The 71,761-nt window shown below is 41.1% G+C and overlaps 4 protein-coding genes across 4 annotated transcripts in view; 2 read left to right on the top strand and 2 right to left on the bottom strand.

Annotated features, from left to right (window-relative positions):
- Positions 1–1,950, top strand: part of myod1 (myogenic differentiation 1) — a 4,365-nt gene extending 2,415 nt beyond the window's left edge. The window contains exons 2-3 of the mRNA XM_015953754.3: positions 161–230; positions 1,377–1,950. Of these exons, the coding sequence (XP_015809240.1) occupies positions 161–230; positions 1,377–1,579 (273 nt within the window). The 3' untranslated portion in view covers positions 1,580–1,950. The remainder of the gene's footprint in view (positions 1–160; positions 231–1,376) is intronic.
- A 2,851-nt stretch (positions 1,951–4,801) lies between these two features.
- Positions 4,802–16,596, bottom strand: LOC107381848 (troponin T, fast skeletal muscle). The gene is made up of 17 exons (XM_070554439.1): positions 16,573–16,596; positions 16,324–16,413; positions 16,091–16,277; positions 15,873–15,912; positions 15,773–15,780; positions 12,538–12,569; positions 12,284–12,482; positions 9,785–9,802; positions 8,380–8,398; positions 8,256–8,301; positions 6,938–7,054; positions 6,750–6,827; positions 6,037–6,150; positions 5,838–5,947; positions 5,620–5,710; positions 5,384–5,424; positions 4,802–4,974 (listed from the first exon to the last, which is right to left on the bottom strand). Exons 1-17 carry the CDS (start codon positions 16,594–16,596, stop codon positions 4,938–4,940), a joined length of 1,251 nt encoding a protein of 416 aa, XP_070410540.1. The 3' UTR covers positions 4,802–4,937.
- A 6,463-nt stretch (positions 16,597–23,059) lies between these two features.
- LOC107381849 (mucin-17) lies at positions 23,060–33,329 on the top strand. The gene is made up of 3 exons (XM_015953763.3): positions 23,060–23,198; positions 23,544–23,585; positions 27,509–33,329. The coding sequence occupies exon 3, from the start codon at positions 27,518–27,520 to the stop codon at positions 33,083–33,085; it is 5,568 nt and encodes a 1,855-aa protein (XP_015809249.3). The 5' UTR covers positions 23,060–23,198; positions 23,544–23,585; positions 27,509–27,517; the 3' UTR covers positions 33,086–33,329.
- lsp1a (lymphocyte specific protein 1 a) lies at positions 27,066–56,991 on the bottom strand. The gene is made up of 15 exons (XM_070554934.1): positions 56,811–56,991; positions 47,175–47,294; positions 45,323–45,551; positions 45,094–45,230; positions 42,055–42,334; positions 40,066–40,191; positions 39,879–39,902; positions 38,484–38,525; positions 37,841–37,872; positions 37,087–37,171; positions 36,730–36,870; positions 36,510–36,605; positions 35,702–35,785; positions 34,655–34,757; positions 27,066–27,325 (listed from the first exon to the last, which is right to left on the bottom strand). The coding sequence occupies exons 1-15, from the start codon at positions 56,867–56,869 to the stop codon at positions 27,300–27,302; spliced, it is 1,584 nt and encodes a 527-aa protein (XP_070411035.1). The 5' UTR covers positions 56,870–56,991; the 3' UTR covers positions 27,066–27,299.
- Positions 56,992–71,761: the final 14,770 nt, after the last annotated feature.

Genomic DNA, 71,761 nt, shown 5'->3' on the forward strand with positions numbered 1-71,761 from the left:
TTGAACATATTACTTATTCAAAACAGTGCTAAAAATTAATAATTTTAATGAACTTTTGAACCTGAAATGTCTCTTTTTGTCCATCTCTACGTGTTGTGGGTGTGAGTCTGAGTAAAGCTGAGGTTTTAAACACTCACTGATGATTACGTTTTATTTTCAGGCGGATTTCATCTCACCATGTTCGAGCAGAAGTGAAAACAGCGATTCTTCTTATGTCAGACAAACAGACGGTGAGCTCATTTAGCACGTCTCTATCTACCGGAGTCAAAATGTGTGCATCTGCTACTTTACATTAGATTTCATATTATTAACATTAACAAACAGATCCAAGGGTCAGGACATTTCTTTAGTCTTTTATTTCAAAGATCTCTTCTTAAATAGAACTTCTTTTTTATTTAAACTCTTTTTGCTAATTTCGTATAAAATAGAAACAATTCTGAATTAATTCATTAATTCACATTTTCTTTATTTTTAAAAGTTTTTCATGAATATGTCTAGCTTTAGACACTCTTCTTTGATGTTTTCACTCTATGCTGTCATTTTTTGTTTATTCACATTTTTTAAAGACATATCTTCCCTTTGCCCTCTGAATGCCTTACCAGTAGGTACAGTCCCACAACGATTTTTAAATAGATGTGTGCTTATGAACCATAAACTTTGCATGTTCTTATCTTACAGTTCATGTCATTTTGAGACTCAGACCAACCTTTCAGTTTAAAAATATGAAGACATGAGAATGGATAAAATGAGGAAAGCAATTGCTAATATGGTTTTTATAAATAAATAAATAAATAAATAAATAAATAAATAAATATATATATATATATATATATATATATATATATATATACATATATATATATATATATACATATATATATATATACACATATGGCTGCATGGTGGCGCAGTGGGTAGCACGAAGGTTGCAGGTTCGAAACTCAGCTGCAGCCTTTTTGCGTGGAGTTGCGTGCTCTCCCCATGCATGCGTGGGTTTCCTCCGGGTACTCCGGTTTCCCCCACAGATCACAACATGCCCTATAGGTTATAAATTGTAAGTCGCTTTGGATAAAAGCGTCTGCTAAATGAATAAACATAAACATCAACATAAACACACACACACACACACACACACACATATATATATATATATATATATATATATATATATATATATATATATACATATATATATATATATATACACATATAAGACAAAACAATCGGCCCATATCGGCTGTCCTTAATTAAAGGTTCAAATCCCACTGCCTCCAATTGCCAAACAAATAAGTGACAAAACATGTAAGCATACTTAAGAAAATCTACCTGACATAAACTTTTCTTGAAGTCTAACTCTTTTTGTTTCTTCTCTGCAGACTGCAGCAGCAATAAAACATCGCTCATTTCCAGTTTGGACTGCTTGTCCAGCATTGTAGAGCGCATCAGCACAGACCCAGCTGTGGGCCCCACAGGAGACAGCGTGGTTCCCCGGGGCCCCGGATCACCTCATAACACCCCCACCATCTCCACTACTTCACCCGCTGACCCCAGCAGCATCTATGAGTCGATTTCCACCTGATGACTCATTTTCCTCTGAAACAAACTTCTTATAAATCCCTTCTAGAGGGAAACACAACATTATTCCTGATTGCTGAAGAAAATAACTGAAATACGAACTTGTAGATTGAAATCTTTGTGTTTTTGTTGTGTTTCCCTGAAATTTGAGTTGATTTTTTCAGTTTCCAGCTGATAAAATGAATGCTGCTGTCTGTTTTTTTTACAAAAAGGAGGGCTTTTCCACGCTGAATCCTGCTGATCATCACTAAGGACCATTTATTACACCTGCTGACTGTTCGTGTAATGTCAGATCACAGTTAAAGGTTTGCTGTAAATGTTTGTATAATATTTAAAAGTTGATGACATCCTAATAAAGTAATATTTATATTCTGAGTTATTTTCCCAAACACATAACTTTTTTGGTATCTAATATTTTCTTAAGATTTGTTTTCCATGTTGATTTTAATTTTACACGTATACCTTAAAATGAATATTTTTATGAATATAGAGCGGGTTGCAGGTTCAATCCCGGCTCCTACCAGAGAATGCTGCTGTTGTGTCCTTGGGAAAGACACTTAACCCACCTTGCCTGCTGGTGGTGGTCGAAAGGAGGAACCTCGACATGGCAGGCCTCACCTCTGTCAGCGCACTCCAGGGTAGCTGTGTCTACATTGTAGCTCATCATCACCTGATTGTGCTGTGAAGCACCTTGGGATGTTGTAGAACCTAAGAATGCGCTACTCATATACAGGCCATTTGACTGATCTTGTGTACTAACACAGGCCGTTTACCTTGTGTACTAATACAGGCCTTTTACCTTGTGCGCTAATACGGGCTGTTTACCTTGTGTACTAATACAGGCTGTTTGCCTTGTGTACTAACATAGGCCGTTTACCTTGTGTACTATACAGGCCATTTACCTTGTGTACTAATACAGGCCGTTTACCTTGTGCGCTAATACGGGCTGTTTACCTTGTGTACTAATACAGGCTGTTTGCCTTGTGTACTAACATAGGCCATTTACCTTGTGTACTAATACAGGCCATTTACATTGTGTACTAATACAGGCCGTTTACCTTGTGTACTAATAGAGGCCATTTAGCTTGTGTACCAAAACAGGCCATTTACCTTGTGTACTAATACAGGTTGTTTACATTGTGTATTAATACGGGCCATTTACCTTGTGTACCAAAACAGGCCATTTATCTTCTGCACTAATACAGGCCATTTAGCTTGTGTACCAAAACAGGCCATTTACCTTGTGTACTAATACAGGCCATTGACCTTGTGTACTAATACAGGCAATTTACCTTGTGTACTAATACAGGCCGTTTACCTTGTGTACTAATACAGGTCGTTTACCTTGTGCACTAATACAGGCCGTTTACCTTGTGTACTAATACAGGCCGTTTACCTTGTTTACTAATACAGGCTGTTTACCTTGTGCACTAATACAGGCCGTTTACCTTGCGTACTAATACAGGCCGTTTACCTTGTTTACTAATACAGGCCGTTTACCTTGTGCACTAATACAGGCCCTTTATCTTGTGTACTAATACAGGCCATTTAGCTTGTGTACCAAAACAGGCCATTTACCTTGTGTACTAATACAGGCCCTTAATCTTGTGTTCTAATACAGGTCATTTAGCTTGTGTACTAATACAGGTCGTTTACCTTGTGTACTAATACAGGCCGTTTACCTTGTGTACTAATACAGGCAGTTTACCTTGTGTACTAATACAGGCCATTTACCTTGTGTACTAATACTGGCCGTTTACCTTGTGAACTAATACAGACCATTTACCTTGTGTTCTAATTCTGGCCGTTTACCTTGTGTACTAATACAGGCCATTGACCTTGTGTACTAATATAGACAATTTAGCTTGTGTACTAATACAGGCTGTTTACCTTGTGTACTAATACAGGTCGTTTACCTTGTGTACTAATACAGGCCGTCTACCTTGTGTACTAATACAGGCCGCTTACCTTGTTTACTAATACAGGCAATTTACCTTGTGCACTAATACAGGCCGTTTACCTTGTGTACTAATACAGGCCGTTTACCTTGTTTACTAATACAGGCCGTTTACCTTGTGCACTAATATAGGCCGTTTACCTTGTGTACTAATACAGGCTGTTTACCTTGTGCACTAATACAGGCCGTTTACCTTGTGTACTAATACAGGCCATTCACCTTGTGTACTAATACAGGCCGTTTACCTTGTGTACTAATACAGGCCGTTTACCTTGTGCACTAATACAGGCCGTTTACCTTGTGTACTAATACAGGCAATTTACCTTGTGTACTAATACAGGCTGTTTACCTTGTGTACTAATACAGGCCGTTTACCTTGTGCACTAATACAGGCCGTTTACCTTGTTTACTAATACAGGCCGTTTACCTTGTGCACTAATACAGGCCGTTTACCTTGTGTACTAATACAGGCTGTTTACCTTGTTTACTAATACAGGCCGTTTACCTTGTGCACTAATACAGGCCGTTTACCTTGTTTACTAATACAGGCCGTTTACCTTGTGTACTAATACAGGCCGTTTACCTTGTTTACTAATACAGGCCGTTTACCTTGTGTACTAATACAGGCCGTTTACCTTGTGTACTAATACAGGTCGTTTACCTTGTTTACTAATACAGGCCATTTACCTTGTTTACAGACATGGGCTCTTTACCTCGTGTACTAATACAGGTTGTTTACCTTACATTCTGTTTTAGATGGTTTATGATTTATTGTAAACACATTGAACATTTTTGGTCACTTTCTGTATTTTTTAAATTTTATGTATTTAATTAAGTCTGATTTGGAATAAACAGAAGACTATCCGAAGCATGGGAGGTAATCACAAATGCTTCACGTGAAAAGAAAATGCAGTGATGATCTAATAAGACTTAATTAAATTACAAAATTGTATGCTGATGAAACTTAAAATCAGACAAGAAGTGGATTTGAAGTTATGAATTTCCAATTAATTTAGTAAAAAATTTAATGAATGATAATTCTCAGATGCATTTATGCTTAGAAAACAATTCTTTCATAAACACAGATTACTTTATTTCTATTTATTTTATGCTTATGTATTTAGCAGACACTTTTGTCCAAAGCGACTTACAGGTGATAATTAAGCCAGCAGGTTGCCCTTGAGGCTTTTGATTACTTTTTAAGGAACATAGGTACAATCAAAACAGGTGAACCAGAGAAACATTTTTTCTCTACAAACACTTCAATGCTTTTTGTTTCAAACTTTCTTTATTGACACTATTGTTCTCCTAAAACCAGTGAAAATACAAGAACTAAGACATCCAGTTGTTGCCTCAGAGTCTGAGCCACGGTTGATCCTCCGGCACCCTCTGACTCCCTCGTTGTTCACTTCCTGCGGCGAGAGGCGGCTCCCTTCTTGCTGCTACAGGGTGAAAAGAGCAGAAACAACCTCAGAGCTGAACACAGGACTCAGTTTGGACAACATCTACAGAACAAATGAGACTTGGTCCTTGTATGCGGGCAGCGCCCTCTAAAGACTTTCTGTGGCAATTACAAAGAGGGAAACTAATTTTTAATGGGTAACCAACAATTAAACATACAAATGATATTAAATTTTATTTAACAAATCTGGCATATATCAACCAAAGATCTGATCAAGTAAATCTATATGAAGTGTTACATATTTTTAATTTTCATTTAAACATTCAATAAACAAGTTTTTCCATAAACTACATGTAGAAGACACAGATTACGTCCTGGTAATTTTCCACAAAATGTTATTGTTAAAGGTATTTATGGTGGTTTTATCTGTTTTCCCTTTTATAACTTACTGTTTCTGCAGCTCATCGATACGGTTTCTGAGGGAGATGACCTGTAAGAAACAGTAACTTCAGCTCATTCAAGTAAATAATCCTAATCGATGATGGCATGAAAGAGGAACCCAAAAGGGACAGGACTTGATTGCATCTTTTAAACCTGCAGGAATTATGGAGTTTTCCTTTTCATTTGTCGCTTTTTTAAAATGCTGAAATGAGACATTTACAGATGGTTTTGCCTCCTCTCTCACCTCATATCTCTGTCTCTTCAGCTTCTCACAGTGGTCGTATTTAATTGCCTCCAGGTTGTGCATCAGCTCCCACAGCTCCTTTGCCTTTTCCCTTAGAAAATAATCAAAACCAAGATAAAAAACAAACTCAAAACAGCTGAGTTGACACATTATTCCACATCTGTTGGGAGGATTTGAGCTCAGTGTCCCGCACCAATGACACACTTCCTGTTTCATACCTCAATTGGTCGTCTGTGAGACTATCAACGCTCAGGGGTTGGCATCTCTCAGCCAAAACCTTCTTCTTCTTTTCTCTTTCAGTCTGCTTCTTGCCCCTCTTCTGGTCAATCTAGAAAATATGAATTATTAAAACCAACTTTTTTTTTACACATTAACATTTTAATGGGGTTGAAAAAAAATAAACAAAGCACAACATACCCTCTGCAGGTGGCTGGTGAACCCTGAACCCATGTTGGTGAGCGCAATCTTCTTCTTGGCATCATCATCATATTTCCTCTGAGTCTCTGCTTCCTCTTTTCTCATTCGCTCAGCCTATCAACAACAAGACAGCCAGCTCAGTTTTATATCTTCAGAAAATGTGACAGTTGTTGTTATTTATATATTTTGTAGCTTAAGTAAACATAATTGAACCATGTCAAGACTGAGGTACCAGCAGATGCCAGCGAAGAAATGCCCTTTAACCTCCTGTGAATAAACCTTTGACCATAGATGGTCACGAGCTTTGGGTAGTGACCGAAAGAATTTATTCGTGGATTCAAACGATCTAAATGAATTTTCTCTGTGGGGTGTCTGTGTTCTCTCATAAATATAGGGTGAGAAGCTCGGTCATCAGGGAGGGGCTCAGAGTAGACCCGCTGCTCCTCCACATCAAGAGGATGCAGTTGAGGTCGCTCGGGCATCTGGTCAGGATGCCTCTTGGACGCCTCCGTGGTGAGGTTTTGCACTTCCAATTAAGGAGACCCAAGGGAAGACCCAGGACACGCTGGCCGTGGAATGCCTTGGGACTCCCCTGGAGAAGCTGGCCCAAGTGGCTGGGGAGAGTGAAGTCAGGGCCTCACTGCTTAGGCGGCTGACCCTGAGACCTGATCCCCGATAAGCGGATGAAAATGGAACCCATTAAACAACAGTACCTCACGCCTGGCCTGGCGCTCCTTATCCCTCTCAGCACGAATCCTCTGCTGCTCAGCTCGCTCTGCACGACGCTTTTCCTGAAAGCACAAATAACACCGAGCTGCAACACTAACAGTCAAACCAATCAGTTGATTAATGTTCTTGTTTAAAAACAAGCTTTTCGTGTCTCATTTAGATACAATCTCACAATTCTTTCTTTGAGACAGATGAGTTCCTCTTCCTCCTTCTTCCTACACTCAAAGTGAGCATCGATTAGTGACTGAAGCTCAACCAGATCCTTGTTCTGACGTTTCTTCTGGATGTCCTGTCACAGGCAAACACAGACCGTCTGCATTAGAAAGAACCGGTTACAGAGAATAGAAGAGAAGCTGTTGTTGTGTTCCAAACCCATGACTGAAGGAAGTAAGAACTAAGAGAAGTTATGTCAGCCTCTGTTATTAGGTTACTCAACTAACGCTGGTTTAGTTAGAACTAGAACTACAAGTAGACTCAACATCTAGTGTGTTTAGATGGATCAGTTATAAATCAGCTAGTGGTAGTGACCAAAAGAAAGATCACAGAGACAAGTGGCTGAAATGAGGTTTCTCCACAGCATGTCTAGGCTCTCCCTTAGAGATAGGGTGAGATGCTCTGTCTGGGAGGGCTTCTGCTGCTCTACCACATCCAGACGAGTCTCTTTGGGGTGGCTCGGACATCTGGTCAGGACGCCTCCTGGACGTCTCCCTGGTAAGGGTTTCCAGGCATGTCCAACCAGGGGGAGACCTACAGGAAGACCCTGGACACGCTGGAGGGACATACTGTTTCTGAACTGACCAGGGAACCCCGGAGGAACTGGCCCAAGTGTCTGGGGAGAGGAAAGTCTGGGCTTCCCTACTTAAGCTACCACCCCGTGACCTGACCCTGGATAAGCGGCCGGAAATGGATGAATGGATGGATGGAGATGATGTAGCAAAAAACCTATTGCTGCATAATTTGTGACGTAAAGATTTATTGTGTCGTGTTTTTTTTGTTCATCCCAGCATTTAGATAATGGATGAGTAAGAGCCATGAATGCAGAATTAATGTTGTAACACCTTTAAAACATACAAAAAAGTAAAAAAAAAACCTTAATTTGGAAATAATATTTTAAACAGAAAAAATGGAGCATGTGGAATAATGTGAATAATCCATCCATTCATTTTCAGCTGCTTATCAAGTGTCGGGTCACGGGGCAGTAGCTTAAGCAGGGAAACCCAGACTTTCCTCTCCCCAGCCACTTGGACCAGCTCCTCTAGGGAATCCCAAGGTGTTCCCTGGCCAGACGAGAGACATAGTTCCTCCAGCATGTCCTGGGTCTTCCTTTAGACTTTTCCTGGTTGGACGTGCCCAGAAAACCTCACTAGGAAGGCGTCCAGGAGGCATCCTGACCAGATATCCGAGCCACCTCAACTGGCTCCTCTCGATGTGGAGGAGCAACGGGTCTACTCCGAGCCCCTTGCAGATTCTAACATTCTCACTGAACTTACATCAAAGTCCACCTTTTCTCCATCTGGGATCTTGGGAGCGCTTGGTCTGTTGGAAACAAAAATAAAGGTAAATAAATAAAAGTCAGTAATAGCAGCTTATAAAAAAATGAGCAGTATTACTCACTTGAACTTTGGCTTCTCTTCTGGTTTGTGTTAAACAAGAAAAAGAGAGAAAATTAAAATGTTGGACAGAAAAACTGGATGAAAGCTGTTGGGATGCTGGTTACACCTGCAGTAGTAATATGAGTTTTAATTTCCAACATCGGAGACTTGTTTTAGCCTCTGATTTAAAGCTAAAACCTAAACACACAGCAACACCTGTTGGAGATCAGGAGGATAAAAACACACTTGAATAAAAAAAATGTAAATATTAATATTTGAAAGTTTTTGTGATGTGTATTTGTTTTTCACTTGTTCTTGTAAAGAAGCTAGAATTAGCTAATTAACTCAGGTGTTATAAAGTTAGAACTAGACAGTAAAAATGATGAATTACTGTCTTTAGGAAAACCAGACAGCATATTTAACGCTTTAGATAAAAAAAAAGTAAATTACAATTTGTTGCCTTTAGGAAATTATATTTATTAATCGATTTGCTAATTTGACAGCCAGACTCACAATATGGACACTGAAACATCTCTAACAACATAATGAGCTGACTTGCTTTGTTATTTTGGCAAAGACAAAATTAACCACTAAAATCAATGAAAAAATGGCAAAAGTTTTTTTTTCTTGCCTTTTAAAAAATAATTCCAGTTTATTAGAGCCAAGTACATTTTTACGAGTCTTTTAGCGAATGTAAAACAAATCTAATTGGCCCCGTATACAAGTTATAAACTATGAAAATACCAAACACTCATCTAAGTGAGGCAGTACCATGCATTTTCTTAAAGGAAAGTTTCTAATTAATGTTACCAAACTTTTCTATTTATTGTCTTTGTTAATTTATTTTCAATTAGTGAGTAAATCAAACCAATACCACGAGAGCCAGCTATCAGATCCTTCAGATTGTTACATAAAACTATCAGTAAAAACACTTTCTACAGTGGGAGTATTTACATCTGCTGTTAATAGTTTTGTTTTTATGGTGATGAAACACACAACTACAGTAGGGAGGTGTGTGATTAGGTTTCAGTTGATTTTAAGGGACCCTTTCAGAATAAAGGAAAAGGACAAAACGAGGGAGGAAACAGCAGGCCAAGCAACAGCGACTCAACATGAAATACAAACTACCATCTTGATCTCCGTCTTCCACTGGCAGGACACATTCATGCAAGAGAGAGAAGAAGCAGTGATGAGCAGCAGGGCCCTTTAGTCTGACTCGCCATTTGTGAATCCTTTACTCATTTTCTTCGTGCCACCTTGGTCAACTGACCCAGAGATAAAAGCCAACTGAGTAGGCTTCTTTTCTCTTGAAGGTGGGTGACACAAATGAGCCATAAAGTATGAAAAGTTAAAAAAAAAAACTGGAACATTTATCAGGGAATTATAAAAGGTCGAATCAGAAGAACAGAGAATTCAAAACCACATACCTTCCTCTTCATACGCCTCTGCATGCAGCAAGCGTCCAAAGCAAGAGCAGAACAGAGATCATTAGTGATCGGACTGAGCAGCCTGCACCTCTCCTTTTATAATGCACAGCCTAAAAAGCACATTTGCTCGTCTGGGGTGTTCTTTTTGGATGTCACTGCACAAGTCCCATGTCATGGCATGCATTGATCCAGCATCTTCTTTTATGCTACTGAAGATTCCGAGTGGAAAGGTCAATGACTCTGACTGTATAACAGTTATTAACTTAGCAAGACTATCATTTCTGCAGAGATTTTTTGAAAACTCAATACTGTGACGTAGCTGGGTGCTGGGCTCCTAAATGCTCATATTGTCTTGTTGATGTAGGGGTAGGTGTGCAGAAAAATGTCATGGGTTTCTGTATCCAACCCTGACCCTTCAGGGCCACTATTCTGCATGTTTTAGGAGTTTTTCTCCTTCGTAACAAGTGGTTTGACACAAAAGACGATGTGGTTCGTGATCATAATGCTGTCCTCAACGATGAAGATCAGCGCCTCCCAAGTGAAGGCTGTGGCTATCGTCGAAAAAGGTGGGTTGAAAACTCCAGGTTGGGAAGAGGTTCTACCTCAAATGGAGTAATTTCAGTTGGTCTGCCAGAAAAGAAAGTTCAGAATTTACCAGGGAATTTTCATTCCGATCCTCACCCATGGCCAGTGTAAGACGACAAGGCAGTTATTTCACCAAATGAGACAAGCCCTCCTGAAACTTAGCTGAATAAAATGTTCTTCTGATTGTTTGGAGGCCTTCAGCCTAGTTAATGCAGATTAACCCTCCGTCAACTGAGACGACAAAACCCTTTGCTGAAGAATCAAAGCTGATATTCCTTTTTGAAGCAACGCCACGAAGCATTAGTTCAAAAAACATAAGCCTGGGACTTCTGCCGTGACTCCAAACACAGACCCTGAATGCACCTGAACGAGATGTTTGCCTGAATTACACGAAACTGAATCTTGAGAATGAATGATTTGCATCACAACACCCCAACGGAAATGCTTTGTGATCAACATCATGCTTCATCTTCACACAGATAACTGCTAAACGTGGACCAAAAGGAGGAGACGAACTGGCTTTACATGACATGAAAATACCCATCATCCTTTCTGTTATGGCTCACATGAGTTTGCCAAAAGGAGCCATTAAAGAGACAGCGGTCATGGAGGACACGGGGTAGCTGTCATGTGAAGTCAGGTAGCCTTCTTCTTCTCCATTTTAACATAGAAATGCACAGCCCAGATTTACAACACACAAGACAGTGAGAAATAAACAGGACACAATGTGCTTTTGTTCTCTAGCGCTGATTTGAATGATATGGGCTGATTTAAACAAAGCAGATATTTCCTCCACTAGATGGTTGTTATTAAAGGCAACATGACATCAATCTAAAATCTGAGTTTCGGGTTGTAATCTGGAAATAACAAAATAAACAATGTGAACCATCTAGAAGTTCACAACGTTCCTAATGAGTTTGGTATAAATGACTTATCCAGCCACATGAATGTTCCTCATGGTTTCCTCCAGACAACAGAAGCAGCGAAGCCAGAATGAGCACATCTGTATGGAAGGCTAGGCTTCAAATTTAGAGCGGTACAGCACCCAGCAGCTGGCAAACAATCCAGGCACAGTTAATAAAATGCTTAAATGAATGAATGATTGAATAAATGAATGAATGAATGTGCTGTTGTGCCATGTGCTGCTCAAATTAGGCCATTAGGCCAAAATCTGGATAGTGCTGTTTTGGAAATAAAAATGTAAAATAATCTTAAAACTGATTAAACCACATTAACTGATTTCTAAGAAAGTAAAAAAATAAATAAAACCCCTGATTTTTAGACACTTATCTTATTTTTAGTTCAAACAGAAAATAAATTCTTCTCTAGAAAAAAAATACTTAAAATAAGGTAAATAATCTTAGACATTATCCAAATTTCTTTGTTTTGAGTTAAAAAAAATCTGCCAATGAGGTAAGCAAAATTTGCTTGGCTAGATATTCGTAAAACTAGCAAACAAACATAAACTAGATTATTTTGCTAGTTAAGAGAGAGAGAGAGAGAGAGAGAGAGAGAGAGAGAGAGAGAGAGAGAGAGAGAGAGAGAGAGAGAGAGAGAGAGAAGATTATTTTACCTTATTTTAAGTAATTTTATTTTTCTAGAGAACAATTGTTTTGTTTTAGACTAAAACCAAAATAAAATGTCCAAAAAATAGACTTAATTTTACTTTCATAGAAATCCTTTTAATGTGCATTTCTGTGATGTGAGAAAATATTTGCCCGCTCTCTGAGCCTATGAATTTAGTTTTCTCATCACTATTTGAAAGTAATTATATAATGGATACATATGGTTACTACGTCACCAACAACACAAAGAGTTTTGCAGTGACCTCATGCTGTCACACAGGACCGACTCCCTGTTTGATGCTGGATTTCCTGCAGAAGAAGAAAGAAACAGCCTGCCCGTGCCACGTACCTTCCTCCTCACGAACCACTGGCTTCACCACCTCCTGTGGTTCAGGTTCTGGTTCTGGCTCAGGTTCAGGGTCTACTTCTGGCTCTGCTTCTACCTGGGCCTCCGCCTCAGGGGCTACTTCTACCTCTACTACCTCCTCCTGGGCTACGGGCACGCAGCATGCACCATATTGCAGAGTGGATGGTGTCGGAGAAGGCCGTTAATGAAGACACGACAGAGCCATTAGAAACCAAACGTGAGATTACTTAATGTACAGAGAAAACGGATGGATGAGCGAAGGACACTGCTGGAGATCAGAAAGAGAAACAGGAGATGGTAACAAAAACTCAGCCGACCTTTCACACATGAGCCATATCAAAGTGTTGATGTATGAAACTACTGGAAGAACAGGCTGTCAGGGATTATGAAGCTCTTTAATTATCGAAGCCTGCTGGCTACCACAATGCCCTGTTTTATTATCAATCTTTCAGACTGAAACTTTGGGTTTTTTGGAGATGCTTTTTGGCTGTTTTACAGAATTGTAACTATTTCAGGAATTGTGTATTTGTTTTCTTAGTCTCTCTACCCCCACTATCCTTACGTTTTTATGATTGTTTCTCATGTATTCGTAGATTTTTTGGACCCTCTGAAGCGAAATCTGAACATAGTGATAGTTTCTGCTTTGTTTATTTTTATATTCAGCAAAAGGTTTTACAGCTTTAATAAACATAGTTTGTTGTTGTCCTAGAGTTAAGTACCAGTAACACTTTATAGTAATGGCCCCTTTATTAATGTTACTTAGTGTAATAATAAGCATTATTAACAAAAGGTCCTAGGGGAAATATCGCCCAGGGAAAATAATGCCCCAGGGTAGGCCCTGGTTGTGACGGTGTTATTATTACTTCTCTATTATTAGGTGACATTTCACCTACTGACAAGCTGTGAGACACAAGCAGTGTGACCACTGGCAACAATATAAAAATGCTATTTTCTTCCCCAAAAAGTACATAATTGAAAAAAAAAATATAGCGCGATTCAGAGGGACTCAACTGACAAAATGATATGCATTACGACTCTGAAAACATTTGGGCGCAAATGGGTTAATGGCGGATTGCACAAACAAACCGTGACCTGAACTCTCGAGGGATCTTGTGATCTCCCGAGTCCAGCAAAAAGCAAAACGAGGAAGCCGTGCTGCTGACAAGGCTCTCCCAGTGTGAAAAGGACTGCGTTGAAGGTAATTAATCTATCCCAATCCGTGCTGATCCATCAACTTTCTCCTTGATCGAATCCACCTTCTGTGCCAGAGCCTGAATCTCAGCCAAAGTTCCAAGCTTACGACTCATCTGGGCAATTATATGAGTTTGTGTGTTCACAGCGCGGTGTAATCCATCCCTGAGCTCCGGGACTGAGTCAATATTCCTCGACAGCTCATTAATTTTCCAGTAAGCCAGGTAACCACTCACGCCAAAAAGCAAGAAACCTGACACCAACACCACAAATTTCCAGATGTCTTCAGAATCCTCTACAGAAAGTTGAGAGAGGCAGATCAGGTTCCACTGTTTCCAGGAGTCCATGATGTGTCCAACTGGGTCTGTCCCAGCGAGGCATCCGGGAGCCCCTTCTCCCGTTCTCATCGTTGAAAAAATTTTGTCAGTCGCGTTGAGAGACCAACTGACCAGGTCCATTTTTAATGATTTCCAGTTTCCAGAAAAAATGCAGAAGCGCCGTACACCCAAAGACAGATAAAGAGCCTTGGGATAAGATAGGGAGGAGAGGAGGAAAAAAGCGTCTGAACTCTCCAAGAGCCGGAAGAAGAAGAAAAAAAAGTGATGTTGCTGGTTCACTTTTAAACCAGACATCTCCAAATGTGGCCAGGGGGCCAATTGTGGCCCACAGAATGAGTTTGTATGGCCCCTAAAGGCATTTCTAGAATAGTGTAGTTTTGTCCTCATTTTTATGTTCAGTTTTATACTGTGATTCATTATTGAGCAGTAGTATTTTCAAAAATACCGCACCATACTAAATGCATCTATAAAAGCATGTGAGCTGACCACCAATCACCATAAGTAAATTTTCGTTATTAACACAAATCACATGCTTGTGGCCCCTAAGAGTTTTTAACTGGACAATTGTGGCTCATGTATCAAAACATTTTCTGGGTTAAAGCTGCTTTCCAGAGTTTTCCCCTTTCAGAAATGATGTATGCTTTTTCAGAAATCCGTAAAAGTGATTATCTCATCATGCACTATGATAAAATGTAAGCAATATGTCTTTTTTTTTGCTAAGCATGCCCCCTGCCCCTCAGAGCTCCGTTCAATAGGAAACTGAGCGCTGATCGAACTAACCAATAGCGTTAGACTACCGCTTACTTGCTTCAATTTTAAGGAAGTACCTTGGCTGATGCAGAGTTGGTGAACTTTTCACAGACAAGAAAGTCTCTAAAATCCAAATATTTGAGAACACAACATGACATGAGAATAAAACTGGTAAAACAACGTGTTTTAGCTCCGTTTGTCAGCAAAGAAGCACATTTATGAATGGAAACGTGAAGTCGCCATCTTAAACAGACAGAGAAATATACTTTTTGTGTGATATGCTTGTCAGCCACTAGATGGTGCCCTCGGATAAGAGGAATAATCCAGAAATAAGCTTTTAATCATCTGCTTCCAAACTTTTTAACTTTTGACCCACAAGCTACCTCTGATAGTCTGACTCTAGTAACCTCTGTTGATCTCTTCCAGACCCGTTCAGGCTTGAGCTTCATAAAGTTCACCGACAGTAGTTTTCCACATCCACTGTTTAAAATATGGCTGTGTGAATCAGGTCAAGGACAGCAGTACTGACAACAGCAGGTGGCATTGTAAACATGTCACATGGTAAGAAAACAAATGTAAAAACTCAAGTTACATTTTTTCTTTACCATGTGAGTCAAAACTTCACTCAGAACAAAAGTCACCTTTCATTTAGAAGTGTTTAAGTGACAGAAGTTATTAAAGCAGCTCATCCATAATAAAGCATGTGTCTCAGTATAAAACCGACTTTTTCTACATTTATCATTTCTTTAAAAATGATTAAAGATAATTATGGTGCCACAGGCTCATTTGGCTTTAACTAAAACTCTCTCAAGTGTTAGCACATCTGTGTTAAACACTTCACATGAAAAGTGAAAGGTAGCTGACTAATTAGTGTGGATAAAGAAAAGTGATCAATGTCAAAATGATTCAGCTGGCTTTACCTTCCTCCTCTTCAGTTTTGCAGGAAGAAAAAATAAAGAGAAGACACAAACAAGTAAACAAAGCCATACAATTCACAATACTCACGATCTTTAGAGACTAGTTTACTACATGAGAAAATATTATAAAGTTGAATTTAGTTGCAGAAATTTTATTTTAAAAAAAAACGCAAAAAGCCAAAACTGTAAACATGGAAGCATAAAATAGAGACTTTAATATCATTTCTGTTGCTCTGTTTCTTAAATATAAAATATAAAAAGTGGTTCTCTCTTACCCTCATACCTGAAACATGAAAAACATAAAAGATTAGTCAGATCTTTATGTTTATTCAAGTCAAATTAAAAGCAGTAAATAAATGTTCACGTAAAGCTTACACTTCCTCAGTGTCAGACATGCTGGCAGCAGACGTTGAACCTGAGGAGAAAGACCAACACGTGACTTTTATATAATGCTGGACTGACTTCTGATATAAAAGGTTCAGAATCTGACACCTGGACAGCTGTCCTCTTGCTAAAATACTAAACACGTCATGCTCCAAGCTGATTTATTAATACGCTGCATTTTATCTCTGACTGTTTACATTTTACCTTACATTCATCATCTGTGCCATTTCTGAAGTGCTCTTTAAAGTTAATACGTTTGATCCCTGCGTGCTTTGGAGGAAGACAGTTTTCTTTGTTCCTTGTTGCCTTAGAAACAAATGTATTGTTGTCATGGAACAAAATCTTTAAATTGTTCCCGCCAGCAGGCAAAAAGCCTCTGGCATGTGACCGCAGCTGCTTATAGGATCAGAAGGATGAAGCAGTGCATTGTATCTGTCCTCACTGCAACGTTTTCACAGCTTGTCCACAACTGTTGACTTAGCCGGTCGGGGAGTTTTATCTTCTTTGCAGATTCATCTTGATGTGTAAGAATCTGATCCGGAATCAAAACACAACACCAAATAATCACCACTCATCTCATATGAACCAGAGATCTTCACCTTCCTGTATTTAGCTACATTTCCTTAAAGGAAATCACATGAAGTTCTCTTTACCCATCAGGTGCACACAGTTGACCATGCTAGAGGGATACAAGCTTCTTCAGGCATGTAGACATGGTGAAGATGACTTACTCAAGTTAAAACTGAACATTAGAATGAGAAAGAAAGAAGGGTTTGGGCATGGCTGATGGTGCCTGGCAGGTTGGTCTGAGTATTTCAGAACCTGCCACTCAACTGGGGTTTATATCCACAGCCATCTCCATGGTTACAGAGAAGTGTTTGAATAGGAAGCATGATCCAGCAGCGAGAGAGTGGATGAAAACATGTTGTTAATGGTCAGGCTGGTTCTAGATGATAGAAAGACAACAGCAGCTCAGTTAACCACAGGTTCCTTAACAACGTCTGCAGAACAGCATCTCTGTTGAACAGTGAAGCAGATGGACTTCAGCAGCAGAAGACCACTCCAAGTGTCTCTACTGTCAGCTTAGAACAGGAAACGGAGTTCACCCAGAACTGGACCAGAAGAGACTGGAATGCCTTTCCTGGTCTGATGAGTCGAGTTCAGCTGCGACATTCTGATGATCGGATCAGAATCTGGTGTCACCAACTTGAAAGCATGCCTTGCATAAAACCATCAGGCTGCAGATGGTGGTTTAATGGTGGTGGTGGTGGTGGGGGGCTTAATACCACCTGAGCCTGGTTTAAACACCTGAGTATTGTATCTGACCATGCCCATCCCTTTAATAACATGGACCTATCATCTGATGCTACTTCCAGCAGGATGAAGCACCATGTTAGCTAAAAGTTAAAGTCCCATCAGTTGTCTCACACACACACTAACGTGTGTGCGAAATTTGTTCTCCACATTTGGCCCACATCCTGAGAGCGGTAAGTCCAGTCCAGGAACTTTGATGGAACAGGAGATTCACGTCATGGATGAAACTGTGTGATGCGGTCATGTTAATATAGACCAGAACATCTGAGGAACACCTTAATGAAACGAAGAAGTTCTGAAGCAGAAGGGGATTCAAATGGTAAGATGACCTAATGAACTGGCCAGCTAGTTTATATGCATCTTCATTTAAAGTGATAGTGTTTCAACACTAATGTGGAATGACCACACATCTGTTGTTTTAACAGATTAAAATACTGATAAAAATAATTAAACCATCTCTCATATGTGAGGAAAGAGTTTTCTCTGAGGCTCAGATCTAAGTACTTCTTACACATTATGCATTATGTGTGTGTGTGTGTGTGTGTGTGTGTGTGTGTGTATATATATATGAAGTGTCTTTGAATGACTTTTTCTTTCTTGGTGGTGAGCACAGCTGCAGTGGACTCGGAGGATTAGATGTGGATTGTATTTCTACCCATCAGCTGAGGAACAGTATTCAAATAGCTGCTTTAATCCCTCTGCTTGGTCCAGCGGGAGGATCCTGTACACCCCGGCAGCCAATCACAATCCATCTCTAACAAACAAGCCCTTTGATCAACCTACAGCTGACAGCCGTCACGCCTCTGACAGGCAGCGTTCGCTCAGTGAATACCAACACTTCAACATGCTGTATATTTAGTGAGTGATCACTTCATTCTTTAAGTATGGGAACACTGTTCTGATCAGGACACTTGGAGGGTCTTCCTGAAATGAAAACGTGTATTGAAACTGATAGACTGAGGAAACAGCCAGAACTAATGGAGGGTGGATTTATACTGTAACTCCATCGGAGAGGATCACAGATGCTGTCTGAGGCTGACGAGCATCCTAATGAGGGAGGTGACTCTGAAAGCCCCGTGTCTTAAAGATGTTGCTCTTGTTAACAGTTCAACAGCTATGTGAGTGTGTTGCTTGAAACTCTGAAATATTAACAGACAGCTACAAGGAGAGGTAAAAGTAAAGGAAATGGGCATTTGACAATACAATTATTTGGTTAAATGGTTCAGTTTACTATAAACGTGTTTAGAAAAACTGATAAATGATCCATAAAAAGCAGGTGAAATATGTAGCCAAACCAACAGTAGGGATAATTTAGTATTCTGTATTAGGTGATTCAACATGTTTAATAGACATAAACCAGCATTTTCCACCAAATCACAACAGAAATATGTTTCAAACTTGACTGAAGGATCAGATCTCAGATAACTAGAGGTTTTATGAACTGCCCATACTGGGCCTTGACCAGCACATTGTCCGCAGGCGTCAAAGTCATAACGAACATTTTAGCAAGTGTCGTTTTACATCCAACACTATTCTTGAGTGTCACTTTAACAGCTTTTTTTTTGTTGGGTATTAACGATCCAAATCACTTTTCCTGCTGTTAACAAAAGTGTTTTAAATAAAACAACACGATTTATAAAAATAAATAAAACAAAAGATTACTAAATGACATTTTTCTATTTTGTTGGAAAAAAACTTCTCATTTCAGTGAAACCAGAACTGAGGACCTTTCTGCTCTGCCCAGATTAACTTCACTAAAAGTCCATATGTGTCTGAAAAGCAATTTACAGCCCGACTACATCAAGATCAAATTCATCACAAAAACTAGGCAAAAGTATTTCCCTCATAACGTGGCAAACAATCTGAGAGATCTTTTTTTAGGTGACTTTCTGGCTGCTGTCTGGAATCAGGAGACTTACCTCAGAGAAGAGACGCTCTCCCTGCGATGAAGATGAAGGTCTGGAGGAATCTGTAGGCTTCGCTCAGAGAATAAGTCCCTGTGTTATAGTGATACTTGAGCTCATCAGGCCCTTATTGGCTGTGGGATGAGAGTAAAGTGTGTGTGCATAGGTTTGAGTGTGTGCTAAAGGTTGGGAGGCTGGGGGGAGATCATCCGTGACCCTGGAGAAGGAGATAGGTGGAATACTGTGGATGGAAGAGGAGGGCTCAGGTTTAGGAAAGGAGCAGCTGAGAAGCTTCTGTTGCTAAATTTACAGTGATGGAAGGGTGAGAGCGGGCATTGCACACCAGCCTGGCATCTAAACAATGGAGGAAAAGTGTGTGTGTGTGTGTGTGTGTGTGTGTGTGTGTGTGTGTGTGTGTGTGTGTGTGTGCATGCGTGCATGTATGCGTGTGTGCGTGTGTGCGTGTGTGCGCGTGTGTGTGCATGACTGCTGACCGCTTTATCAACCAGTAAGTCCATCAGTCAGACACTCTGCAAAGAGGAAGAATGGATAATAATAGAACAAAAGTAAAAATGGTCTCCTGAAAACTATGGTAACAACCATTGCTCTGTATCTTTTAAAGGCTTACTCACATCATCTACAGTTTGGGCTTCTGGATTCGGTCAAAATCAAACATGTTCCTTTACTTTGCAAAAACAGAAGAAGATGGTGAAAAACCATCTTTATAAATGTCTGTAGTCATCAGTGAATTGCATTCTGTGTAATATGTAGAGCTATGTTTATGGAGGTACATTTGACACAATAACATTTGTGTTTTGTCCCTGAGAACTTGAAGTCATGGAGAAGAATTCAAAAAAATCCTGTCTTTCACAGGTACAAAACAACAGCTGCACCCATTCAAATGTTTATGTTTATTTATTTAGCAGACACTTTTATCCAAAGCGACTTACAATTTATAACCTATAGGGAATGTTGTGATCTGTGGGGGAAACCGGAGTACCCGGAGGAAACCCACGCATGCATGGGGAGAACACGCAATTCCACACAGAAAGGCCTCAGCTGGGTTTTGAACCTGCAACCTTCGTGCTGCGAGGCAACAGTGCTAACATCTGCGCCACCATGCAGCATGCAACCCAAAATATTGGGTACGAGGACAAATATGCATTCTTTGAGTCACACATCAAAATAATCTTACAGTCACAGTTTTGCCCCAGTTGATACTAAAAATCTGGTGCAAAAACATGTGTGTTTCGACTCTGGGAACTTGAATTCACAGAGAAAAAACTGAAAAAAACTATCTTTCACAGGCACAAAACAACTGCTTCACCTATTCAAAATCTTGTTTCAAATACACAAATTGTATTTGTTGAATCACACATCAAATGAATCATACAGTTGCAGTTTCGCCACAGTTGAGCCATTTTGTTTTTAACCAGGAAAAAAATTCCTTTTTTAAACCAAGCACACAGTTTCACAAAAGGAGCTGGAGTGAGATGGAGCTAACAGTAGGATGGGGCAACTGAAGGCTATTTAAGCTGTGTGGGAGAGCTGAGTTATGGCAGCTGGGCTGACCAACAGATGGAAAACAGGTGAGCATAACCACAAGAGAAACGAGGGAGACAATAGGCAGATCACACTGGCAGGGGTTAACCAAAGGTGGGGTCATGACTGCATCGTCGGTCACCCAGAACTACATAAGGGGCCGTTGGAGGACTTCCAGAAATCAAAATACATTATAAAAACAATTGCTGAAGCTATGTTTCTGGAATAATTGTTACATAGATTCAAAAAATGGTCAGAAAAGGACATAAGTGAACATGAGCTAAAGAAGTTTCCTTTATTCCCTGAGTTATTTAGCTTTTTAGGCATGTTTGTTTTGTCACTCTGGGAGTATGGGGTACCAGGCCTCTTGATGTAGGTCCCTGTCTGACTGATTCATAAAACTTATGGGCAGGATTTCTAGACGCAGCAAAGGTGGTGAGGTGATCCGTTTTAGTGGCCCAAGGATCAGGTCTCTACTTTTTGCAGATGATGTGGTCCTGTTGGCTTCATCAAAACGTGATCTCCATGTTTCCCTGGAGAGGTTCACAGCTGAGTGTGAAGGAGCTGGGATGAGAATCAGCTCCTCTAAGTCTGAAACCATGGTCTTGAGTCAGAAAAGGGTAGAATGCCTTCTCCAGGTCAGGAATGAGTTTAAGTTGTTCACAAGTGAGGCAAAGGTGGAGCGTGAGACCAGCAGGTGGACTGATGCAGCGTCTTCAGTGATGCAGGCGTACATTCCTACCCTCATCAATGGTCATGAACTTTGGGTTTTGATCAAAAGAATGAGATCACAGATACAAGCAGCTGAAATGAGTTTTCTCTGCAGGGTGTCTGGTCTCTCCCTTAGAGATAGGGTGGTCAGTCGTCCAGGAGGGGTTTGGAGTGGATCCGCTGCTCCTCCACGTCGAGAAGAAGAAAAAGAAGAAATTATTTTATATAGAAGTTTACAAGAACCAAAAATAAAACATTACAAAGAAAAGAATTGTAATAAAAATGGAGAGAGAGGACAGATTTATATTAAAAATGTGAAGGAAGGCAGAACTGGTGGAAACAACAGCTTGAAGCGAAAGTAATGAGGACGAATCAAGCAAAGGTCACACCAAAGCCAACTTGAACAAGTGAGTCTTCAGCTGCTTTTTAAAGGAGACCACTGAGTCCACTGATCTCAAGCTAAAGGGGAGAGAGGTCCAGAGTCTGGGGGCCACAGCAGCAAATGATCTGTCATCTTTGGTCTTTAGGCTGGTGCACTGCACAACCAGTAGGCTTTGGTCACTGGACCTCAGGGACCTGCTGGGGTCTAGGAGCAAGTTAAGGTGGCTCGAGCATCTGGTTAGGATGCCTCCTGGACACCTCCCTGGTGAGGTTTTCTGGATATGTCCAACCGGGAAACAAAAACACAAAAGCAGTTTGTTTCATGACCTTTTGTTATGGTTGGTGATTGAAAAGACTACAAAAGAAATCCTTATGAATGATGATTAGTTGACACCGAGTATAGTTTCTGGAAGCACAAAAAGCAATATGCAGGTAAAACTTGAAAACTGAGAATAGGTTGCAAAAGTCCATTTATTTCAGTAAATCAGCTTAGACTGAGAAACAATCTAAAGGCTCAGGAGCCCTTTGAAGATTCATTATCTGATCAGAGTGTGACACTAAGCCTTTTTACAATATTCTAATTGAGATTTTGAATATGGGGTTTTCATCAGCTGGAAGCCATCATCACAGTTATAACCCAAAACAAAAGGCTGAAATATCTGGTTTTGCTGCAATGAATCTATCGTATCTGTTAAGTTTCATCTTTTAAGTTAAAGTACTGAAAAAAAATTTAACTTTTGCACCATAATCAAATTGTTCAAATTTCACCAGTAATTCATTGAACAAGAACAAAAATGTTGTTTAGAAATTTTCTTTTTACTTAGATTTTATTGGTTGATGTATAATTGTTTTAATAAAAAAAAAAAAATAAATAAACAAAAAAACAACTTTTAAGGTTTCATAGAATGAATATTAAAACCAGTTGCACCAAAAATGTGTAACGATGAAGAGACAGCGCCCTCTTGCTATTGTAAAAATTTGGCAACAAATGGTTACAGATCCACAAACCGTACAATGTCTGAGTTTCTCAGATCTATTGGGATAAACCAGAGGATACAGTGCAGTCTCCTGCCTTTAAAACCAGTCCTTTGGTTACTGTTATCCTATAAACAGAAAACTGATGTTTTTACAGTTTTTATGGACAATGTGGAATACTTTAGAATTAATTTATTTTTGAGTCAACGTCATTATACCTCAGACTGAGGTGTTTGTTGTCCTTCCACCTTCCTGCAGGTAGAGGTGGTCACTGTCCTCCAGTAGGGGCTGCACCTCTACCGTCTCAGGTGGTCTGGAAACCCCCATCTGCCCGTGCAGCAAACACTGAAGACAACAATTTTATTTTTGGACTAGCTGCTTGCACCGCCGCTTGCTCCCCAAGACTCCAGTCCACTTCAGGATGGGATGGCCCTGTGACACTCTGAGCCGGGATTAACAAGCAGAGAACAGATTTTCCCGTCAGCTGAAGGTAATCCACTCAAACTCGGTGTCTGCTTGATTGACAAGGCGGTGGTTCTGACGTGAAATCTTGACCCGCCGGACAGGTGCTGACCTGCAAACATGGTGTGAGACTTGACGTGCACGATTTGTAATATTAAACGCATGATGCATATCACACATCTCAATGTATCCCCATGAGAAAAGGCTTGCAAAGAAATGCTTAGCATGTTAATACTTTAGCACATTTTTGTGCTGTGAACCAAGCAACACCACATTTAGATTATGTCGCTTTCACATTTGCCAATTAAACTTCCTGCAAACAGAAAATGTTCCTGCACCCCTTTCTCACATTGGTCCATTGTTTCTTTTCCAGCCCATCGCAGGCAGAAACCACAACCCAAATCTCCACCCCCAGGTAAGCTGTTTCAGATTCATAATGTGACAGCCCCACCAAAACAGTCCTTTTTATCTAATTAACTGCTTTAAAGCTGGATGAATTGAGGTCATAGCCCACTTTTATCACAAAGCTCATTTCTAATTTCCCTCTGAGATTAATAAAGTATTTTTGAATTGAATTAAATTGCGCTTTCCTCTTTTGAGCTGCGGGAGTGAAAAGCTCTCAGATGTCCAACCCCAGAGCCTTAGATGGGGGTGTCTCCTGTTACAGCTGGCCTTACGATGACAGGAGCCACTTTGACAGCAGGGATTAATGATAAATACTTGCTGAAAAACTGCCAAGCTTCTCAAGGTGCTTACTGGTCAAAGTACCATGAAACAAAAAAAAAATCCTTCTCAGATGCAAGTCTTGATACAATTTCAGGGTTAAATTGGTCAAACTTGCAAGAAGTGCCGCCAAGGTCTCCTACATGACAAAAGGAGGAAAAATGAGACCGAATTACATTTTTACTGAGATTTTCACTCAGAAACTCAAGGCTTAGCTCACAAACAGAGCAGCTCTGGGAGGATTTGAGCCTGAGAAAACTCAGAAAACTCAGGACGTTTCATTCATACAGGACAGCAGGCAGCAGGTGCTCGGTGTCAGGACGTTTGCTCTTATTTCTCCTGCACTATAATTAGACTGTAGGTTGAGTGAGACCACTCAAAAGCACCAAGGCTACACTGGGATTTTTACAAACAGAAGCATTTTTTTCTCCCCATTATTTGAAATACCGTAAATCCTCTAATATTAGCCTGTATTCAATTAACTGCCGGGTATCATATTTTGGCTGGTGTCGGAGTCGGCGGAGGTGAATAATGGCCGTTTTTTTATTGTGGCCGGGTGGAATGTGGTAGCAGGGGCGGTTGTGTCATCCGTCTCACTTTTGATTTGCCAGTGATGGACCGCGAGGGTAACTTTAACTGTGCGGAGATGAAGAGGAGGCGAAAATTTGATATCAAGTTCAAAGACAACGTGCTGATTATGCTGCAGAACACTCTGAGGAGCAGTAGGGGTTGTATGAACTAGTCGACTAGTCGACTTCACCGCTCTATAGTGACTTTTTGTGCCTGTCATCGACTAGTCGCTGTCACGTGATAATAACCAGCAAGATGCAGTCCTCGGAAAAGACAGAAGCCTGCTGTCAGCAGGTGACAGGTGATGCGCCCTGATCCACAGCAGCGAAAAGCATCAGGCACAAATAAAAGAATAAAAAAAAACAGAAAACATTAAAGGAAATGAGCCGACATGAACGATCGCGTGTTAAATTAGTTTTTGAGGTGGCGACACCTGATTTGATAGAGTTACTGTGGCCGTGCTCAGGACGCAGATGTTTGGAGCGCGTCAACAATCAGAGCTTTGCATGCGCAAGCTGGTTAAGGTTAGAATGGGGGTGAGGGGAAGGTTAAATTGCAAGAGGGTAAATGTCACAATTTGGTTAAATGTCCGTTTTACGGCGGGTGTCAGTACCGACGCTCTGGCACAGCGCGTTGCCATGGCCGGCGAGCAGCGCGCACTCCGCTGTTTTTGCGGTCGGTAGATCTTTTAGAACTGCAGTTCTAAGGTAACCTCATAAGGTGAATACATATGAACCCAGGTAGCAGTTTCTCTTTAGGATTGAGAGGAGATGCAGGAAGATAATAAACAGGCAGGACAGAAAAATAATCAAATAAAAACAAGTTAGTTTTTGTACCTGGTGGTTGCAACAAACAGACACCACTGAAGGTAATCAGAAGTGAGGAACAGAAAATGAAATAATTATTTTAATGTTTAGAGCAGCAGGAACTCCGAGAGGCTGCAGGCGCATCAGTGAGTTTGCGGTCGCTGCGCAGGAGGAGGGGGGAGAGGGCTGAAGCAGAAACTACCGTTGTTAAAAGAAATGTGTTTAACTTTGAAAATGTGGGCGCAATTTTAATTGTCAAAAATTCCAGCGAAACATTAGTTCATTTTGCTCAAATAGAAATTGAGGCCTGCCTCTATTTCTGGTCCTCCTTCCAATAAAGGCCTGGAGCTTGATGAGCTTGAGTCAAATACAGACCCGGGCCTGTATTAGAAGATTTACGGTATAATGTTTCAATCTAGAACACATAAACGCCCAATAAAAAGATTTACAAAAGTAGACCAGTAGGTGGCGATAACATTAATCAAATGGGTGATTCAGCTCTTTTGAAGGGAATTTCTGTGAAAAGATTAAAGAGGTCCTTCACTGGGAGACCATTTTTTAAAATCATCACCCACTTTGCATTTAACATGCAGGCTGAGAGTGAAATTGGTCTGTTACACCTGATAGAAGGTAGATGAGGAAACTCCAGGATTAGAAAAGCCTGACCGCGCTACATGAAGCTTTCATGAGGACTCACCCATCTTGACTTGTGATGGGGAATTCACATCTTAGCTAGTAGAAGCTAACCATTAGCACTAGCAACTTCACCACACAGCAGAACTCCTCCAGACTTGCGTTATTTGTGGAGGTAAAACATCAACATTGCAAAGCAAATAGAGTCTGTGGAAGAGTCACACTGCTGTCAGCCAATCCGAGGCAAGATTTCCAAATACAAAGGAATAAGACTAAATCTTGTCTGAAGCTACTTTCTCCTCTGGCTGAATCCTCCATGCTGAAACAGGTGCGCCAGAGCTTTTCTCTCCAGAGTACGACTTATAAGGCATTCAGAAACCACTGCAGATGTATAAAAAATATATTAAACATTTCTAACCTGAAGAATTACAGATTTCTGCTTATAGAATAATCATTTATTGGAGTTTTTATGCATGTTGAAACTGGGTCTAGCTGTTAGCTCATTGGTTTGATCCAGACTATTCTATATTTTTTCAAACTGAGGCTGTTCAAAGACATCTGCAAGAGGTAGGACAATCATTTTTCAACAGATGCAGCAGAAAACACTTGAAAAGATTTACAGTGAACAAACATGTAAGGCTAACAGACCAACTTTGTAATCTATCTGCATTTATTTATTCGGTGGTCGATCCTCTCACTTTAGACCCAAATTCTTATTTTATACCTGTAGCTTTTAGGCAGACATCCTCCTTAGCATAAACTCGCTCACCTTCATTTCTGTGGTAGCCATCTTGCTTTGGGCTACTCTGGTTTCCTGCAGAAGTCATTTTTAAAACCAGACCGTCTCCTTGGAAGGCTATTTTAAAACATAGTTAGTCATCATTTTAAAGTAGACGTTTTAAGAAACGTGCATCGTATTTCCAGTGGGAAGATTTGTTTTAGCCATGATTCATTTTCAGGTCCCAGTCCAGATCTCTGGAACCTGCTAATGGGGTTCTTGTTATAGGATCTCCAGCTTGTCTAAGAACCATTGGTGGGGTTTTATAACAGGAATGTTTATAGCAGCAAGATACTTTATATAAAGACATTTCTAAAACAATAAACGTCTCACTTGGCGATCATTCTTAAAAAATTAGTAAAGAAAAATAACGAGCAACAGAAAAGACATTTTAATACATTTTATTGTATTCAAAAATCCTCCAAATGGCTTGAGATAATAGTCACAAAACAAAATTATTACAAGTCTGAAGTAAAGGCAAAATTTTCATTTTTGCTTCTTGGGCATTTCCAGTAGAACAAAAGTGAAAAAAGAAAAAAAATAAAATAAAAAAAACTTTTCCAAATCAAAGCAATAAGTGAACTGATAGTGGCTTTAGTTCCAGTATTCCCAACACATCTCACAAATCATCATAGAGCGGTCCAGCTGTGAACAAAGAAAACAAACGTTAGTGTAACATCGGACTATCTAGTTCTTTAGTTTACACAGGCTTTGAGCTTGTTTTATCTGGTATTATGGGAGGAAAAATAAAAGTTTGAAGATGCTCATTGATGGAAAACATTTCTCCTCTATAATTCTAGTTGATGATGTGTTTTATTTATCTGACAGGAGTGTGAAATGCTGATGGAGGTGTGTTACAGTAATGGCCTGGATCCTGACCTTTCCCAGCAGGATCCTCCTCCGCTGCTGCCAAAACCAGGCAAAGACAACGCAAGGCTTCAGAAACTCAAGAAGAAGAGAGCCAAGAAGAAAGGCAGCCTTTCCCAAACGCCCATCCCCTTCCGCTCCTGTTTGTCTCCGGTCAATGAAGCGAGCACAGACCTGGAGCACAGCGACCAGTCCAGCCCACCAAGGACACCAGACTCAGTCTTCATTGCAGACTCATCTGTATCCGGTTTCCCATTAGGCTCCCTCTATGATCACTCTGCACTTGCATTCCCTCATCGTCAGAGCAGCCCTTGTGTACAAATGGGATTTTACCCTCCACCCCACCCAGCAGGGGTCAGACCCCCAGAGGAACAGGTGGCTCCGCTGTATGAGTGCTCCTCGTTTATATTTGATGACGCTGCACCTTTCATGATGCCACCATTCACATCACCAACATCACAGCAGGTTCCTCTATCATGTCACCCAACTCCTTTTAGGTTTAACATGATGTCAAATTCTCATGGGCCGGTGGCAACAGTCCCTCCGGTTCTTCTGTCAGAGTCCAGCCCTAAAATATCAATGCACAGACTGACTTTATGCCCTGCTGCCACCAACTCTGGTGCAGGTCCAGCACCTTATCAAGTTACGGATCTGTCTCCCGTTCCAGCTCAGCTATCAGTTGCAAACAATTATGCACAATCTTCCATTTCCAGCCAGGGGGAGACAAATGCTAATTTGAAGGCTAATCCTCAGATCCAGACATTAGCCAGGACTGCCATGGTCTCCAGCAATGGCAACTGTGTCCTTCGACAGATGTCATCTGAAATAACTGCCTCAAAAATAACCTTGGTTGATGCAGTGAAAGAACCGAAGCTTGAAGGTATGCAAGGGAAACTTTATACATCCAAGGCAACATTTTATGAGATGTCCAAACCTCTGTCTGTACAAGATCTCACAGTTATGAGTCCAGTCAACGTGGGAGCATCATTTTCTGCTGCATACAGTGAACAAACAGCAGCGTCAGTGGTGAACAGCGACCAGAAACTGTCTTCACCTTGGCCCCAGAGTGGAGGATGCCAGATCCCTTCTTACACACCAGCTCAAATATCAAAACCTATTTTTGAAATATCAAAACCCAACCCACTTTTATCCTCTGCAAGTCCTGCTTTCAACTCCTTTCGAGATTTACAAGCAGCCTGTGTTCAGAAAGAGCCACTGAAACCCAACTCAGCACTCCAGCCTGGCTTTTCGAATATCCCTTTATCTGTGATGGAAGAACAGAAACAAGTTGGAGTTCAACATGCCAACATTTATAAAGAAACAGAGATTCCTAATACACAGAAGAGTACGTTGAATCTAAGCTTGGTCAAAACTGAGATGAACCACAGAGAAAACATGGCTATGCCAGCTCTTTCTGTGGTCAGACCTTCACTAGAAAGATCCCAGGACCCCCAAACAGACTTGTTTTCAGAAAACAAACCATCATCTTTGCCAAAAGTTCCATCCTTTCATTGTGCACCAAATCATTTCAATCCCACCCTAGTAAACCCAGTCCAAGCACCATTAAGTCCAAGCCCAGTGATCTTCACCCATCATCCCCCAGTAGTTGAAGCACGCAAGTCTTTGACGTCCCTTTTGGAAACTCAAATGTCACTGGCCACTTCAAAGTCCAAATCACGTTCTACATATTACGGGCTGACTCCAGCTGAATATGCTGCCTATGGTGGCATTAGGAGTAGTACATCGCATCACCTCTCTACACCTTCCACCACTGAGGAAACCTCAGAAAAACACCAGAAAGACAAGTCTGTAAATGGACCAGATACCCCAAAGCATGAAAATCGACCTGAGGAACCAGGTTTTGTGGTTTACGACAAACATTTGTTTCAGTCAGAGGTTCCAGATGACCGTATTCTCACACAGAGCAGCAAGGTCACCGAGGACAGTCAGTCTGGAGCTCTTAATACTGGGATTCAGTCTCTTAAAAGAACTAACATGGGCACTATAAAACCCAACCTCGCCTTTGGATTGGCACAGAAAACAATACAACCACCCACAAGTGATGAATCCTCATCAAAAGCCTCATATTCAGAGGCTCCAGTACCAATGCCTAAAGCAGGTGAGGTACACATGAAAAGTCTGGCACAGTTTTCTATAGAGGCAGGGCTAAAAGCAGCCCAATACTCCACTGATAGCATTGATACATCCAGTTTGGTCACACCTTATATGAACATCTTAAATGCAGAGGCACAGCTTAACACAAAAGGAGTCGCCAATGCTCAAAAAGATTCAAAGTTTGGTAAAAGTTCTTTTTCCAATAAAACCTTTAATGGAGTCACAAATATAAATGAACAGTCAAGAAATTTAAGACCAACTCAAATTAAAATCAGCCCACCAGCAGTCCAAAGTATCAACGTTCAACCTACTGCCAAGCTTGTATCTGCAACACAGATGCAGGGTCAATTCACAGGAAGTCAGTGTGTCAAAGCTGCTGCTAATGGGGAACAACAACCTACCAAAGTGCCTTCAGAAATCCCACTGCTGAGCACAATAATAACTCAAGACATTTTAGAAAAACAGATCAAAGAGATTAGTAATCCAAATAAAGTCAGCAATGAAAATGTCCTAACAAATAGGGTGAAGGTAGGTGATGGTTATCTGGATGATTCCCAAAACGGTAGAAACCCAGATGCAAAAATCTTTGAAAATACATTAAACAACCAGGAAATCTTTACAAAAAGAAAAATTCTACCACATGAGCCCGTTCAATCATCCCTTTGTTGTGGACATCACAATATCTGCACAGACTCATCCCCTAAGATGAGTGGCAAAATTATCCATCTGCATGATACAGAAACTCAAGTTTGGAGAAATAATCAATTACTGGAAAAAAACCACTGTATGGTTACATCAAATATACCTGATGTAAGTATAACCTTACCAGGTACAGGTACCACAGAAATGGCCTTACTTGGTACTCCAATCAAGTCAGCAACTCATCCCAATGTAAATGTTCCCATTGAGGCAAACCAATTACATGAACCCAAAAAAGCAATGGAAAAGCGAAACACCACACCCGTCAGTGCAGCTGTAATTGCTAAATCCAACATAGGCTGGGGTTGTCCAAGTAAAAGTGTGCAAGCAGAAAAATTATATAAAAACTCGTACTCAGTAATGGAAGCAACAACAATAACTGGCCTCAACACTCAAGGGCTTCAGCATCTTAATTCTATAAATGCAGAAATCCTTCAGCAGAAGCCAGCCTTTAATGTTGCTACGACAAACACGAGCATGTCCAAGAATGAGTCCAGGTCATCAGATAATCCTCCTACAGAGCACCTTAGAGGTTCCACAAGTAAAACACCACCTGCACAAGCTGTAGAAGCTACTCAACACCTAACTGCACCATCAAGCAACTTCGACCTGGGCAGTCATTTAGAGAATAATCCAACTAGTGAAAATCTGCTTCAAAACAAATTTCAGATGGTTTTACCATTACCAGCAGAGCCCACAGTGGCTGCTAAACCAACCTGCAATGCTCAGCAGTCCAGTAAACCCGTGGTGCCTTCCAGTCCAACAATCAGGCACATCCCACCAAAAACTGCTCAGATCAGGTCTGATAGATTTGAGGCGCAATCAGTAACTACAAACCTTCTGAACAATTCACCTGAGACACCTTCACACCAAATTGCAGATAGAACTACTCAACAGGAGGAAATCCTAGCTGTCATGCAACCGATGATGGGTCACAAATGCTTAGCAAGTCCATTGGCACCAACAAAATCTTCTTTAACGGCCATGATGGAGACACAAGCTTCCATTTCCGCTACACTCAAAGAGATCAACACACTGGGTGTTGGAGTTAAACAAGAAACTAAAGCAATGAAGTCCAGTCAGATTTCTCTTACTTGCATGGATTCAGCAAACTTACAAGCCTCATCAGAGCACTTAACGTCTGTCAATAAGCCTGCAACTTCCTCTGAAACAAACATTTATAATATAAATCCCCAAGCTGCCACACACGTTGCTTTAAATCCACATTCTCTCAGTAAGATCCAGTCTGTTAATGATGCAACAAAAGACCAAAACCCCCTTCAGAGTCCACAAGCTACAGGTAAACCATGGGCTGCAGTGAGAGCGTCTCCTTTACCTGAACCACGAATGTGCTTCACACCAAAACAAGCACACACCCCTACCTTACCCCGGCCTGTTAAAACCCCTGTTTCTTTGAACCATTTGACAGAATCCAAACCTTCATCAGATATTGTGAAACAACAGATACACTCTCCTCTTCCACCTTATCAAAGTAACACACCAACTAGTATTGTTCAGGAGTCTGATAAGTCATTAACGATGAATGAGTCAAAGCCAGAAACAAAACTGCCAACAAGTAAAGACACTTCTGTCCCTGGGATAAAGGCACATTCCCCAGTGCACCACATAAAAACAGACCGCTCTTCATATTCTTCTGTTGAAGGAACTCTTTCCTCACCAAGCATCAATAACAGTAAACCAAAACCTTCTACTCAGAACCTAGACTCCTCTTCAGCCATAGAAATAAGCCCCCCAGTGGTAAAAACAGAATCCTCAAAGACTCCTAATAGTGTTGAGTGTTTGACAGAGCAACCACTAGACACCACTGCCTCCGCAGAGCCAGCAACAGGTACTGACATGAAACCATCCATAGTCAAAGATGCTGTGATTGATTCTGCCACTCCTGCCTCTCTGCCTCAGGCCTCAGTCTCAGTAAAAGCTCCAGCACCAAACAGAGGAACATCACCGCCATCTCAGCCACAAACTGGCCTAAAAATCAAGGACATACTGAAGGCCAAAGACAGAGCTGCACCAATGGAAACTCCAGCAGTGGAATCCTCCATGAAGTCAGTGACATCGACTGCATCTTCAGTTACTGACAAAAGCTCAGTTGCAGAGGGGACCCCACCCACACCCACTCAGCCAAAAGCAACCCAGAAGCCAAAGGGCCTCAAGGGTAAACTCAGTGGGTGGACAAGGCTGAAAAAACACATGGTTGTTGAGCCAGATGAACCAACATTCCCAGAGCCAGAGGCAAAAGCTCAGATCAGCCCCAGTGTCAGTGATGGGATTGCAGACGAAGTCTCTGGGGAGCCAGCTGCAGGACAACCTGCCAATCAGGAGATCATGAAGAACAAAGAAGGTCCAAAGGCACTGAAGATGTGGGATGCACTCCTTTTTCAAATGTTCTCCACCAAGGAAAAAATCATGGATCAGATCAATGCTAACAAGAAGGACCCAGAAAAGAAAAAGTCATCCAAAGACGACCAGTCAGCTGTTCCTTCTTTTGTTAACCGTCTGCCAGTTTTATTGTACAGCCCTCGCTTTGATGCTAGAAAGCTGAAGGAAGCGGCAGAAAAACCTCTGTCAAAAATAGCATCCATTTTTGAAATGGGACTGATAAAACGCAAATGTCAGGAGGACAAACGCAAGGATTTCAACAGAACAGCCAAAGGGTTTGGTTCAACCAAAGCTACTGATTTACCTGATGGGATTGAAGAATAAGGTCAACTATAAGTGATTTGTCCTATTTGACAAAATATGAATTTATGCAAAGTTTTGGGCAGGTAGAGGATGACATGTACAGAATGAGAACATTTAGAAGAAAATGATCCTTATTGGAATTCTGAATGTTTGTATCATCAAAACCACCTTTTTTCCCCGCACTTAGCCTGATGTCGGACTTCAGTTACTCATATTTTAAATTTTATTTAGAGTAAATAAATAAAGTTCAACTATTTCATTTCAACTTCGTGTTACCTATTTTGTAGAAAAATGTACTTAAATCCAAATTCAAAAATACTTGAATGATCCCAGAGAGAAATTAAAGGTTTTAGTATTTAAGTGCCGTGAAAAACCAATACAAAATAAAAGTATTATTATTATTATTATTATTATTATTATTATTATGAATAATTTCATTAAATAGATAAATAAAAAAGACAAGAATAGGCCCCTAAAAATCATAATATACTGCATGGTACGCCATGATGCACAGTTCTTGAAACCATCAAAGTGAGACTAAACAAAAGTGTGATCAGTGATGTAAGCTGCATCTCAAATATGTGTTTTTTTATTTGACATCAGCCTAGCTGTGACTGTGGTCTGTAGTCTGTTTGCAATGCTTTTCATTTTTTCTAATAAAATAAGATAAAAAAAGCTTTTAGTATTTCGCTTGCGGGCAGATTTTATTCTCTGTGATCAACAGGGCTCGTACATTCCTGAAACAACGGCATAGATTTGGAGGGAAAATCAAGATGAATGAGGAGAAAAGACACAGGTGATGTTAAATGAAGTTGTCTGAAAGTCAGGTATGGAAGGGTGGAGACAGTCAGGACAAGAAAAGTCTGATTTTAAAAATATGTAAGTGATCCTACTGAGATGTTGGCAGATTTTGCTAGACATGCTAGCACCTATAGCTGAAGCATCTTGAGATTATACAATCTGGCTTTAGAACACGCATCAAATAATGAGAAGGTAAACATTGTAACTCAGGTACCAGTCATCCAGGCTAAAATGATAAATGTGTCCATTCAACAAATGCTGAGTGCTGCTTACAAACCTTTGCCTAATGATGAAACGGTTGGCCCTGAATTCTGGTGAGTTGTTTTGTTTTGAGATTCTAATCAGTATGAAAGTAACTAAACAAAAGTTTTGAGGAAACTGATGATGGTGATGAGAGCTAGAGTGAAAAGTTCAGAAGAAGTATAGAAATGTGTTGTTTCAGAGGCTTAGAGAGTTATGCTGCTTCCATAGAAGTTGTAATAAATTGTTGTAAACATTTTTTTACATCTACAATTCATTTTAATGTTTCTTAGATTTTTTAGTATGGAAGACTGAAGTTCCATTTAAGATCTGCTCACTGTGACTTGTGAATATGCATAAAGAATTAAAAAATGTTGTCTCCAACTGGCCCTTTTTTTATTATCAAATCCCTTTTTGTTTTATGCTAAATTAATCCTATTTTTTTCCATCAAATGAAACACCAGCTTACTATTGTCTTTCACTAGATGTCACTTAACCAGCCATAAATGTCCTGGTCTGTGGGAGTGACATACAGTCCTAAATTCTCACCTTCGGGGTAGTTTGCATCTTCACTGCTGCCATTTCCACCGGAAACTTTTGTATACTTGCCGTGACCCAAAGACACAAATTTATATTTTTTTGTGGAGTTCTCCTGAAATGCAGATAAAATAAATAAATAAATAAATAAATAAATAAATAAATAAATAAATAAATAAACAAAAATGAAAAAAACATCAGAAAAATGTCCATAAATGTCTTATTTAAGTTTAGTTCATCTGGGTCAACATGACATTGTGAAAACGGTTCATCATCACAAGATTAGAATGACCAATTTCACCAAGGTTGATTTTAGACTGAGAGCAATTCTGGTCCTTGAGAGCCGTCATGCATGTTTTAGTTGTTTCCTGCTCCAACACACCTGATTTTAATCAGTAGGTGATTAACAGGCTTCTGCAGAGTTTGATGACCTGCTGAACAGGTGATTTAACCACTGATTTAGGAGTGAGGGAGCAGGGAACCAACTAAAATCACTGCACTTGAGGACCAGGATTTCCCACACCTGTTTTAGACTAATTTAAATATTCTAAAATCCCCACAGGTGTGCTTTTCCTGCTAACTATATCAGCCATTCAGATGAACAATGACTCCTTGAGAGGATAAGGCACAAAAGAAGTGTTGTGAGCATAAAAAAACACTTAAAAATCATTAAAAGAATCAAAAATTGCAAACGTGAAAGCAAAGACCAAATGAGAACAATTGTCTCAACTGATGCAGTATTTGTCCTTTAAGAAGAAACGCATTTAGCAACATCCCCTAAATAATGTGACGAGCGGTCCACCTGGGTTTGGTGGAAAACACAAATCATCTATTATCTTAACCACCTCTTCCTCAGTAGGGTCACGCCCAGTTGGTCTCTGGGAGGATTGGGGTAACTGGAGAAATCCTGCAGCATATTTGCTGCACGGTAGCAGAGCCACCAACCACCATGCAGCCCAAAACGCAAACCAGTGGATGAATGAGAATAAACAACACATTCTGCAACAGGCATGAGAATGTGTTGGAATAAACAGTCAGTTTAGCAACGCTGGTGTGTACCTTTCCATCTCTCATTGAAGGCATCGTGTCACCAAGGCTTTCCCATAAATTCTTCTTGTTTAAAACTCCACCAGGTCTTATCTCCTGAAAACAGAGGGAACAACAGAGCAGCGTTGGCTCCTTTTTCCTGAAGGACCTGCATGAGGACACAGCCACCACAAGGAGGCACACTTCCACTGAAAGCTCTGTCATACTGGTCTGATTGACACCAGATGGGACATGATGACAGAAGTGCAACAAAGCAACAAGGACATGTGCAGCTACAAGAGAAATCAACATGAGGATTTTTAAGATGAAGAGGGTTAAAATTTGACTTTAACTGCTTTTGGCAGGAGATGCTTCATGGTTCAGGCTAAAACAGTCATTTACACGCCCCAAGCCTTTAACAAAGAAGGAAACATCTGAAGCATGGTGCCATCATCTCCTGACTGGCAGAGGAAATCATTAATCACTGAAAAAGTATAATCTTAAAAACCATAAACCTCAGTGCCCACTAGCTATGATGGTTTTCATCAGGAAGCCAGAAAAAGCTACAACATTTATGTGACGTTGTTCTTCAGGAATGACGAGAAACGTTCATCTTGTAAAAGAAGGAAATGATCAGAATTCTTATAAACCGTAGATGCTAAACATCAAAGCTACAGGAGTCTTCTGTTTCACTAAGAAAACCAACAACAGTCATTAAAAACAACAAAATTCAAAGTTTTGAATGCTTAAATATTCTCTGATTGAACGCATAACTCAAATGTCTAAGTAAGAAATGCACTTAAATCATTTGGGAAACATCCTTTTAAAAACAGAAACCTACAGCTGGCTTTGAAGGTGAGGTGCTCCCGCTTCCATCGTCACCTTTCACCCACTGGTTGATGAGATTGGCCACGCCCACTTTTAAACCATCAGCATCCTGGAACAAGAAAAAAATAAGCTTTTTAAAATAGAAAAACTTGCTTTTTTATAAATATTATGACTAAATAGGAAATGAGGACAAGTCAGCATTAAACTGATGGCAAAGATGTTCATGTACCAACCTTAGATGAGGTGGCTGAGATGACACTTAGGCTCCAGGCTTCTCCAGCTTCAAACAGGTTCTTCTTAGAGGCAACAGGTTCAGACGAACCCATCAGGTCTGTCGGCACCGGGCAACTCGACCTCCCTTCTTTTGATGAGACCTCAGAAAGACAGTGTGGAATCCAGAAACTTTAGATATTATCCCAGTTAAGATGATAGTTTCAGGACAAATGTGCTGAGTTCACAAAGGAAGGAAGTATTTATGTTTATAAGTAATAAAAGTTCTGGTGAAACATTTCAGCATACAACATGAAGTCAGTTGCCTGTGTGTGATCAGCTTGTGTCTGAAAAGCTTTAATGAAACACCGTCCTCGTACCTCCAGAGCCTGAGCATATTGTTCCAGCTTTTTATCAATCTTACACACAGGAAGAGGTGATGTTGTCTTCTTCAGGCTGCTGGAGCTGTGGAGGATAATAATAATAATAATAATAATAATAATAATAATAATAATAATAATAATAATAATAATAATAATAATAATAATGTTGGCTGGAAAAGTGTATTATTTAGGGATGTAAGAAAATATCGATATGGCAATATATCGCACATGTTTTTCCTGCAATATTATATAGATATTAAAAAGATGTGTATTGAATATTTGGAAGAATTTACATGCAAACATGTGTATTTTCTTTTCTTTTGGTGCAATTCAAACACAGACCAGTAGTTGGCAGCAGTGTGCAATGGGTTTTGCTTCCACCACTGAAATGTAAATCTCTCTACTATGGTTCAGATACATCATGTTAAAAATGTATGTATCAGTTTGGACTGTTTTTTCCCAACAATAATTACAGTCTAAAATCGCTAATATCGTCTGGCTGAAAGTATCGCAATATATCGTGACATATCGTAATGTCTCCCTGTGTACGTAACATATCGCCATAATTTCACCAATACTCATCCCTAATGTTATTAGGCTGTAAAAAAGAGAGTAACCCAAATGTGTTTGGTCATGCTTGATTATTAAAATTCTCTGGTTGTCATTGAAACTGGTGACAAGAATACATCTCACAGTTATCACGGTTCATTCTTGTGCTTATCTGTAAAATATAATATTAATTCATACTCACCTCTTCCTCAGAGACTCTGTTCTTTCCGTTATCTACAGAAAAAAGACACAGAAGGCTTTGAAATATTTACATTTGACTGTCTTTTTGTGTTTTGTGACAAAACTGTCAAAATTAATTTCATTAAATCAGATCTCTCTCGTTTCCTGCTCTAGGGGGTTCAGAGGTCTGGGTTCTAACTCCAGCAGTCATGTGGGGATGCGTGGCACGCCCTGGACGGGTCTCTTGTCCACAAAACCACTCACTCACTCACTCACTCACTCACTCACTCACGTCAGTCAACCTGACATACGTGTTTTGTTCTGTTGGAGGAAGCTGGAACGTCTGGGGAACACACATGGGAGAACATGCTAATTCCTGCTCCATTCTGACAATGCCGCTCTTTCACAGAAAAAAAAACAGAAGATATCTTTTTTTCTAATCTTTTGAGAAAAGAAAAGATTTAAAATAACAAACTCAGCATTCATCACGAAGCCTTTTTTAACTTCCTGACTCAGAAGAACAGTTCAGATGCAGTTTTAGGTCTTTGTCCAGCAGCTGCTGAGAGACGTCGGGGTGTGTCCGTGCACTTGGCTCTGGAAGAGGAGGTTTGGTGGAAAATAGCACAAAGATGAAGTGACCTTTGACACGGAACAGCAGCACTCACTGAGCATTTTCCATCTGCTGAGGATCGGCTGTTTGCCTCTTCCTGTGAAGAGGGACAATGAGCTGAGATACAGACTCCTCCATAACATCAGCAACAAAAAAACATCTTTGTTTCCCTCCCTTCTTTCTTTCCAAATCAGTCTAGATAACATGACTGGGACTGGGAAAGACTACGGGAGTAGCTTATTTAAGAATAAAAACAATGCTCTTACTTTTATTTTGTTGTATTTGTTCTTGTTTTAAACGGTTGAGCTCTTTTGTTGTGAATTTAAGCTTTATCCTTTGTAACATGTTCAATATTGTTCCTCACAAACACACACATCCTTCCAGGAGATTTATAACACAGTTTTAGACCACTCCTGACTGCTGTTGCTGTTTTCTTCTTTTGAAAAGAGCTGAAAAAGGGAAACCAACCACTGGCAGCAGCCTGGACTTTGTCAAACAACAAGTTGGAGACATGACACAAAATCTGATAAACCAGCAAAGGAATGTTGAAAATGTTGTTAAAGTTGAGATCAAGTGCCTGAAAACCAGAGCAGAATCAACGAATGCTGAAATGAGCTGCCTAGGCCCATTAGGAGCTGCCTCCTCATTCCTCCACAGAAAAAAAAAAACATTTGGCCTTTAACTCATTAACTGCCATTGACGACAAAAGTCGTCATTTTAAATCCAACTGTTGCATTTTTTTATTGTATGGGTGTGGGAACGAGCCCCGCACAGTGACAACAAACATCCCAGCTCTAAAGCCGATCTTTATCCGCCTACGTCACACTTCACGTGATCAGGAAGCAGAAAATCCATGTGTTAGATCGTTTTGGGCCGCTGCTGTAAAATAAGTGAGGAGCGAACCGGAAAAGCTTCTGCCGATCCCAATTCAACAACGGATGATGAAAGAACGGATAACACTCGAAACGCGCTGATTCTTCCTGATGTAAGAGGTGAGTCTTAGCTTTGTTTTGGTAGTTTTGGCATTGACATCATCCTACCGCACAACATTCTGTGACTCTTAAAAAAACAGTTAAAACGCTGAAAAACGCTGGCAGCGAAGAGTTAAGAGTGACGAACATACATTTGTTCTGGAAACACCATAAGTCGGAATTCCTTTTGAGTTGATCTAATCCTCTTTTCTTTAAATTTTCACTCCCTAAAAACCAGACTTATCTAATTGTTTAGAATGGTCTAGCTCTGAAGGGTTCTCAGCGTTCCTCATTAGCTGCTGGCTTCCTTCAGGCACAAGCAGATTAGAGTTTGAGACAGGACGAGGTGTTTTTAACTCTCTTGTGCTGATTGGGCAAGTTGGACTGATTTAATGCATTTCTTGTGATTCCATGCAGCTGTTTTGGAACATCTGAAAACATAATCAGCATAGTAACAGTGAGAGTAAATGAGTACTCACAGGGTAAAACTGGATGAGGAGTTTCTAGAGGAACAACAAGGAGCATGAAGAGAAGAAAAGATCTATTAATATTCTGAACCAATAGCAGCATCCTCAGACTTTACCCAGACATTAGAAACATGTCATGAAAGACATGCTGTAAGATACACAAGGTGTTCAGTAGACCACCTTTGGTTTTATGAGTCACCTTGAAGGTTGGGCTCATGGGACCATAGCAGTTTAATGACTCCTCGCCTTCACTGCCGCTCAAGAGAGACCCTGAAGATCTGCTGTACATCTCCTCGCTTCTCCTCCTCCGAGCCTCCAGGAGTCTCTGAGACAGCAAAACAACGAGTGTTTCTCACTTACAGGTAAGTTAGCAGGATTCTGTCCTGATGAACAAACTAAAGGAACTGGGAAATTCTCTCTATTATGTGGTGTTTAGAGGCAGAGGACCAATAAGAGCCGCTGGTGTTAGGAACTGGAATTTCTTACAGAGTCTTACATCATGGCTGCGTTCGTCAGGCTACATTTCACTTCTGTCCTCTGGGAGCCAAACAGCATTCTTTGGCTTTATTGCCTTCAGGTTTGAAGCCAGATTTTGTCATCTGTAACCTTTTTATAACAGCTCTGCGTGTTTTTGAGTCTTTTATGAAACACAAGAGAAAAGGGGGAAGGTCTGGAGTTCTGTCAGGATACAACTGCTGAATGAAAGTCTGAGAAAGTAAGAGGCCAAATAAACCAAAAGTTTTGTAGAGAGAACGAGAAAAAGGTTTTTCTATTTGTTAAATCAGCTGAGGAAAAGGTTTTTGCAGACATCTGGGGAGTTGGTGAAACTTAAACTGTGGTTTTGTCAGACCTAAAGTAAGGATGGTCATGTGTGTGCTTAGTGTTCATTTCCATGAAAACATTGTTTCATGTGTAGAATGCTAGATGATTTGAGCATCATTAACATCAAACAATGTCTGATAATAACGTCACAAATATCTGCAACAGGGGGTGTTCTAAACTTTGCAGATGATGCAAACCTGCTGAGTTTAATGGAAGAAAGTGCTGTAATGAAACAGAGCAGAGATGATTCATCTCCAAAACAACAGGGTGATGTTCTTCAGAGCAAGTCTCCATGTTCAGCTTGGCCCGATACACATTCCACCATCCAATCGTAATGCAGAAGTGAAAAATAGGACTTATCTGTAGTGTAAATGTGGCTTTAAAAGAATAAAAAGAGAAAGTTTTATTTTTGTTGAATAAATGGGATGTTGTAATATTACAGTCATGGGTCTTTGGGGTTAAAGTGGGGTGATATTATCTTTTAATAATAATAATAAAAAAGCTAAGCTAACGTTGTCAGAAATGACTTGAATGCAAATCACTCACCACCTTCATTGCAGAGTTTCAAACTAAGATTATCCGTCAAATGATGGAGTTGGAATAAAAAATACTACTCTGCATGACTGTGTTGGGGACCTCTCAGCTGCTTTTACACAGACTTTAAACTCAATATCTGCAAAACTGACTGATTTTAAACCATGTTTTTGTGTTTGCTACCCTTGACTAGACGTGGCATCTTGAATCAGACTGACTCTAAAGTTTAACCACTGCAGACGAAACTCTAGTTTTTACTTTCTAAGCATTTCATTCAAATCTCCAGTTATTAACACCAGTAAACACATTATCACCCATATTTCACTTTTCAGTGCAGAGTTTCAAAAATGATGTAAATCTACCATTTTCTGTTCAAATTAAGTACATTCTATAAATCTGCATACTATATTCTGTTCAAATTTAGAGAAATTCATTTCAAATAAATAATAATAAATGAACAGTAAACAGATTTTTCTGCAATGCAGTTAATCCACAAAAACAGTTTTAAGTGACACACATTTTAAAATGTGTTTGAATTCACCCTAAGTCTGAGTCATGATGTTTACTCATAAACGTTTGTGAGAGTGTCAGCTTAAGGAAGTGTTGATGTATTGAGTTTACGCCCCATCGTACGCGACCGAAACATAAATCAAAATAAAATACGCTCGGATCACCTGTTTTTATTCCTCATCTTCATCTAGTGGTTGTGATTGACTTTACTGATGAAATGCTGTTCATTCATTAATTCACTCATTCATTCGTTCATTAACAATGTCTACTACATAAATAAACGTGTGCCTTTAGAAAACAAACCACATCAGCTGCTGTTTACCTTGTTTTGAACTTCCTCCTCCTGCTCCTCCTCTTCTTCCTCTTCCCTCTCCTCCCTCCTGACATAAAGATTTTCCTCCTCTTTAAGTGTGAAGCTCAGCTCTTCCTCATCTTGATCTTCCTCTCCTGAGTTCTGCAGGAGTTCAGTTGTCTTCCTCCTCAAGCTTGGCTTCACTTCCTCTCCCTCTTGCTCGTCTTCGGCCTGCACCTCCGGCCTCACCTCCGCATCCATCCTGCAAGCTCCTCCTCCGAAGTGAAGATCAGCAAACTGGTCAAAGTTTCTGTGACAGAAAAAAAACAACAACCACAAAAATAAAAAACAAATCAATTGGTACCTGCTGAAAGTGTTGAAATAATGAAATAATTTCACCTAAATTATCGGTGCATATTTTACACCCATCATCTAACAGCTGAAGCAGATCATTTTAAACACATTGTGGATTTTTAATCAGCACTCACTCTAAACCTCTCACATTAATTTGAACATGTTCCTCAGACAAAACCAGTGATGACTGAACTTCCTGAGAGACACGTTAAAACTGCTGGGCCACAAAAATGTCATTGTTTCACGTTATATAACTAGAAAAGCCTTTTATTGTGAAACTTTTTTGCAAACTGCTCAACAATATATTGAACATGCAATATTTGTCACGTTTGAGTCAGGAGGAGGTCAGGACCCAAGATGCAGAAACCCAGAACGACACAAGGCAAGAGCGTAGTAAAATGTAAAATACTTTTATTAGGAATCAATGTCCAAAAATCCAAGAAGGGGCAGGAAGCCAAGCCTAAAGTCAGTAACCCTACTGGCAAAAGCAAAAACATAAAGCTCTGTGATGAGCACAACCTAGAGTTTCACGAGGAGGAACGGAACAGAACAGAACAGACAACGACAATGAACCGACAAACACTGAGAGACCCCAAACAGGGTTATATACACAGGGACTGGGTGACTAGGAGACGAGGAGCAGGTGCGTGGGGAATAGGGCGCAGGTGAAACAAGTGAGCAAAGGAAAGAAGCAGAAAGAAGCAGGGGAGAAAACTATATCTTAAACCTGTAAACCAATGCTACTAAAACAATCCAAACTAAACTTAAACACTGTAGAACAAAGGCACAGGGAATCTAAAAATAAGTAAACAAATGATCTACCGTAAATCCTCTAATACAGGCCCGGGCCTGTATTTGACTCAAGCTCATCAAGCTCCAGGCCTTCATTGGAAGGAGGACCAGAATTAGAGGCAGGCCTCTATTTCTATTTGAGCAAAATGAACTAATGGTTCGCTGGAGTTTTTGACAACTAATATTGTGCCCACATTTTCAAAGTTAAACACATTTCTTTTAACAACGGTAGTTTCTGCTTCAGCCCTCTCCCCCCTCCCCCTGTGCAGCGGCCTCAAACTCACTGATGCGCCTGCAGCCTCTCGGAGTTCCTGCTGCTCTAAACATTAAAATAATTATTTCATTTTCTGTTCCTCACTTCTGATTACCTTCAATGGTGTCTGTTTGTTGTAACCACCAGGTACAAAAACTAACTTGTTTTTATTTGACCATTTTTCTGTCCTGCCTGTTTATTATCTTCCTGCATCTCCTCAATCCTAAAGAAAAACTGCTACCTGGGTTCATATATATTCACCTTATGAGTTACCTTTGAACTGCAGTTCTAAAAGATCTACCGACCGCAAAAACAACGGAGTGCGCGCTGCTCGCCGGCCACATCAGTGGTGCTTCACTGAGGACAAAACAGGTGATGCGCCCCGCTCCACAGCAGCGAAAAGCATCAGGCACAAATAAAAGACAGAAAACATAAAAGGAAATGAGCCGACATGAACGATCACGTGTTAAATTAGTTTTTGAGGTGGCGACAACTGATTTGATAACGTTACTGTGGCCGTGCTCAGTACACAGATGTCTGGAGCGTGTCAACAATCAGAGCTTTGCATGTGCAAGCTGGTTAAGGTTAGGATGGGGGTGAGGGGAAGGTTAAATTGCAAGAGGGTAAAGGTCACAATTTGGTTAAATGTCCGTTTTACGGCGGCTGTCGGTACCAACGCTCTGGCAGAGCGCGTTGCCTCCCGACGCGCAGGAGCTTGTCACCTGCTGACAGCAGGCTGCTGTCTTTTACGAGGACTGCATCTTGCCGGTCATTATCACGTGACAGCGACTAGTCGATGACAGGCATAAAAAGTCACTATAGAGCGGTGAAGTCGACTAGTGACTAGTTCATACAACCCCTGCTACTGCTCCCCAGAGTGTTCTGCAGCATAATCAGCACGTTCTCTTTGAACTTGATATCAAATTTTCGCCTCCTCTTCGTCTCCGCATGGTTAAAGTTACCCTCGCGGTCTATCACTGGCAAATCAAAAGTGAGACGGATGACACAACCGTCCCCCGTACTTGCTTGTTACCACATTCCACCCGGCCACAATAAAAAAACGGCCATTATTCACCTTCGCCGACTCCAACACCGGCCAAAATATGATACCCGGCCGTTAATTGAATGCAGGCTAATATTAGAGGATTTATGGTAACTGGGGGACGAGAACTGAGGATAGACTAGGAGAACACGAGGGAAACCTGGAGGAAGCTGGGGACAAAAAGGGCTGGGGACTACAGGGAGCATAGGACCTGAGGGGATACCTGGAGGGAGAAGAGGAGGGGGCTGGGGACCAAAGGGACACAGAACATGACAATATTTAAATTTAAAGTAATGGTTTATTGTAGAAAAGGGTCTTTAAAACTTTGTAGGAGTTTTTTTATGTGCTTGTTTAAGGAGGAGAAAAGCTGATGGTGTTCCGTGTGCTGACAATACATTTTATTCCATCAACAGCAACAAGAACAACATTGGAGTCTTTCTTCAGTAATGTTTACTTTATTTAATTTTAATGAGCTCTTAAATAAAACCGAGTTTCTGGTTTTTTACTATGAACCCACAAACCCTAACCCTACATGAAATCTTGTTCAAATATAAACTGCAGGTTTACCAAAAAGAGGAACAATATGGACTTGAGAGTGTTTAGACCAGATGTTTAGTGAAAAACACACCGTGGCTTCATGGTTCCTGCTGCCAGGTCGGACATCCTGGTCACAGGTTGTCTCGCAACCTGCTGCAGCCCAGTGTCCTGAGACACAAAGGCAGAGGAGCTGTACGACGTCCTGCCCGTGTTCTGGGAGGCAGATTCCTGAAATAGCAACATGACGGAAGAAATCAGGTGCGCATGTTTACTAAATCACAGATTTAACGTTGATCTGCTATTTGACATTTAGGTCAAACCTTCTCAGGGTGTTGTGCTGATGCCTCCTTAGAGCTCCTTCGCTCATGCTCCTTTTCAACCTCCTCCTGCTGTTTGGTTTCCACCGGACCTGATGGAGCACAACAATTTTGCTTTTTCTCTCTACCCTGAACCTTATGTTCATTACGGTTTTCCAGTCTGTGGCTCCAATCGCTGAAGCCTTCGTCCTCCTCCAGGACCAAGCAGGACAGCTTCAGCTCCTCATCAGACCTGAGAACAGAAGCAAAGTCTTCAATGTTCTGCAGCACAAAACATTACGTAATCTTGATTTATATCCCTGTGTGTTTCATAGTGATGCACTTTCTCTGTAAATGTTTAATACTGGGAGTCTTTGTGGCACTCTCAACGGGATTGTTTTCTCTATAATGTAGTGCTTCGACAGATTCTTCCCTCTTTACACGTAAAGGGAGTATTTCAGAATCAAACTGCAGGTGATTTGTGTCTCTAAAAGCACACTCCATCAAAAAAGAGGAGGAGTGAGTTTCACTGTACTCCCGTACGCTATCAGCAAGGTCATTCATAAATTTGAAACATAAACAGGTACAATGTTTAATTTGAGACTCGTGAGACAGTAACAAGTCCATGCAAGTGTTCATGAGCACCAGGGGAGTGTTTGTGTTGAAGCTGAGCAAACAGTCAAACTGATCTACAGTTTCTAGTGTTTGCCTCCTCCTGCAGCTCAGCTGCTTTGTTTCTCTGAGAGTCTAAAACTGCACAAAGGCTGTAAAAGAAGTGGTGCAGGTGGCAGACGGGAGCTGAGTTTCTAAGCTCCATGGCAACAGATACAGAAACCATGGCAACACCAAACAGAGAGGCAATGCTGCTTCATGTTTCAGGTCAGCTCTTGTTCAGACTGATCCACATGAATTCCTCTCAACGAGTCAAAATGAAAAACAGAGACAGCTGAAGCTTAGAAACACAAAGTCTCCTCGCCAAACCTTGACACTTCACTTTAAGATCATTTAAGTTTTAAAAGTTTTGTTGACTTTTACTTCAGCTTATCCTGAAGATGGTTTCCTGTCATATGTAAATGCTCAACACTTTGGACATGAAAGTGTGCAAATTAAAACCAGCAGTGGTAATGAATGACATCATCTGTGTCTGCACAGAAACACATTTCTCTCTCTCTCTCTCTCTCTCTCTCTCTCTCTCTCTCTCTCTCTCTCTCTCTCTCTCTCTCTCTCTCTCTCTCTCTCTCTCTCTCTCTCTCTCTCTCTCTCTCTCTCTCTATGTGTGTGTGTGTGTGTGTGTGTGTGTGTGTGTGTGAGTGAGTGACTCATTCATGTGAAATCTCATCTCTAAGGATGTAGGAGTCAGCAACCATGAACAATCAATCTGGGATTTGAAGTTAATGACTATAACAATATCTGCTTACTGAAACTTAGATGGAAAATTTGATGTTTTTAAGTTAAAATTAGTCTCATTAGTCATCACACACTGGTGAAATTCCTCTCCACTTTTAACCCCCCAGTCCAACCCCTTAAAGCTGAGTGCCAAGCAGGGAGGCCTTGGGTCTTGTTGTTAAAGTCTTTTGTATGGCCTGACTGGGATTTGAACCATGACCTCCTAGTCTCAGAGCAGATACTCTACCACTAGTCCACTGACAAGTTTAGATATTTAGCAATGCAGTTAATCCACAAATACATTTTTATGTGATACACATTTTTTAATTTACAGAATAGTAAAATGAGCTCACAGGTCTAAGAAGTTGGTTTGTGTTTCTCCTCCTATAGCGTGTCTACAGAAGTAAAAAACATCATATTTGTTAGTTTTAGTGAGAAATATTTACAGACTTTAAAAAGTGCAGAGGCAGTGTGTTGCTCTCACGCTCACTCTGTGTTGTGTGTGAGGTGGTTGTTCTGGTTGGGCTCTCCTCTGGGCATCTCCCTGGCTCGCCTCCTCCTCTCCCTCTCTACCTCCTCAGCATCCTCCTGGCTCCTCTGTGCCGTCACCCTGCAGTGAGCATCAACACCAACAACTTGTCAGCATGTATCTTGTTTCATTTTGAGTCAACTCAAAAGGTTAGCACCACCGTTTTAGGCCGCGGTTTAGCACAACGTGTAGAGCTTAGAGTTTGTGATGGAGATGACCCTTGACTCCTATCACACCTCATTTAAACATCTTTGTGTTTGCTGATGATGACCTTCCAACTCCAACAGTCAATCCAATGATTTGAGAGTTTCATTAAAACCATCCAGTGATTAATGAGATGGTTAGCTTCATTTAACTTAAAATTTCAAACTGTGCTGCATTCCCTGTACCTTTGAAGTGCAAGTTTAAGTTTACTCAAAGCTTTTGTCTAGTTTACATTGGGTTTTCATGGTTTATCTTCATGCTATTGAGCCAGACTGTAAGAAAAACAGTCAACGTGCTCTGAAAGTGTGACTAATGCAGTGTAACTGTAACACAAAGCCACGGAAGGAGGAATAGAGGGATGATTCAGCACACTAAAAACCCAAATTTGAGGTCTAGAAATTGATTGCTTATATTTTCCTCATAATTGTATAAGGATTTCTGGAGTACTTTCTCAAATGTCAAAGCATTTCAAATAAAGAAAACATCAAGAAAGTCTCCTCTCTCAGTTTCCAGCAGGTTTGAATTCAGTGGCAATAACTACTTGTTTTGTCCAAGAACATCTGGAGGAGCCTGAGCCAGCTGCTGTGCTGTTTCACTTGATCTCAGACACATGGAGCCGAAGGAGAAGCTGAACGAATGACTAGGGTCAAAAATCTATGTTCCAACGCATCAAAGTATTGATGCAGTTAAGCATATTGGAATAAAATTGACTTTGTAAACAAACACATCTATTTTTAATTAGTTTTGTATGTTATTGCCAAAAAATCTGAAATCAATAAATATTCTCGAACCAGAGGTCATGAGTCAGCAGACATGACTTCTGGAGATCAATTCCAGAAAGCTGATAAAGATTGAACTTAAATTAGAGCATATCACAATTTTGCCATAATGACTACAATAGATGTATTTATAAATAGAAACAATGTTATTGCTTGGTGATTTAACAGCAGGTCATCATTATGATGGGTTTGATTGTTCTTCACTGAAGCAGCGTTGCAGAAAAACAATGGGGATTTAGTGTTTCCAGTAAAGAAAATAAAAAAAGAGAATTAATTCCATCATGTGTCTTGATAAGAGCCAATCGTGGGTCAGTTTAATTTAAAACATGAAAATATGGAGAATTGTTTAAACGGCCTTGATTTATAAGCCCGGAGAAGGATACTATTGTTGATTCAGAACTATTAGCCCTTTGATGCATAATAGTCACTACAGTGGACAGGTACTCTAAATTGTTATTTATTTATTTTTGCTATTAAGCACAGCTGTTGAAGACCTTATTGTATTTGAGCGTCTCCATATGGTAAGTCAAGCCAACATATTTCATGTTCAATATGCACGCTGTCCACTGAGATGGACATGTAATAAATGATTTGTAAATTATTAAATGTTATTTCTTTACAAGCCACCTTTTGATTTGAGCTAATTGGTATGTGTGTTAATCAGCAACAATCATTTACTTTCAGTTAACAAACTATTACGAACGGCTTATTTTGATGAAATGCTTAATTTATGGCCTGTTAATATTAGAATTAGTGCATTGGTAATTAACACCTAATAATAGCTTAATAATGACTAATTCAGACTTAGTAGTCCGCTAATAAGCATATTAATTGGCAGCTAATTCCTGGTTAATTTGTGTTCTCTAATCTAAAGTGTAGCCCTTGTTTTCCATCATTAGTGTCTCAAAGTATTTCAGAGTAATGTTTACAGTATAAGAATGACCACTGTCAAGGTACTGATTTACTGTTGCCCGTAACGTATTTCAGAGTTCTGTCTACAACAACTATTTGCACTGATGAAAAAATAAATATTGTTATGAATATTTTGTGTTAACCATTGCAGGTGTTGATATTTTTATGTTCATTTAGTTTTTTTCTTCAAACATGCATTTTTCGTTCAGAGCAAAAGGTCAAGGATTTTATTTACCTTTACATGTTTCGATGGAGTTTGCTTTCTTCCTCAGAAGTGTCACTTCATGTTTGTATTTGAAGCATGTAAAGGTAAATAAAACCTTGATCTGTTGTTCTGAATGAAAAATGAAAAACATGCATCTGTTTAGTTTTTGAGTGTTCCAAAGATAAAATCTGCACAAAATTATAACATTTACTTTATTCGTCCATTTAGTTATGCTTTAGTATTTTTAATAATGTTTTTATTTATGTGAAAATGCAAGCAGGGATATGCTGCTTATAACAAAGAAAGGATCACTGTTGAGACACAGTTTCGTTGTGTTCTATAAAAGTTTTCAGTGTTCCGTCTACAGCAATAATTTGCACTTGTGTAAATATTTCAGTCTGTTATAATAATTTTGCGTTAACCAGTGCAGGTGCTATGTATGTTCATGAGGCACATGTTTCATTTTTTTATACATACAGTATATTATACAAATTTACAAAATGTAAATGCAAAGGATATCTCCCTCATTCCAGTGTCATGTATTGTTATTTTCATTGAAGTCATAGTCTTCAGTAGTGACAAAAGGGCCATAGAAAGCATAAAAATGTTAACAAATATTTAATTAAGAATAAATAGTCTTCACTTTAGAAAGAGTCTCAAAATAGGCTTAATTAGCTATTAGCAATCCACCTAATTAATAGTTTATTGCAGAATTAGTAATCATGTATTACCTCCAAATCATTATTACATATCTAAATTGTGTAATAGTGTAGGTAAAAATGTATTGATAAGAACATTGTTCATGGTTTAAGTATGAATGAACCATAAATAAACAGCTTTTACATGAAACTAGTCAATAGAAGTTAAGCATTAATTATTGTATTAGTCAGTTGCTTAAAAGTACTTTGTTAATGGTTTGTTACATATGAATAAGAAATGAATAAACAGCTTTTACAAGGGACTAGTCATTAAAAACAAAGCATTAATTAATGCATTGGTTAATTGTTTATTAAGTAAGAGTCATTGTTAATTAATTTGTCAAATGCAGGCCATTTACCATTCAATTAATTATGTGTTAGTAGTTACTTACATGTTTATTCATGTATAATTAAGGCTAAATAAGATGTAGTTATTATAAAGTGTTACCCATTTATATCAAAAATCAGTATGTGTTTGATGTCACCAGTTAATCATTGTTTACACTCATACACATTACAATAAGATACATATTAAGGTTAATATGCGCCTCACATAAGAGTTTTAAAGATTCTCATTCACAGTGTCTGAGGAGGGCGTGGCTTTCTGAGGGATGATGGTAAATACTCAGAAACGTGTCAAATTCTGATTTGCCAAACTTGGCCAGAACTCATAACATTGCGGGTTAATAAAACAGGATTTACTTCCCGATTAATTCAGTTTCTCGCTGACCCTCGAACCAGCCAATTCGGGAAAGAAGCATTTTTGAAACCATCTTCTCCTTTGACCTCCTGTCAAAGCCTCTCTGCAACGCTGCGGCTGATACCAGACAACCGGCTCTTCTAAGAGCCATGCAAACATCAGCCTTAGAGGCAAATAAGCATTCCAGCTTTCGACCTTCACCTCGAGGGGTCTCAGACTGGACGGGTCCTATCAGAGCTATCTACAGGTTCCTGATATCAGAGTTTCACTCCATCTTCGACCCCCCGGGTCGAATGAGAACCTCCACACCAAGGGTGTGTAGACTTGGCACGAGAGATTGCGTCTGATGCTGTTTTTAATGAACAACTCTCTAGCTAGAAACAAACAACAAATTCTTTTACACCCAGATTTCACAATTTCTCTCAGACACAAAGAACGGTTGCTACAACATCTAGCTTCCATCACAACACCTCACATCCACCACACCACATCTCCTTATTCATATCTTGTCATGTATCATTAGTTTAGGAAAAATAATTAAATTAATTTCATAAACTATATACCTGACTCTGTCTGAATTAATAAGAAGTGTGTTTCTGGTCCCTGAATAAGTGAAGATCCCTAGAATCTTCTGATTAAACATTCAAAGATCAATAAGATTGATTTATTATATTTATATGGAATCATCACATCTCATTGGTCATAATTAATATGTTTGTATTCCACTACAGAGTCTAAAGTTCAGCTGGAAATCAGTTTGATGTGTGACAGTGCTGCTGTGGCTCCTCAGTCAGGGCTCTGTTGGGGTGAATGGGTCGGCTGGGGATCAGGTTTGATCTGGGTCTGGTCACAGCTGCATGAAATGTCAAAAATGAAAGTAGTAAAAAGCCTTAAAGCACAATTTGAAGGGGTAAACCCATTAACCCACTTCACTGCCATTGATTGTAGCTTATATAAAACAAACCCTCTTTTCAGAGTGTCATGAGAACTCTGAGGCGGATTCCTTTAGAACAGACAGAAACTGGTTTATGAGGTTTGGATATTTGTCTCCAGAATGCATAAAGTACTGAAAAGTGGTCTCTAAAATCACACATGTCGATTTTGAACCTCTTGTGTAAAACTTATCTTTGGGTTCCTTCTGAATTCATCGTTCTGCTCAGTCATGTTTAGCTATCTGGTGGTGTTACATGAAGATGAAATGTGAGTGTTTTTGTGTGGTTTAATGCATCTGTGTTAAACTCTGATGCTGGTGACCTGTCTGGGTTAACCCTGCCTCTTGCCTGCTGACAGGCACCAACCTGTGACCCCGAGACAACATAAATCAGGAAGAGAAAACAAGTTGTGAAGAGAGCTGGTTGGTTTGGGATCTAAGTTACCTGGAAGGGGTTTTGGTTCCATCTGAAACAAAATATTTGTAAATGCAGTCTTGACTTCATGTTTTAACCTCTTGTTGGGAATGTTTTGGTTTAGTCAGGATGAGTCTTCATCATTCCGCTGAAGGTTTCCTCCATACATCTAAATGTAGCAACACAAATTCAAGCAGTTCAAAACAAATCTAAATATATTATTAAAAGTTACATCTTTATATTCATGTGGCTGTTTCAAACTTAAACAGAGCCATCCTACCAAAATAAAAGCATGGTGAAGAGATCCCAATCTAACACCTCAGAGTCTGTTGGATGGTAAGATCATGTAAATCTTTTCAAATTAAGATAATTTATAAATGCTCCTGTTTCCCCTGCAGGTTGAAAAATTAACAAAGTTTTAATGAACTTAAAATATTAGCATGAAACAGCTTCAAATTTCACATGGGGGATTTTTTTCACCATGCTTTTATTTTGGTAGGCTACTTCTATTTTTGGGTGGTCTGAATCAGCATGTTAGCTAAATACTGAGTTTCAAACTGCCATATTTGTATTTAGATTTGCACAAATGGATGTAACTTTCCCAATTAAGATTCTATTCTGAATGCTACTTTTATATACCTTTAAAAACAAATGTTGTCAAGTGTGGTTAACATTTTAAAAGTTTTATTTTATAATTGTTGACCCGTACAGAAGAAAAAAAAAAGAAAATGATCCTTTTCCATCTAATGCATGATTTATGCAACAGAAGCAGTTTGTTCAAATAAATAATGCTAAATCTGGATTTAAAGATATTTCTTATGTGTGTGCCACAAGGGTCAGTCCTCGGAACTAAACTGTTCATATTGTTTATTAATGACCTGGTAAATGTATCTAATTTAATTGGCACAGTTTTATTTACGGATGATACTACATTGTTTTATTCAGGACTAAATGCACATGAAGTAACTTAAGTGATAAACAGTGAATTGATTAAAGTAAAAAAAATGGTTTGATATAAATAGACTGTCACTGAACCTGAACAAAACAAACTTTATACTGTTTAATAATAGAAGAAGCTGTGATGTATCTTTAATGATAGATGGAATGGAAATTCAAAGAGTAAAAGAAACCAAATTTCTTGGAGTCATGTTTGATGAGAGTCTTACGTGGAAATCACATGTAGGTTATATAAAGGGGAAAATCGCCAAAGCCATAGGTGTATTATATAGAGTCAAGTTTCTACTAAATTTGTCGGGGTTATTAACATTGCATCACTCACTGATTGAAACATATTTATTTTATTGTTTTGAAATTTGGGGAGCCACTTGCAAAACTTTTACACAACCATTGTTCATTTTGCAAAAAGGAGCATTGAGAATCATTAATAATAGTAACTATAGAGATCACACTAATCAATTATTTATTAGATACAAAATACTGAAATTTCCTGACTTAGTAGAGTGGAAAATATTGCAAATAATGTACAGAGCGAATATGAGTAATCTACCAACTAATATTCAGAAAATGTTTCATAAGAGAGTAAGTGGATACAGGTTAAAAGGAGCTGATGTCTTTGAGAAACCTAGATTCAGAACCAAAGTGAAGGAATGTAACATTTCTGTAAATGGTGTAAGATTGTGGAATGCCATTAACAGGGAATTTAAAGAATCAACTTCACTTGCTATATTTAAAAAAATGTATAAAATCTAATGTATTTAGTAATTATGAAAAGGAGAATTATAATGTCAAAGATTAGACATGATAACATTAGAAAGTGACTGAGGTTATAATGTGTTTGTTTGGCAGATACATTTTATTTCATAAAAAGGGGCAGAAATCATAAGATTTTTTTCTTCTATCTGCTCCTTTTCATTCAAATGTTTTTTTTCAATGTGTTAATGTATCCTGTATTTGTTTGTGTTTATTTTATACATTTTGAATGAAATAAAATATTTAAATTTTTTTAAAATGGATTCTAAACATTGTGTGCTATGGAGGAGGCTGATTGTGCTCAGTTTACTGTCCTGTCTGACTTATTTGGACCTTTACAATAAAAGTTTGGGCTCCTGCACGTGTGTTACAACAGCTTTAATACAGATTCAAGGTGTCCTGAATGTCTGCAGGGACATTTAACTCGGTGCTGTGAAGCTCCAACGTGAAACTAGCAAACTACAGAGGAGATCTGTCTCATACACGTCACATTTTCCATCATTTACACAATGAGGCAATGGAGGTCTGGTACACGACATTTTCTTTGTGTGTGTGTGTGTGTGTGTGTGTGTGTGTGTGTGTGTGTGTGTGTGTGTGTGTGTGTGTGTGTGTGTGTGTGTGTGTGTGTGTGTGTGTGTGTGTGTGTGCGTGTGTTAGAAAAAGGGGGGCTCTGGACCCAGCCAGATGATGTCATGGCTGTTGGGGAAGTTGTAGCAATAAAAGAAGCATTGAGCCCAGAGGTCAGTGTCATTTTGAGTGAAGTCACACAGAAATGTTCCACCGCTCAGAGGAAATCTGACAATGAAGAGCATCAGTTAGATGAGATGATGAGCAAATCTAAAAGTACAATCAGAGACTCGGACCAGTCCAGAGTGTCACCACCTGAGTACAGGGAGCATTAAATAACAACGTGACTGTAAATGAAAAGGAAACTTTAGTTTAGTCTAGTTCCTGCTGCAACAGGAAACACAGCTGTTTTATTCTGGATGTTATTTAGTGCTGATGAGGTGTGAAACAACTCAACTCTCTTGCCTCATCTTACATACAGTTGATGCCTAACACTAGCCTGGCCTGCCAGACCCGTCCTCTGTTTAATTCTGCCCAGAGAATGAGTCTGGTAACTCACAGGCAGAGAGGCACTTGAGGGGCGGGACTAGGCAGATCAAAAATGACCAATCAGAAAAAAAGACGGAAATCCCGACTGTACCGCATGATGCTGTAGTTTTCTAGTTGGAGTAAAAACATAGCATCTGGCAATGAAGCAAACATCTTTTTTTTTTTAGAAGAAATGCGTTTAGCGCTTCTACTTGTGGTTTTAAAGACATTTGAGTCATTTGGAACAGTGGAAAGAGCCACAGCGAATGCCACTTCAGTCAACATGTTCATGACAACCTCGCCGTTATGGTGTGTGATTCATAAACATTTATATATACATATCTATGGTGTGATGTGCGATACTCAGCGCTGACTGGCTCGGTTAGAATTCTCAGGGTGTGGGGATATTTGAGTAGGAGAGTTCCCAGACCCTTTCTCTGTGCAGAATTAAACAGAGGAGGAGTCTGGCAGGCCAGGCTAGTCTAACAGCATTTCCATGTAAAACTGCTCACTGAACACAAATCCAAATGTAAGAATTGGAAATCAGGTCCTCTACTGTTGTGCTTTAAGGAATCTTGCAGAAACTGGCCACATTAGTTTTATTAGTCACGTGGTTCTAATGGCAGCAGTGTGGAGAAAAGATGTGGACGGTTATTTTAAGAATTTATGTAACAAATAAAAAAAGAACTTTTCTAAAAATTTATTTAATTAAATAAATAATTAAATGTATTTTGTTACATCTTTAGTCTGCTGCTGTACCTGTTTGTGAGGGTACGTTTCTGCCCTGAACGAGTTGAGACTGAGGTTGTTTGACTGTTTCAGATCAGTCAGTATCTCACTTGCAGTAGACAGCGGTCAGAGTGTTTATAGTCTGGAGAATCGGGGAGATTTCTCACAAATCTAATGACAACAGGATCTCATTCAAAGCTGAATTTCATCCATTTAAAATAATTTCTCTAAATTCTCATTAAGACTGTTGTCACCCGTGGGTGCATCAAGGTGCTGCTGGATCTGCTGATATTTATGTTTGTAAATAAACAGAATATTCTACAAGAAAGAGTTAAATAAAAGCATTTGCAGGTAACATCATGGCTGAGCCTGCACGGGACAAGCAGTTGAGTCCATCTGTCCTGAAGGACATGGCCTCTATTCCTCCAATCAGAGGCGATGCAGAAGGATTCTAATCAGGCCCTTCCAGCTGAGTAAGGTATCTTGCAACTGTAAGGAACTCCACTTAAAAACCTGAACACAACAATATTTACACAAAAATATTCATCTTCTCAATCTCCCTTTTGCTGTGACCTTTGTCATGAGTCATGTTTGCTGAGCAGACGTTTTATTTATGCTGATAATGAAACATATTTACCCCTGAGGTTGGAGCATTCACACACGTTTGTAGTTATGTGGGAATAAGAAACATCACAAACTCTTCAGTGTGATGCACAAGCATTTACTCACCACCAACTGTGTCACCAGTCATTTATCCAAGTGTAAAAGTGGATTTAACAAGTTGTGCTATTAAATCTGAGTGGCTTAACTTGATTGGTTAAATCCTTCATTGAGATATTTGTTGTTTGTTTCTTTACAACACAATATTCTGTAACTTTAAGGGAAAGTGGGTCATTTTCAATTAGGATTAGCAGAAATTATCCAAATGTATCAGTTTCACATGATTCAACTGTTTCCTTGTTGAATGAAACTATTTGTCAAAGAAACTTGAGTCATTTGAGTTGAAGGAAATAAAAATCAAAATACTAAAATAAATGATTTTGGTTTATACATAAAATGCTTTTAGTTATGAACATTTTCTGTCCAAAGCTGGTTTAGTTATGGCAACAGTAAAGCTACTTTGTGACGTTTACTCTTTTAAAGTTCTCATGATTTTTGAAGCACCCTGCAGGTGATGAAACGAAGATGATCTTGTTTTAAAAAAAAACTTTTCTCTCACCTGATGAGGTTCTGCAGGTGCTGTTTGCTGGAGCTTCTCCTCCTGATGGACTCTGACATGCTCCTGGTCCTCGGTCCTGGTTCTGGTCCTGATTCTGGTTCTGTAGACTCAGAACTTTCCTTCAGCTGCTCTCTTTTCCCTTGGTCCTCTAACTGGCGTTGGCCTCTCCCTCTCTGCTTAGTCGCAGCTCTCCCCTCCCTACATGTGGTTCTCATTGAAGCTTTTTGACCCCCCTCATCATCCTCTCAGAGGTCATGTGACTCTCCCAAGGGGAAAGTAAGATGATATCATAACAGTGGATCTGAGGCAATATTGTGAGCACATATTGTGTTTCTGAGGGAAGTGTAATCAGCATCTCTGAGATGTTGTAGTTGTTTACTTGATGCTAATGAGTAATCAAGCATTGTTGTTTCCTTTGTAGTTAATCTCTTTTCTTTTTACTAATGAGAATCTGTAAAGTCCACACTGTCCTGTGGGTTAGGACCTTTCTGTTCTCCCTAACTCCTGCAGAAAGTATCGAGATGATTTCTGCCTATTGATGAATATTATTAGTAGCAGAGAGAAAGCATGAATGTCAAATGCGGCCTCTTGACTCTATGTTGCTTTAGAACACAGCTCAGCATTTGAACCTGACATTCATGTCCCTGTTTTCTGATTTTTGTCTGTTTTCGTTTGTCATGAATACATTCTTCCTCTGGTAGTTTAAATTTTGTCATTAAAAAAAGAAAAGCCCTAAAATCTGCAAAGTGCCAGAACGTATACATCTCTGATTTCAAAGTTATTGACAACAAGTTTTGCGTGAGTGCAACTTTAATGTGTGTCACAACAGGAAATGTTGTTCGTCGCTCAGCAAATTTCAGAATAATTATCAGTTGTACAGTAAATGTTGGATATCATTTCCTGTGTTTCAGGTCCTTTTGAGCAGAACACAACATGACTTTTTTATAAGTCAGATCCACTTGTTTTTATTTCCTGCTGGCTGTATCATGACCTATCTGACCTAAATATCTGATGCAAGAAGAGTCGTCTTAAAAACTGTGGGAAAACATCGTCATGGTGTCACTTTCTGTTTGATTCTGAAAAGAAAAGTTTCTTTAAATATATAAAACCTTATAAACACCTTTTTAACACTTTGCACGTAGCTGATTCTTCAGGCAGACACAATACTGTGATTTACTCAGGTGGAAAGTTACAAATTACATTTACTCGCATTACTGTAATTGAGGAGCTTTTTTGTGTATTTATACTTAAAAGTATTTATACTAAAAGTAAGTTCTTTTTTTAAGAATTGTACTTCACTCCATTTTCAATCATATCCGGTAAATAGGTTTAATGATAAATTTGAAATATTGCATTTTGCAGCATCGGAACAGAAAGAGAGACTCCTGCATGAGCGCTGTGTCTCACCCATCGGGGGTATGGGTGTAAAATTTTATAAATGAGGACGTTAAACAGCCACATTTTTCCTGCAGTTTTGCTCAGAAACATCAGCCCAATCCCTGTGATGCATTCGCAGTTTACCCCCTCTCTCCCTCTCCTATTAGATGGAACCCGGCACCTTCCCGCACTGCTGTTACGTCAGTATTCTGCTCGGTTCGGTAGCCGGAATCGGTTCCGTCTTTAAAATGTGTTTCCTCAACTGCTCCTCACAGCAGCAGCAAAACAACATTCCTATACAACTGATTCCCAGAGTGTTCTGCTCATAGAACAGGAGACCTGCAGCTTCTGTGTGTTTAAACATCATGTTTGTGCAAATCAACATTTAATACTGGAGCTAATTCAGTTGTAAACATCACGTGCTCCATCCCTTCTGTGTGACTGAACTCAGAAGTTGCTTCTTGATGCCACAGAGATGTCATGATTTAGCCTGTTTCTTTATTTTACTCAAGAATAAGAGATTCAGTTACTACAAAAGCAGTTCAATGCAGTTAAATTGGTCATTCAAATATTCTAAAATGATGCAGTGTGTGTGTTGGGGTCCTGCCCTCATGTAGACAAATAAGGCATATTGAGATCAGTGCCAGCAGGGACTCCATGTCCCATGATTCCCTGCAGCCGGCAGCAGCTTGATGATGTCATCACGTGATGCCAAGTCTGACATGCCGCCAGTGGATATCGGCCCATACAGGGACCGCCCGCTGGACGAGTCTACAAAGCCGAGGCGCAGAGCGGAAATCTTTCTCTTCCTGTCCAGTTCATCTGGCGAAAGGAGACCCCACCGCCTCTGCTCGTACCGCTCCGGACAGCGTGTGCTGAGGCCTAGCTGCTGAGACAGACGGACCAACGCCATCCGATCTGCTCAGCCCGAACACGGAGGGACGCCTTGTGTTCGTTCATTCAAGATTTTTTTTCTTTTTTCTCTCTCTCTTTCTCTCCCGTTTCTCTAACAGTCCGAAACAAGCGGTCGACCAGGTGACCGCTTTAAATTAACAAACAGTTTCTTTCCTCCGTACTAAAAACGCCAACGGATCATCTCAGAGCAAGCCGTTCCTTTTATTGTTTAATATCTAAGTTTGTTTATGCTGTGGCCAGGCTGACAGACTGTTCAGATATGTGTTTTGCTTTTATGACTGGTCTGTTGTTTTTTTTCTTGATCTTTGTAAAGCGAATTGAAGTGTTTTGAATAGGTTTACTGTGAACGTTTGCTCACACACACATAGTTCGATCCTTTGGGTCAGCCAAACAAAGGATCCGCCATTTTGTTTTAAAACTCCCTCCAGTTTGGTAATCAGCCTATCGCAACCTGATTACATCATCAAGCAGCCTCACTATCGCGGATCACATCATCATCTCACCCCACCGGTCTGATTAGATTGTTACTTCACATTATCTTTTCATGGTTTCATTGCTTGTTGTTTGTTTGATAAAATCAGTTGGTTGATACTGATTGGCTAGCACTTTGAAGGAGCTAAAGTGATTATATTAGTTAATAAATGTTATTGCCAATTAAGTTTTGTCTCAAGTGAATTTGTCTGTGTTGGATAGAATATGACTCCTGCTTGTTAAAATAATTTTACGAACTTTAGACAGACTGATAGAGGTTTGGATTCATTTTTCCCCTATTAAAGGGGTGGTGCCCCGAGGCATATCCACGGATATCCTAATTACGTAATAAATCTGTAAATATTTCCATATTTACAAATTTTATTGATGAATCCATAAAGTGAGTAAAGCTTACAAATTATTTGTTGGCTAATAACCACAACATGTGTGTACTTGTCTTTATATGATTAAGTGGACACATTTAGATTTTTAACCTGTAACGTGTGGACATTTCCACATTGTGAGGACATTTTGCTGGTCCACACAATGTGGAGAAGTGTGTGTGTGCCTGTGTGCGTGCATACATGTGCACACATGAGTGTGTTGTGAGCTAGCCTTGTGATTTTGCACTACTTAGGTGTAGCCATCCTTACACTGATAAAAAGTAACTTGAGTAAAAATGTTGGTAAATATTTCTACTTGTACTTGAGTAAAAAAAAAATCAAAGTATTAGTGCTTGTACTTAAGTAGGACATTTTAGTACTCTTTCCACCTCTGGTGATATACATTTTTTTCTTGAAAGCTAAGCATCAAGTTCAATATTAAAGGTCTCCGTGTGTGCCTGATTAGTCAGATTAAAATAAAATGTCCTACAGAAAGTACAGGTTTGCCTTAAATTCATTAAGAATATTTGTCACTTTTCTTCTTTTTATTGTTATTGAATCTTTGCATATTTTCTATTAATACTGCTATTAGTTTGTTTCAATCTAATGAAGGCAAAAGGAGTTTTAAATGTGATTATTTTAGCTTCCCGCTGCAGGAACATAATTAAAATAAAAATGAACAAATGAAAATGACACATAAGAAAAGTTTATGGGCATGATTATGCTTCTTTTATTAGATAAACTGGAAAGAAAAAAATGACTTTTTATACACATGGGTTACATTTAAAACAAAGAAACAGATCATTTCAAACTTTAAAAACTAAAGTGATTTTCTGCCCAGAGAGTCTCTCTGATAGCTTTGAGCTGAAGCATAAAGATAAGTCCTATCATACAAAAACACCAAATAACATATCTGAGCCAAGCAGAACCTGAAATGTTGCAGCACTTTTTATTTTCTGGCTGTGTTAAAGACAGATTAAGAGCAGCAGTCTGATAGCAAGTCTGCAGGAATAATGAGGGATCTGGTTTCTGTCCTGTAGGTTATGAATAAGATATGGACTCAGAGCAGGAGCAGCTGGTGGAGGCAGCAAGCTGGTGGGAGTCACTCCATCATCCCAGCACCAACCAAGACACTCAGGCAGTGTGAACCCATTTACTATTTGACTTTTAGACACAAAGTCAGGAGTTTCAGTTCTCTGCAAAGTCATAAGTGGAACTTTTCACAGAATAAAGTCTTTCTGTTGATCAGTCAAGCACACGCAGATGTGCATTAGGTCACTCCAGCAGCTCCTGCCAACTCTGATTTACACACACACACACACACACACACACACACACACACACACACACACACACACACACACACACACACACACACACACACACACACACACACACACACACACAAACACACACACACACACACACAAACACACACACACACACACACACACACTTCCTTGCATCCCTGCCCCCAGATTCTGCAGGCGCTTGAAACCCTCGCAAACACTCTACAAAACAGTCACCACGGCAACACTCCCACAGCCTTCAGCAGAACCTGGCTGTTCAACTTCAAATTTTCCTCAGATAATTAAAACACAAGTAAGGTTAATTAATAAATGAAATAATTTGTACGGAGTTATGTCAAGTGCCCACATGACCCTCCTATGGTTGGCAAAAAATGTAAGAAAATATTAGTTCAGTTAATAATTTTATCAATGTAACAATGCTGCTTGGCAATAACTCCCTTAAGGTAGAAAAACCTGATTAGTGCAGTTTACAATGAGGTTTGACTTGTAAGGATTGTGCATCTGCAGATTGGGCAACAAAGTGTAATGTGTGGGTAGTTAACTATATAGTAGTATGGGGCAGGGTAGTACCCCAAACTATATTCAATGTTGGGATGCACTCATCTTCAGCTGCCAGGTGTGTTCCAGTCACACCAGGTCTTTCCACATTTTGTTTCTAGTCTATAAAGTGTCACAAGTAGCACTTCAGTTTGATTTCCACAGACTATTTTTAATTTTTCCAAAACATTGTGCATCTCTAGCAAGTCACCGGCAGCTGCAGCCCAGTAAAGCAGGGGTTTAGATTCTTAAAAAGAAAACTGGGGGCTTGAACAGTTTATGCTACCTTGGCTATTTTTTGTGACATTTTATCATTTTCTGGACTCTCTGCATGACCTTCTCCTCTACCTGCTGTTTAGAGCTTCGAACTGAAGCTGACACAACTAAAATACTTATCAGTTTACCAAAAGTTTGAGAATGCCTATCTGACTTCGGCCCTGAGGTTTCAGCTCAGCTCGTCATTAAAAATCTTTGAGTTGAGCAATAAATGCTGCCAGCTGTGCCATAAAGACGGCGTCTCCAGCAGGGAGGCAGCCACTGTCGATTTGATCCAGAAAGATGAGGAAATGGATTCAAGGTGAGTGACGTCAAGACAAAGCATTCATCAGCTAGTCCAAGAAAATCTAAATGGAGGCAGCCTCTTGGAGGTGGAAGAAAACAGCATTTCCGGAGTGACTCTTTGTTTCACAGAATAGAGTGATTGATGGGCTGATGTTACAGAAGAAGCGTGGAGAACAAGAACTCAGCGGATGGTAGGAAACCTTTGTAGTCACTTAAAAGGTGGAAAAATATCAGTGTTTCGTTTAACAAGCTCTGCACTGACTTCAGTAAAAGCCACTAATCCGTCTCTGTCAAAGTAATTTATGTGTCTTTTATTCTTTTCACCCACCTGATGAACTGCACACTGTTTTTCCAGCTCCACATTGACTAAAGTATTACAGTAGAGGAAGAACTGGTGAGCTCATGGGTTCAAGCGTTCCTCACAGTAAATCTAAAGAATGTTACAAAAAGCTCCAGAACCAATTTATGTGTCTGAACAAGCATGTAGAAAATACAGCAGCTGCTGCCTGGATCTGCCTTGAACCACAAAACAGGAAAAAAAAAATAAAAGTCTGACAAGGTTCTGAGGTGAGAGAAAGTCCCACGTAAACTCAAACCACTTGGATAAACAAATTGCAAACGAACAAAAACCAGGTCCAACTTTCTCCTTGCAGCTGAGCAGTCTGCTACAGAGCCAGATGGTCGGGTCAGGGGTCAGATTTCATGGTTCAGTAAGGTTCAGATTGGCCTCTGAGCTGAAAACACTCGCAGTTTTAGTCAAATCCAAATGGTGTAGAAAGGCATATTTACTTCTAACAATTGTTTCATAGCTGTACTTTTGGTCATAACTGTCACTTTAGGTTAAAGATGAGGATGAGATCTGAGAGGACACAGCTGATTGGCTGTTAAAGGTAATGCAGGCTCACAGCCCTTACATGTACACATTGATGTGTAAAAACACAAAAAAGAAAGGGATAACACACATGCCTTAGCATTTGGAACAAAAAAATACAGTGTTTTGTTTCTTTGTTTGGTTTCCATAAGAGTTAAAGTAACATTACAGGGTTTATCTCATTTGGATACTTTAATATTAACATACTTTTTATTTTTTTTTAATTGTCTCTTTTAAAGAAGAAACGTTTAATAGCATAAACTGGAAAACACGTATCATTGTTTTGGAGCTTTATGGTATCTTATTTATAAGAAGCTAAATATATGAAAAAATAAATACATGAAACAGGAAATTCAAATATATGTTTTCAGACACAGATATTTCATTTTAAAGTTTTTTGGTTATGGTTTCAGACTTGATCTCCTTTTTACACTCACTAGTTTTTGTTTTTCGGTTGGATTTTCTGTTTAGTCTATTTCAGTTTGTTATAGGAGGCTCTTTTGTGACATCAGTGTTTATGTTTCTCGCATTGCATCCTGGGAGTGTGTGGCAAGAAACAACATATTTTGCCTATAATTTGGTTGTTTTGCATGTTTGGAGGAGGATTCAGTGAAGCAGATGGATTATTCTTGCTGTGTGGTTGATAGTTCGGCCCGTGGGAGGCTTGATAAAAAGTTTTATTGGAATTCCCTCCGTAAACGACCGCGAAATATGAAAGAGATGACAGGAAACCACCCGGACTCTCCGAAGAAAGCCTGGACTCCTTCAGCAACGGACAGCTCGTGAGGCTCATTTAGTTCATGGTGAGTCTTTGTGACGAGTATTTGTTAATTAGAGAAGATGCTTTTCAAAACATTCTTCTTTGTGTATTTTTAAATACACGGGGTGATGTTGTTTTCACGTTCTGAATCAGAAGTCTCAATCCACGATCATTAGAATTATAAATAAATAAATAAATAAATAAACAATACACTGATTAATGAAGACTTACCCTTTGCAGTCGCTGTGAGGATTTATCCGTTTTCTTTGGCCATCACCCTCAGGTGACGTAAGCAACACTGTGGTTCTGCTCGTCGAAGCGAACTGCAGCTATTAGAATAACCACAGCTGTCTGTTTTCAGACAAGATCGGCTCAACTTTCCTTAAAATTAAAATAATCGTGGGCTTCCAGACGTTTGAAAGTCTAATTGTTCACGAGTGAAGTGTCCAGGGCTGTTGGTTGAATTGGAATAAATGTCTCCCCAGATTTGACAAAAAACAGCGGCAAACCGAATCGACATTTTCCGTCACCCCAGAGCTCATACAGGTTTTTATAATTTTAATTTTCTCTTCAATTTAGATTTTAAGCTTCTCTCTAAACCTCTCAGCTGTCTTTAGATGTTATAGTGTTTATATATGGTAAAAATGGTAAATGGCCTGTATTTGATATAGCGCCTTCTAGAGCTCCTCCTTGAACCGTCACCTTATCGTGGTGGAGGAGTTTGAGTGCCCTAATGATCCTAGGAGCTATGTTGTCTGGGGAACTTAGTGCCCCTGGTAGGGTCTCCCATGACAAATTGGTCTTAGGTGAAGGGTGAGACAAAGAACGGTTCGAAGGATCTTTCATGGCGGTTAAAACGAAGAGTCTGAGTACCCGGCCCGGAGGGTTACCGGGGTCCCACCCTGGAGCCAGGCCTGGGGTTGGGGCCCGTGAGCGAGCGCCTGGTGGCCGGGCTTTCGCCCATGGGGCCCGGCCGGGCCCAGCCCGAACCGGATACATGGGCTCGTCCAACTGTGGACCCACCACCCGCAGGAGGAACATGAAGGGTCCGGTGCAATGCGAATCGGGTGGCAGACCAAGGCGGGAGCCTTGGCGGTCCAATCCCCGGACAAGAAAACTAGTTTTTGGGACATGGAACGTCACCTCGCTGGCGGGGAAGGAGCCGGAGCTTGTGGCAGAGGTTGAGCGGTACCGGCTAGATATAGTCGGACTCACCTCGACACATTGCATTGGCTCTGGAACCCGAGACCTGGAGAGGGGTTGGACACTCTACTTTGCTGGAGTTGCTCCGGGTGAGAGGTGGAGGGCTGGGGTTGGCTTTTTGTTAGCCCCGAGACTCTCTGCCTGTGTGTTGGGGTTTACCCCGGGGGACAAGAGGGTAGCTTCCTTGCGCCTTCGGGTCGGGGAACGGGTCCTGACTGTTGTTTGTGCTTATGGGCCAAATATCAGTTCAGAGTACCCACCCTTTTTGGAGTCCCTGGGACGAGTGCTAGATAGTGCTCCATCAGGGGACTCCATTGTCCTGCTGGGGGACTTCAATGCTCACGTGGGCAATGACAGCTTGACCTGGAGGGGTGTGATTGGGAGGAACGGCCCACCTAATCTGAACTCGAGCGGTGTTTTGTTATTGGACTTCTGTGCAAGCCACAGTTTGGCCATAACGAACACCATGTTCGAACATAAGGATGCCCACCGGTACACTTGGTACCAGGGCAGCCTAGGTCACAGGTCGATGATAGATTTTGTAGTCGTATCATCTGACCTGCGGGCGTATGTTTTGGACACCCGAGTGAAGAGAGGGGCGGAGCTGTCAACTGATCACCACCTGGTGGTGAGTTGGATCAGATGGCAAGGGAACATGCCGCGTAGACCTGGCAGACCCAAACTCATAGTGAGGGTCTGCTGGGAACGCCTGGCAGAAGAACCTGTCAAGACGGTCTTCAACTCCCACCTCCGGCAGAGCTTTGACCACGTCCCGAGAGCAGTGGGGGACATTGAGTCCGAGTGGGCCTTGTTCCACTCTGCGATTGTCGAGGCGGCTGTTGCTAGCTGTGGTCGTAAGGTGGCCGGTGCCAGTCGTGGTGGCAACCCCCGTACCCGCTGGTGGACACCAGAGGTTCGGGGAGCCGTCAGGCTGAAGAAGGAGGCCTACAGGGCGTGGCTGGTCTGTGGGTCTCCGGAGGCAGCAGACAGGTACCGGATAGCCAAGCGGGGTGCAGCAGTGGCAGTTGCCGAGGCAAAATCTCGGGCGTGGGAGGAGTTTGGTGAGGCCATGGAGAAAGACTATCGATCGGCTCCAAAGAGGTTCTGGCAAACTGTCCGGCGCCTCAGGAGAGGAAGGCAGCAACTCGCTCACACTGTTTACAGTGGGGATGGGGAGCTGCTGACGTAAACTGAGGCTATAGTCGGACGGTGGAAGGAATACTTTGAGGAGCTCCTCAATCCCACCAATGCGCATTCCGAGGAGGAACCAGAGCTGGGAGGCCTGGGGATGGACTGTCCGATCTCAGGGGCAGAAGTTGCTGAGGTAGTCAAACAACTACACAGCGGCGGAGCCCCGGGGGCGGATGAGGTTCGTCCTGGGTATCTCAAGGCTATGGATGTTGTAGGGCTGTCATGGTTGACACGTCTCTACAACATTGCGTGGTCATCGGGGGCAGTTCCTAGGGAGTGGCAGACCGGGGTGGTGGTCCCCATCTTTAAGAAGGGTGACCTGAGGGTGTGTTCCAACTATAGGGGGATCACACTCCTCAGCCTCCCTGGAAAGGTCTACGCCAAGGTACTGGAGAGGAGGGTCCGATCGATAGTTGAATCTCAGATAGAGGAGGAGCAATGTGGTTTTCGTCCTGGCCGTGGAACTGTGGACCAGCTCTATACCCTTGCAAGGGTGATGGAGGGGGCATGGGAGTTTGCCCAACCAATCCACATGTGCTTTGTGGATTTGGAGAAGGCTTATGACCGTGTCCCCAGGGGCACCCTGTGGGGGACGCTCCAGGAGTATGGGGTGGGTGGCTTTCTGTTAAGGGCCATTCAGTCCCTTTACCAGAGGAGCGTGAGTTTGGTCCGCATAGCCGGTAGTAAGTCGGACCTGTTCCCAGTGAGGGTTGGACTCCGCCAGGGCTGCCCTTTGTCACCGGTTCTGTTCATCACTTTTATGGACAGAATTTCTAGACGCAGCCGTGGTGTGGAGTGTGTCGAGTTTGGTGGCAGGAGAATCTCGTCTCTGCTTTTTGCGGATGATGTGGTCCTCCTAGCTTCATCCAGCTCTGACCTTCAGCTCTTGCTGGGTAGGTTCGCGGCTGAATGTGAAGCGGCTGGGATGAGGATCAGCACCTCCAAATCTGAGACCATGGTTCTCGACCGGAAAAGGGTGGCTTGCCACCTCCGGGTCGGGGGAGAGGTCCTACCTCAAGTGGAGGAGTTTAAGTATCTCGGGGTCTTGTTCACGAGTGAGGGTAGGAGGGATCGGGAGATCGACAGGCGGATTGGTTCGGCGTCTGCAGTGATGCGGACGCTGAGCCGATCTGTCGTGGGGAAGAGGGAGCTGAGCCAGAAAGCCAGGCTCTCGATTTACCGGTCGATCTACGTCCCAATCCTCACCTATGGTCATGAGCTTTGGGTAATGACCGAAAGAACGAGATCGTGGATACAAGCGGCCGAAATGAGTTTCCTCCGTAGGGTGGCCGGGCTCAGCCTTAGAGATAGGGTGAGGAGCTCGGACATTCGGGAGGGACTCGGAGTAGAACCGCTGCTCCTCCGGATCAAAAGGAGCCAGTTGAGGTGGTTTGGGCATCTGGTCAGGATGCCTCCTGGACGCCTCCCCGGGGAGGTGTTTCGGGCATGTCCTGCCGGCAGAAGGCCCCCGGGTCGACCCAGGACACGTTGGAGAGGTTACATCTCCAATCTGGTCCGGGAACGCCTTGGGGTCCTGCCGGAGGAGCTGGTGGACAAGGCCGGGGAGAGGACGGCCTGGAGCTCCCTAATTGGGATGCTGCCCCCGCGACCCGGACCCGGATAAGCGGAGGAAGACGACGACGGCCTTCTAGAGTCCTGGAACCCCCCAAGGCGCTTTACAACACAATCAGTCATTCACCCATTCACACACACATTCACACACTGGTGGGGATGAGCTACAATGTAGCCACAGCTGCCCTGGGGCGCACTGACAGAGGCGAGGCTGCCGAACACTGGCGCCACTGTTCCCTCCGACCACCACCAGCAGGCAACGTGGGTTAAGTGTCTTGCCCAAGGACACAACGACAGCGACAGACTGAGTGGGTCTCGAACCTGCGACCTTCCGATTGCGAGGTGAGCACTTAACTCCTGTGCCACCGTCGCTGGGGATTTTGTCCTTAAACCCTCTTAAAAGTGTACGTTGCACATTGATAGCTGCTTGTGTTTGCCACCCAACCACCCGCGCATGAGCACAAAGATGAAAAAAGGTGTCAACTGGGTCCTGTGTTTTTTAGAAAAGCTAAAAAATTTTTTTTATGATTTCTAGGTACCACAATTAGGACTCGTATAAATGAAAAACTGAGGGTTTGGGGTGGGCTTTACCAGACATAGATACTGGACATGGCCTACCCATTTCTCTCATAATTCTCTAAAGTCCACAAAATGGGACGTTCCCCCCATACTTCAAAACTAGACCCACTCTTTATCTCTGGAAGAGACGCTCACTAAGAAACAAACCTTTTAGACATCTGATAAACATTCGTGCCTGAAATGTAGCCGGCTTTGTTCAACACAGCGAGGAATCAGCTGTTAAACAGCAGAAACTGAAAATCTAATCACAATTAACTCTTTTATCCTTCATCCAACCTTTAAGTAACTCCAGATCTGCTTACATTTGTTGATTGAAATGCCATTTTGAAAAATCTGTTCTGACATCAGCTTCTTTAAAAGTGATTAATACAATTTTAAAAGCATTTTAAAAATCACGGGAAGTCAGATGCTTACGCAGAAGGGATGTGATCCAACATCTGCTGTGTCAGTTAAAAAGTTTATGGGAAACCTTTTGGACTCTTTTATGACCAGCACCGTTTGTTATTTTTTTAGTTTTTACTTCTCCTCCTTGTGTTTGCCCCCTCATGACTGAGATGAGCTGATTTGCAGCACCTGGCTCCTTCAGCACTATCTGGCTCCACCTTGAAGCTCCCAGCTGAAGGAGATGACAATCAACCACTGATTGAGGACTTGCAGCATGAAAGCCTCCTGGCCAACAGACTGAAGATGTGGGGAATGAGAGTGGAGTGAGCCTCCATGTGGGGTAAAGCCTGATTTATGCTTCTCCGTCAGCTCCAAAAGGGAGAGACACGCACGCACGCACGGAGATGTTTTGACCCCGTACTTCTCTGTCTCCTGGGTAGGGCTGGGGGTAAACGATTATTTTTAAAACGATTATTCTGACGATTATTTTATCGAATAGTTGACTATTCTAATGACTATTTAGAAAATTAATCTAATGATTATTTTTCTATTGCACAATTAACAAAAACCAGAAAATCTCAAATAAATTCCTCAAAAAAATTGATAAATTCTTACTGTAAGAGAATAAACACTACAGGCCTTCCATTTTGTATAACACTGCTTTTATTGTGTTGCGGTTGGTTATGTTCTGGTGACGTGTAGAACTTGGGAGTGCAGGCTGCTGCCTGAGAGGTGGTAGAAGATGGAGTGTCTCCATGCTGCTTTGTTTTGGTCACTTATGTGCGTGAGGCGAGTGGTGTTACGGGTTAAACCAAACTCAGGTGATATTTTACACTAAACCGAAAACCCACAACACTCTAAATGTAATAAAAGGGAGATCTACACCACAAAAAAGATGAACTCTAAACCAAAACGTAACAGCTTATCCCAACGCAAGAAGCTGTTAGCGAAGATGCTAACAGTAGCTTTACCAATGTTAAGTTCAAGTTACCAAGTTTAAATAAACCAAAAACACCCAGCAGCAAACAGACCAGCACGGAGGAGAGACTGCTACCACCAAAACAGCTCTCCTCATGTCTGAAAGAAGCTCCTTAATGAAGGGAGAAGCGCTCCCGGTGATTTTCTACATCTGCGATAGACACGAAGCAGCGCATCTGACCCCGGAAGTTGTTGTCCGTTGCCGGGAGACGAAGGGGAAAAACAGGAAAATAATTCTAGTAGTGGACGGACATTGTTCCGGGTCTTCGGTATTTGGCGGAGATGTTAGTGAAGGCGGAGAAGAGGGCGAACTAGAGGAAAAACAGGCAGATTCCTCATCTATTTACAAACTCCTGGGGATGCAACAAGTGGGCGCAGTGCGTCGACTTCCGGATCTGACGTCGACAAATTTTTAGAATCGAGCCGTAGTCTTCGTCGAGGCTTCGCTACAGCCCTACTCCTGGGGAGTGTTGCAAAGCAATTCCCCACCAGGACAACAGAGGGTGTAGCACTGTTCTATTTCGTCTAGTCTTAGCCCTTAAGCTAGCTGCTATTGGAAGGATGATCTCCGCATCAGCCAATCATGAAGAGCTTAAATGTACGCCCACCAATAGTGGGCCCCCTCGTGGTATATAACCGCAGTGACCCCACTGCTCACCTCCCTTTTCTCTTCATGCCAAGCTTGAGAGCTTTATTAAAGAGCAAATATTATCTCAAAAGAGCGAAATTATCCGAAGACAACTTACCAGCCATGTCCAGCGACGCCAGACCCTGCCCGACCTGCCAGACGGGCTTCATTTCCAGCGGCGACCTGCACGCTAAGTTTGAGGTCTGTCTCGGGGCTCACCACGCTGGCCTGGCCTTGACCCCGCAGGCCTCGTGCCCGTTCTGTGCCGCTCTGCCCGTGGCAGAGAAGATTCGCCGGGTCGAGTACTTCACTCCCGCCGCCGCCGAAGAATTTCTGGTAGCTGACTCGTACCCGCTGGACAAGGCTTTGAATTTCTTCGACGCCGGTCAGGAGCCGGCTGGCTTCAACCGGCTGGATGACGTCACCGACAGCGAAAACTACGATGAGGCGGCATCCCTCCTAGACATAACGGAGGTCGACGAGCTTCGCTCAGCGGGTCCTTCTGCCCCAGTGGCTTCTTGCTCCTCCCTGCCAGCAGTAAGTGCACTGCTCCAGGAGCTGCCCGCCATCATTTCTGCGGCAGCAGCCCACAAGGGGCTAGCTGTGCCAGAACCGGCCCTGCCTGAAGCGGATGATTTGGCGGGAATTTTCGGGGCAACTCAGACACGCTGTCCAGACCCCCTCTGGCCGCACTTCCCCGCTGCTATGAGCTGCTGGTCTGCCGCCTTCTCCGAGCCTGCCAAGCTCAAGGCGCCAGTCTCCATGTATGCGCCCATCACCAAGGTCGAGGGGTTCTCCGACCAAGGCTGGCCGTCCGTTCCTCCACTAGAGCCGGATTTGGCCTCGCTGTTCGGCGCCAAGAACCACCTCACTGGCCCGCGAGCTGTTCCCGCTTCAAAACATGACCAGCTGCTGACGCGGCTCACCGACCGCGCACATCAGTGTGCCTTTCAGACCGGCGCTGCAGGGAATAACATCGCCCTTCTTGCCTTCGGCGTCTCCAAGATGATGGAGGAGCTGGAAGCTCCTGAGGAGTCGAAAGCCGTCATAACTAAGACTGCTGATGCTATCCTCAATCTGTGTGCTGCTGTGCTCACCGGTTCTGCTCGCATCGCTGCCTGGCAGACCCTCATCCAGCGAGCGATCTGGCTGAAGGCCCTGCCCTCCATTCCGGAACATCTGCAAAGGGAGATGCTGGATGGCCCCATCACCACCGATGTTCTGTTTGGTC

This window comes from Nothobranchius furzeri, chromosome 9 (assembly GCF_043380555.1).
Source record: "Nothobranchius furzeri strain GRZ-AD chromosome 9, NfurGRZ-RIMD1, whole genome shotgun sequence".
In the NCBI taxonomy this organism is placed as follows: Eukaryota; Metazoa; Chordata; class Actinopteri; order Cyprinodontiformes; family Nothobranchiidae; genus Nothobranchius; species Nothobranchius furzeri.

Excerpts from the sequence above, each read along its gene's own strand:
- LOC107381848 (XM_070554439.1), bottom strand. The coding sequence starts at position 16,596 with ATGTCTACATGCCTGAAGAAGCTT. Across the intron at positions 16,278-16,323 it reads CAAGCTGTGAAAACGTTGCA|CAGCTGCGGTCACATGCCAG; the intron begins GTGAGGACAGAT and ends TGATCCTATAAG. Across the intron at positions 12,483-12,537 it reads CTCATCCATCCGTTTTCTCT|CGGCCTTCTCCGACACCATC; the intron begins GTACATTAAGTA and ends TGTCTTCATTAA.
- LOC107381849 (XM_015953763.3), top strand. The coding sequence starts at position 27,518 with ATGCTGATGGAGGTGTGTTACAGTAATGGCCTGGATCCTGACCTTTCC.
- lsp1a (XM_070554934.1), bottom strand. The coding sequence starts at position 56,869 with ATGTCAGAGTCCATCAGGAGGAGAAGCTCCAGCAAACAGCACCTGCAG. Across the intron at positions 39,903-40,065 it reads CCATGAGCCCAACCTTCAAG|AAACTCCTCATCCAGTTTTA; the intron begins GTGACTCATAAA and ends TTGTTCCTCTAG. Across the intron at positions 27,326-34,654 it reads AGATGCAAACTACCCCGAAG|CTGGACCGCTCTATGATGAT; the intron begins GTGAGAATTTAG and ends CTTTGTTCACAG.